Here is a 61,568-nt window from a genome sequence, read left to right on the forward strand (position 1 = left end):
GGTAAGAACTCCTGAATGACCTCTGGGTGGCAGAGTGGCATTTTTGAAGGTGAAGGAGATGTTTAATCTTTAAATGGGTGATTTATTCTGACGTTATTTGCGTTTCAAGGGGAGTGACCACAAAAAGCGCTCTCTTAACATGTTTATTTCGTTACAAATTATTGTGCGTGTGGGGTTTTTTTAACCACGGGAAATTAGTGGTGAAAGTTTCCGCAAAACAAGAAACACATAATATAAATAAAGTGCCATTTTTCTCTCTTTGAGCCTCTGTTGGAAGTTTGGGCGAGAGCGCGTAACAAGTGCAGCTGAGAACTCCGCGGCAGCACGATGCAGTGCGGTACATGGGCAATTTCTGAAAGAAAACTCTGTGGTACTTTACCAAACTACACCTTCATAGACTTAAGCTTCTTCGGTACGGCACAAGAAACTGGTACTCACTGTGTGGAAGGCGTCCCCTTTTTTTTATTGAAGACAAAACGCGGCAACAGCTTGGAGAAATAAAAGTTTGGTTCGTCGCTGTCTCTCAGCTCAACAGCATGGCGGCGGCGGCGGCGGCGGCTGGGACCACAGACTGAATTCAAAACTCTCCGGGCTGTGATATCAACAGGCCGGGGGGGAGGGCGCAGGAGGAGACGGTGTGACGCTGCTGCTGCCTGCTGCTGCTGAGAAACAAACAAAAATGTACTTCACTTAAACATAACCATGGATTGTGCATACAAAATACCGACATTGTTTAACTATAATTGAAAACGCTGCATTTAACTGTGAAAACTATCTGTAAAATATATTTTTACTACTTGCTATTTATTATAAGGGACATTATATTCTTGAAAAAAAAAAACAACCTGAGTAAAAACTGCTCCAAAACATCGAATTAAATTGATACCTATTTACAGCCATCATTGAACGAAAAAGTAAGTTTCTTAGGGCTGTGAGGATTGGAGGACCTTACTGCTGCATGGCAACTGTGCCAACATTAAGCCCCTCATTAAAAAGGCAACAAACCAAAACAACTTGAATGACCTGCTGCTGATAAATGTAATTTACTAGAATAAAAATCTTACCTTAAATGAATCAACTTCATATTAGCAATTGCATCTGGTGAGTACAAACTGACCTGCACCCAAGAGAAGCAGGTCACACCAGAACATCCTGTCAATCAAACAGCAGCTACCAAACCCCAAAGGACTGTCAATAGGACACTAGTCCAGCTCAGTGGTAAAGTTTCCAGTCTTCCAGGACACATAACTGTTTTAAATGTTTGAAAGAATAAACAAAAAGAAGATGGTTTGATAGATGCCATTTTTGTAAAACTAAAAAGAAAGAAAGAAAAAAAAGAAACAAATATGTGTCCTCTGGTTATTTGAATTATCTTGAATGCATCTTCTATTCTTCTCCTCAGGTGGTTTCACAACCATTCACACCTTGAAACATGAAACTGAAACACGTGAGTCTCATTAGCAAACATCTCACAAGTAACGACTCAAACACCTAACAGGATGGAGAGAGGTGAAGAGGGGTCAAGTTGTGTGATTACCCAATCGATGATTTATGAGGCCAGGATTCCTTACACAAGATCTGAAGTGAAGAAACTTTTTGAATGTCACTGGAAACATCTCAGACGAAAAACAGAAGTCCAGCTGCCTCTTGCTTAAACACTTAAAATCGCTGGATTAGAAGTAAATCTTCAGTCAACTGAACTGTACAAGCTGCAAGTTCTAACCAGTGTTATTGCCCATGCTGTAGAATTTACCTCCTTCTTATCTCACTTTACTAACTGTATTAAATGTAGAGCAGATCTGAGAACAGGATGAAATTACCTGAAATTTCTACACCACCGGCTCTTTGGAACTACAGAGGAAGTACAAAGCAAGAGGCATGCAACCTCTGGCTACTCATTTCAGCTTAGTAACATGTAGTTAGTTTAAAAATGCCAAATATATAAATAAATTCACCAGCTACAGACCTAGCTACCTTAATTATCGACATTATTGGCAATATTGACAACAGAGTTGGCTTTAGAAATAAAACATGATAGCAGTCTTCTTTTATTCAGATAGAATGGAGTACTGTAATAAGGGCAATATGTGCTAAACAGCATACATTCAGATTAATGCATTAATAATATCAGGCCTTATCTCGAAATTTTCTCTTTCCAACTTCATCTGTTATTTTATGTTTGCGTCATAGAACTATCACTTGCATCGTGGTCTGTGTGTAGAGCAGTTTACTCATGAGAGCAGATAAAGGAGAGCAAACATTAGCAACATTATTGTGGAATTTTAGTATTCCCCTAAAAAATTTTCTTGTATGCAAACAAGCCTAACATATTTGGTATCGTCTCACTTGAGTGGAACGGATCTCGGATCTCTGTGGCTCCTCTGGTTGATTTGTTATGGCTTTCCTGGTCCAGCCTGTCACTACAGATGGACAGCTGTGCCTTGGCAGGTTTGCGATTGTGTCATATTCTCACTGAGCATTCCTGCTGTTGCCCTTGGTTTAAACATTATTGACTGGTTTTATTAGATTTTATTTAAGGGAGACAGAGTCAAAGGGGATGAATGCAATGCACATCACACATTTTTATTATTTCCCTTGTGAAAGCATCTTCGACACCGTGCAACGTTTTCCTTCTGCTTCACCAACACGATCACATGAAGCCTAAGTAGAATAAATAAAGTTTGTGGTTTAAATGTAAAAAAAATAGTGAGAAAGATCAAGTAGTATAAATACTTTTTTATTTGAGTAGCGGGAAATTTAGATCTGTGGGGATTTCTAAAGCTGTCTATTCACTTCCTTATAATTTGCATTGCATCTACTGTTCTACATTGGCGCCACAGTTGCAGACCTGACATATAATTACTTACCTTAAACTGTCTACAGAGCACTCTGTAGGTATAGCACGATTGAGTTTAAAAGGTCACAGTGCAGGGTCAAAGGGTACAAAACATTTTCCTAAAGGACAAGTGAGCTAAAACATGGAGGAGGGAAAAAAAAGAAAAAACAGACTGACTCTTGTCTCGTTCTGGAGGGCAAACGAGGAGGAGGGAGAGGGGTTATCCACAGCACTGAGTGCAATACAATACCATCTTTGAGTAAAAATCAGATTACTGCTGGTAGAGGACACAACAGTGTCACAGTCTACCTCTGGGGCTGCTTTGTGGGCTTGCGGGACAACCTGTCCAGTCTTAGCTGCGATAACTTTTTTCTGGTCTTAAACACAACAAATAAATAGGCCGTACTCTTAAATGTGTTAATGTTGCCAGACATAAGCAGCTGCAGTTTTTAAACTGTTTAGTTTCAGAAAAGCCCTTGATGATTTGAGAACTGAGACTTAAAGGCCAGCTGCAGTTAAAAAGGGGATGGCAAGTGCTGCCTGAAATGAATACGAAAAGCAGCTGGGTTTTATCTTCACTCACCCTGTGACATGTGCTGGGAAGGGAAAACAGGAAACTTGGGAATTTGTTCTGAAACCTTAGCGAAACACTGGTAATCCAATGATTTGTTGCTTAAACAGCTTTTACAAGACATCAACATGACAGTTTGTTGCCCTTTGCAATTCTTTGTCGTCACTTTTCACTTCAGTTTCTGTCGCTCTTTCTCCAAACTGTTACAGGTTGCAAACAGCAGCAGACACAATGACTTAACGATAACACGGTGTTAAACCTCATTTAAATGCTGGTTTAGATAAGAGGGTTGCAAGAGTTCACCTTTGGAAGAGCATTTAGGGAGTGTCAGCAACATTCAAGCGCACAATGGATCTGGAAAGTAATGCAGTAAGGTGTGGATTTCCAGTGTAGGTATATCATCTACATGCCGGAGCTCTTCAGAGACATCTAGTTGGATATATTTAGATTCCCCAGTGGGTGTATCCATGCTGCAAGGCAGACCACAATTATTCACAACACTGAAAGAGAACCAGTGCTGGTCTGGGGTCAGTCAAGAGGAGCGTGCATGTTTGTCAACTGGTATGGAGCAGGATTAACACCACAAGGGTCAAAGGTCGAGCCGTTCTGGACTACTTAGAGAAATTTGTAAACCAGAACTGGAGTTTTAAGTAAAAAAAAAATCCTTGATATTGAACTTAAAATAACAACACCAGGCTTATATTATCTAAATCTTTATATGTAATACAAACTACCAGCAATGTTCAGAATGTACAACTTTAAACAGATGAAAAACATGTTTGTCACAGAACTGAATGGGCAGCGATTTTGGTTTGAGAGAAAGTAAACTTATGATTTAACGTTGATTTAAAGACATAAAAATAAAAATAAATATTAATACAAAAAGTTTTAAATGTTTTGCTTTGTCAAATTTGCCCTCAGAGAGTATTGTTAGAGGCATTCACACCCGGTGCCTCGTGAGCTTCCTGCTCTTGATCCTCGCTCTCAAATGTTTTTTGTTTGCTTTTTTGTTGGATAAATGAAGTTTTGAATACCGATTTGTCTATTTTATGCTAATTATTTTTAATTGCTGAGTGTTTTTGACTGATTTGTGTGCAGCTGTTAATATTACACCAGTTCAATAATCCTTCAATTCTTTTTATTGACTTACTTTTACACAACTTTCCAGAACTTCAATCCAACACTGGAATATGGAATTTTCTGGATAGATAAATGTTTTTCTTTTTATTTAGCATCATAAACTGAATTTGACTGCACTGTAATATAACTAGGACTGAATTGGGATGAACGGGTTTTAATTAGCTTATATTTGGATTCTATTATATTGATTTATGAATTGAACATGTTTATCTTGTCTAATAAACTATGCATTATGAATTGGTAATATCTGAAAACGAAATGAAATGGGACCATCCCAGAATCTTCTCTTCTATTTATTTATTTTAAACATGGAATAAAGAACACACATATATCCCCCAAAAAGTCTAAATAAAGATTTTGAACAGATAATTCTCATAATGACTCTTACAAGCGTAATTTAGAGAGATAGATGCACTGTAGATATCCTTCAAGAAGGAATGTGAGGATTACGTCATCTATTATACCTATTTTTAGAACAAAATTAACAAAACCTGTAAAAAAAAAATAGATTTCCAGGAAATAGTTTTCTAACAAAGCGTGACAAAACACCACCATCCAGTGGTAAAAAGGAGTAAATACAACTCATTGAAGACTTCAAACGACCTACAGAAATTATGCAGTTACTTTATACAATTGCACTTCTTTTCTACAGAGTCACAATGAACAACGTTTGAAGTGAGTGGAAATATATATTTTTATTTATCCAACAATAGAAGATAATTTAATGCTTGAAGAAAAACATACAAAAAACATACAAACAAACAAAATCTGTTGGATTTCTGGACATGTAACGAAATAATAATAATAAAAAAAATAGAGATTGCCCAGTTTCTCTGTAAAATTTTGGGGGACAAAAGCGCAACAGTAAAATAAACTAAAGAGCAAACAAACTTCTTTAAACATTATACCTCAAAAAAGACAATGTAAATGCAATTGCACAGTAATTTGTATTTAATTGCATTTAAAAATTTGATGGTATGAGGTTTTGCCGGTGGGTTGGGTAAATATCCTTAGCTTTCAAAATAAGACATTCAGTTTAGTATGTATTAAAAATTTAATTTCATCAAAATTCTTGTTCTTTATTATTCTGTTTCGTCGCTCTAGACAAATCTTACGTTGTATCAAGATTGTTGTTGTAGGGTATTTTGGAAATAGAAGAAGAAAAAGTCCATGATGCATGACTTAAAAATATTTTGCCTATCATTCGTTTTTATGCCTTCTCACTGTCTTAAAACCCTTTTCTTTTTTGTTAATAATGTCTAATATGTATAAATATATACGTAGTATTAGTTTAACTAATTACTAGTCTGCTTCGTGACATTTCTCCTCACCTTCTAGGTATGACAATTTAGTTTTTGCACTGTAAAACCAAAGAACCATTTCAGAGGCAGGCTCATAGTTTATCCTCCAATCACTAAAACTGGCAGCGTCACGTGGTTTAAACTGACCAATAGAGAGCCAGAGATTAGTGCATGCCGCACCCTGTGGCATGAAGGTTGATGGGCGGGGGAGGACGGACGAGAGCGGAGATAAACCCACTCTAAAAGCACTAGGGGAGGGGAGAAAAACAAGGAGAACCCTCGGTCAGTCTTTGCTCGGCTTTGTTTTAATTTCGCCACCGTATTAAATAGAGGGTAAGTAAATATGGGACATGCTTCGCTTGTCATGTGTAATTTGGTCCGTTTTTTTTTTTGTCTCTGCAGATATCTGGCTGTATGTATTTGCAGTGGTGATCTATGTTTGGCTAATGTGTTGCGGGGGAGTCTTAACGGAGCAATTTCTGTAAATGATGCGATAACAAACGTCGACCTTTGCATTTTTTTCCCTTTCGATTTAAATGATTCACCTTCTCTGAGTCGCCTTAGTGTCTGGAAAGCAACTAGAGAGGACACTTTGGGCCCGAGGTGTTTCGCTTTTAAGCGTCGTTAGCCTTTGCTACCAGAGCAGGCCTTCAGAGTAGTTGCATTATTTTTGCATTTCGCGTGGTCTCGCTGCTGTAGTAGGTGTGTTTTTGTATAAATATTCCTCTGGGGAGTATTTCCCTCCTCCCCAACGATGGGTGTGCAAATTCCGTTTTGTTCAGATGTGTTGCGATGCCAGTAATATTAGAAACGTCCATATGGGGAGCTGATAGTTGTACTGTTTTTTTTTTCAATAAATGCATACAACATTAAGAAAAACAAAAAAAACAACTTTATCAAATCTAATTGGACTGATTCAATTTGGACCACGCTAGATTTGTAAAGAACGGGTTGTGCAAAAATGACAAATGTCCGTACTTTGATTTTCCTTGCAGTAGTTATAAACACATATGTAGCATGTTTAACAGGCACTTTAATAAGAAGTTATTTGTATCATTATATTATGATTACTTTGTTGGAATACTAAGGCTGTTATTACTCCACTGGTAAAATAATAAGTTTATGAAGTTTTCTGAACAAATGCAGCTTGTGTAATCCAATGAATTTGACAATTGTAGTGTGTTTTGTAGCCTGACAATGACCCTTACTTATTGACATTATGAATGAGATGTGATGCACTGGATCCATCATTGATCATGAACATAGATTTATTACATTTTTCTGATTTCACTGAGTGGTGGAACTGACCAATTTATTCAAATGACTTACTTGGATCCAATATCTGTTGGATTGTTGCATTGTAATTTAGGGCCACATATTCAGACTTTTTTTCTTTTCTTTCATTGATATATTTGTCCATTTGGGTTGCCTTTTCTCAGCCATGCACTCTCAGACTGGACGTATTTTAGTGACCAAGAAGGTACATTTTGTAATATTTTATGGGGAAGAAACCAGAACATGGTGAAACATAGCAAATCACATTATTTAACAACGATATTGCAGCTTTACGGTTTCCCAACATTGTGTAGCCCTTTCTAGAAGTATGTCCGCCATTCTGCTGTGAGAGGTGTTGCAAAGCCAAACTGTAAAGACCGAAGTAAATACTTTCTGGATCGGGTAATTCTGTTAGAACAACCAGACCTCCCAAAGGACAGGACTCGGTTCTGTGACTCTGGTTCTGTGCTACCACCCTCAACACACGCTCTGTAGTACACGTTGGTTGTAGATGCAGGTGCTATGTTTGTTTAACTCCCACTTCCCACACCCTCCACTGCAGTGCAGCTGAAAATGTGTTCCTCATATTTCTGCCCTGGTTTTACTATGTTACTCTCTCCTTCCTTCCTGTCCAAATACTCACTTAACTGTGTTTGCTTGAACCAGTTCTTACACTTACAGTAAGGAAGCTGTCACACCGCAGCAGCCACTCACTGAAGCTTCATTTAGTAATCAATGTATTATTCTATTTTTGTTAAAAGCAACAAAACAAAATGACACATAATAACAGTCTGAAACTGCTAGGGGATTTAGGGAGACTCTACCAGGGATGATGTGTTTTATCCGAGATGGCTCCAGTCGCTGTCATAGAATCACATGAGTGTTTACCGTTTCTCTGTTGCTGGACTAAATAAATTTCCCATGCAGTTTTTTTTTTTTTTGTGTGTGTTTTTTTTTGTTTTGCCTTTTGCATATAGGAAACATTTTATTCTCTCTTAATTTAAACAACGGAAGAAAAACTTGAGCAAAAAAGATGTTCCAAGTTTTGAAAAAAAGGAGATTTTGCTTTATAAAAATATAATTGCTGCATGGTGCATTTAAAAAAAAAAATCCATTATGTATTTGATTTTTCATTTGTCAGTTGAGCTGTTGAGATGCTCATGACTACTGCAAAACTCTTCTGATATAAACTGGTTGCTTGAGAGATGTAATTCACATCATCCACTTCCCCTCCCTCACCAGGCATGTCTTGTTAATTCATTAATTTTTTTTTTCATTATTATTGAAGTAGGTGGTTTGTTTTGCCTCAAATCACGAATGGAAATTATTTCAGTGGCTTTTTATAGGGATATTCTATCTTTTTTTGCTAAATGAAGCAAGGATGACTTCTGACTTTTTTTTTTATTAATTTGATGGCAACTAGGAATGAGTATCATTTGGTCATTAAGGGGATTCTTGTATGATCCAGTTTCATTATTTCCCTTCGCAGTTGAAATGCTCTCAGCCTTGCAACTTTTCTTTTTCTTCACTTTTAGTTTCATCAGACCCCAGGGCATTTCTTCAAAAAATCAAGATCTTTACTCCCTGAGTGCAATGGAACCTTCTCCACTGAGTGACCTTTGACCCCGTGTTGATGTAGAACTAATTTATCTGTAGATAATCACATTTACCAGCTTTAGCTAGAGTCTTCACAAAGTCTTTGCTTTTGGTTGTGGGGTTGATGAGCATCATGTTTAGCAGCAAACACATTCATATATGGGATACTGAATTTCTCAATTATTTGCAAATAATAATAATAATAATAATAAAAAACATCACTCAGTCTTTAGTTATGGAGCGGTTTTCATATGTGAAGACCACATTCTATTTTACTCAACCTGAGGGAACAAAAAGAAATGCTACTTACCAGTGTTTTGATCAGTGATGGCAGTAATAAGCACATGTTGTTGCCTCACTCCCTTAAATCTAGTTCAAGTTTTGCCCGTCGTCTCGACATGTCAACAATAGACTTATCTGTGTACACTAATTACAGTTTAGAGCACGTAATGAGACCCTGCGTGGCATAGTGTTAAATTCACACCAATTTTTGTTTGTGGTGGTTGTAGCACATGGAGAATCTGTTGTCATAGAATCACATGAGCGTCTGCTGTTCTTCTGTTCCACTAATGAACGGCATCCAGCACAGAGATCTTTAGATGCGTCTTGTTTGTGGCCTTTAGTCAGATATTAAAAACGGCTTATCACACCTGTATACATTGAAACTCTTTAACAACACTTTTAGCTCAGTTCTTAAACGCGTGTTATGATGATCTGTTCACTTGGAGTCACTCCAGTGGCATGTTTTTGGAGAGGATTTGATGGATCTTTTGGTCCTTCAGTGGTGCTGAGAATTTGTTTTCAATGCAGACTTCTGCTTGTGAAAGTTGTGGGAAAACGGACTTCTCTGCAATATGTTATCTGCATAATCAATTGGAGCTGCATGCAGCGAGTCCTGTTACTTCTACAATAATGGGACAATAAGATAGAATTCACTATCGAGAAATGTCACCAATTTCTTGAAGTTGATATCCAGCGTGTGATTTAAACTTTCACGCTGACGTTTTACAGTGGAATTAAGCCTATTGACTTCTAATGTGACCTGAACTCAACTCAGCAAACTGCTAAAACATTAGACTTTAGTATTTAGGCACATAAAGCAACACCTTTTAAGTTATGAAGTAGATAATTTTTTCTGCAAGCTTTACCCACGTGATTAACTGGAACCACCAGAAAAGCCAGCTTATGAGACAAACAACGAGTCATATCACTGCTTCACTATGTAAAGCTGTTCAGGAGAAGTGAGGCCATGCAGGAATAGAGACAGCTCTCATGCAGACGAGAGCTACGCGGACAAAATACCAGTCACTACCAAAAGACTTCCTGAACATACTTTTTTATCAGTGACTGAACTGGAACATGACCACAACACTGCAGTAAATGAGTTAATAAGACTAACAAAAGCTAGTGTGAATCTTTATTAAATGGAATCAGGGCAAAACTTGAGGGATATTCAATTAGGATTTTTATCTGATCTGTTAAAAAAAAAACCCCATTGTGTGCATAATATGCATAGTTGCCTGACACAAAGAAATTACTTCTCTTTTTTAGGGCTATAAAAATAAATGGTCATTCTGTCTTGTAGAAGTGTTTAGGGAGTCATTTCTCGCTGATGAGTTTGTTGGGTAAAGTAAAGTTTTGATCGTCTGCAGAATCCATTCATCCTCAGATGCTTTCAGTTTTTCTCTCAATGAGTCCGTGACATGATTTTAATATGAAATGACTAACGGACTTGTTGAAAGGTTGTCATCCTTGGGAATCTGGTTTGCTTGCCGTGTGATGTTATAGCCCGCTGCTTTTCTTACGTAACAATAATCTTTAAAAGGGACGTCTTGTGTTTCCATGGTAATAATTTTGGTTTCCATGGCGACTGCACTCTCAACGGGAGAGGCTCGTCGAGTACAATGGGCCTACATTTCTGCGGAGAAAAGGGGATTCTGTTGAAACGACAGCCTTTGACATAGTTGGAGAACACTTCCTGCCTCTGCAGCTCTTTTACTGCTAAGCTGTCGACAGGAAAAAAAAAAAAATCAGCCTTGAAATCGTGTTTGTGTCAGCCATTGTTAACATCGGCTGGAAACATTCATGTTGTCTCTTACATCATATGGCCAGATGTAATCAGTTGGTGTCAGTGAGTGCAGGAGGAATTTAATGTGAACAGATTGATTGGAAGATGCTTATGGAATGACCTCATTATGTTCAGGGTGTTTGCTTGGCTTATGAATTGATCCCTCAGAGTTGTTTCTTAGAGGACCACACGATTCCTCTTGTTCTTTTTACCAGTTTGACTATTGGTAATTTTTTTTTTCTGTGTTCTAGTGTCTTATTGATTGCTGTCGGTGCATTGCTACACTGTAAAAAATGCATGATGTTAATGTTTAACTGCTTGTTTACATACTTTGAGGAAACATAACGAGCACACTGACTGAAGTAAAGCACTTCTAAGCAACATCTATGATTGATTATGAGAGTTCCTATTCTTTGGCATTAGCCTTGAGTGGATCCTGCTTGCATCTAAAATCTGACTGTCATTAGTTATTAATAAAATAAGTTTTTCTTTTTTTTTTTCCTGGCACAATGTGATTGATGATGTTTTTTTTATTTATTTCTTCTTCTTCTTCTCTAAACAAAGGTTTCTGTAGCCTTGCTTAGTTGATTTTAAGAGTGTAGATTATTGAATCTGTTCACATTTGTCTTTTCCAACTGAAGTCTAAGCACATCCACTGTAGTTTACACACACAGAGCGGTTATTAGAATATCTTGATTATTGTATCTGTTTGGGTCGTGTTGCGTCTTTAGTTTGGATTTTTCTCTGGACTCGGATGTTTCGTCTTTCTGCAGCCATAGCAACACAAACACGAACGACCAACAGCAAGCTCAGCATGCGGTTTTGAGGCAATCTGCAACAAAGTGAATTAGATCTGACAGAGAGTCCGGAAGCATTAGGACCCTACAGTAGGAATCAGGCTGACACGAACTGCAGACACTGCAGGGTTGTTGAGTCGCTTTGGCTGTTGGATTCAGCTTCAAGGCTGTCAGGCTTTGTTAAATCTGATTCTTAAACTACATTTGAGTGTTTATGTGAAAGCATTGGTATCTGTGGATTTACTTGCATTACTGGATTATAACTAGAACCACTAATAAAATAGTATCACAGGGATACATCACCTCAAATGTCTCTGCTAATGTTAATTTTGCTGTATTCTGAACCGAGATGCAGTGGGACGGTTGATTTTTATTGGTTTTGTTTGACCGTTGATGGAAACGTACAGAAAGCACTGAGCGGTTCTGTCGGCTCCCACAGTGATGCTGCATGCTTCGAGTCGGGCCAGCAGTTGCCCTGGGAGTTGTGGCTGAACATTTGTATTGATGCAGACTAATGGGCTGCCTCGGCCTCTGCGAATACTCTCTCGCGTTTTGGCTCTTGCAGAGTCTGCCCCTGTCCAGCTGGAGTCGAAACTTGAGTGGGCTGTGCTGTGACAGACGGGTGGAGACCACTGATCTGCTCCAACGCTCGGCAGTTGTCAGGAAATGGACCAGATCTCCACCTTTAATTTGTCTTTTATCTGCCCTTCACTTGCTCGCTGTTTTCTTTGGGGGATCGTTTTTCAGCGGTGAACAAATGGAGTACATAATGTTTATAAATTATTCATTCCTTTGCTTGCGGTGGATTAGTAAAGTCAACGCCATGACTTAAAAAAAATAGCTAACTGGTAAAGAACTGCTGCGCTGCAGTGATTAAATCTTGCTTTGTGTGATTTTTGTGGAGTTTCTTTGCCAATCATTGACCAGCTGCGCTAGACTAGCTTGTCTAGTTCATAGAGGAATCGATCAGAACCTCTATGAACTAGAAAAAGCAACTGCATGAGTATGGCAGGAAGTAGGAGATGGAGAGGGTTCACTGACTGTATGAAAGACTGGCATCCTGTCAGTGGTGTACCCTGCCTCTCGACCAATGACAGCTGGAGATGGGTCAGCTCCCCTGGGACTCTGCAAGGATAAGCGGGTGTCTCAAATATATATTTTTTTTATTTCAATTTACTAGGAAAATCTTACCCATCAGTGTAAGATTTGCTACGAAACAAGAAAGCATTGGAAGCCTGTAAGTCCTGAAAATAGTGAAGGAACTGATTGACTGTTTGCCAGGGTGGATTATTATTATTATTATTATTATTATTATTTTATTGCACAATCCTTTTTTGTGCAATGTTTAGAACCAAAGAACCTAGTCCAACCTTACGTTGTCAATTCCTTTTATGTGCACAAAAACATAAGAAAATATTCCCAGCGTGTGTGTAGAAATAAAATGAGACGATCGCTCTGAAAGCTCATGCCTAATGGGTTTTAGTCCAGCAGCTGGCCAGAAGGGAACATTAATCTTTGAAAGGTTGCTAAGAAGGGTTTAGTTTAGTGTTCAGCTGTGTGTTTGCTCAAAAATTGGAAAAATATTGTCTCGTCCCTAAAGAGACTCTGGTTAATCTCTCATATTTTATTATGCGATGACACGCAACGACGTTTATGATGCAGCAGTAGAAAGTGTTGAGGCTCGTCTTCTCCTTTTTTGCTGCAGGAGGCCAACTCAGGATGAACGGCGAGTCAGGTGCCGGGGTGGTGACGGCCCCCCCTCCCACCACCGTCCCACACAAGGAGCGGTACTTCGACCGGGTGGATGAGAGCAGCCCTGAGTACCAGAGGGAGAGAAACATGGCGCCGGACCTGCGGCAGGACTTCAATATGATGGAGCAGAGGAAGAGGGTCTCCATGATCCTTCAGAGCCCCGTCAGTGTGTTTACACTCCCCGCCAATCAGCTCAGTCGGGGAATATTACAATTTTCTGTAATGCACAAGCTGGCAACTTTAAAGCCCTCTTCTTTGTGCTCAACTGACAGGCGTTTTGTGAAGAGCTGGAGACGATGATCCAGGATCAGCTGAAGAAGGGGAAGACGCCCACCAGTCTGTTGGCCTTGCAGCAGATCGCAGACTTCATGACCACCAGCATGCCTTCCATGTACCCAGCTGCACCACAAGGAGGCATGGCAGCACTCAACATGAGTAAGCAGGAATGAGTGATTGTAGAGCACTTTCTGACCTCAGCACTGCTATGTCTGCACTCGCAGTGAGTAATGCAGAGTATGCCATAGTTAACTGCAGGACAATGACACCAGCTGTGTTTCACTAAGCATAATAAGTTGTTTTCCTCGTTTCTGTTAGTGTTGCACACGGCAGAGCCCTCCTTACATCAATTTGCATAAAAATGGAACTTGACTGCAGAGTTTTTTTTTTTCCTACAATGTGTATAATTGACTTCTTATGTTTTGTAAAGTACCTCGAGAGCTGAAACTGCACTGAATTAAATGAATTAGTTTTGTAACTGATTGCAATCTTTCCACGTCGCCCGTTTCTCTCTGTAGGTTTGGGAATGGTGACGCCAGTCAACGATCTGCGAGGCTCGGATTCCATTTCCTACGACAAGGGCGAGAAGCTTCTCCGCTGCAAACTGGCTGCTTTCTACCGGCTCGCCGACTTGTTCGGATGGTCTGAGCTCATCTATAACCACCTCACAGTAAGATCGCTCTCTCACATGCAATTAAACGGTGCTCCTTGAACAATTTTATCAACCCAGCAGTTTGCTAAATCAATGTAGATTGGAATTAATTTGCATGTATGTAAAGTTTTAGTCGTGGTAACTGTGATTTGCCTGGGCTTTAAGAAAAACAAATGGATTCCATCTCAAATTATCTTGATGCTAGGATTACACAAAGTAGGAATTTCGCATAAAAGCCTCATTAATTCACATGCATTGGTTTTTCAAAATGGTAAAATATAGAGTTAAGTAAGTAAGTTGTCGGTAACTAAATATTCTCTTGGGAATAATAAATTATAACTCAACTTGCACGTCTTTTGTTCTGCAGGTCAGAGTGAACTCAGACCAGGAACGCTTCCTCATCGTTCCCTTTGGGCTCCTTTACAGTGAGGTCACCGCCTCAAGTTTGGTAAGATTCACCGGAGGCATCTATTAGAATTTCAATACTTTTAAACATCTTCACACATGCGCTGTTTTCCTCACATTTTTGATGTGAACTGAGTGAAAGAAGTCCACAAGACAACTTTGAGCAATCCTTCATGTCAAATCACTTTCAGGTAAAGATAGATCTTCAAGGTGAGATCGTAGACCGAGGAAGCACCAACCTGGGGGTCAATCAGGCTGGCTTCATGCTCCACTCCGCCATCTATGCTGCACGGCCCGATGCCAAGTGTATCGTACATATACACACAGCGGCAGGTGCAGCGGTAAGCGTGCACAATGTCTTTAACGAGCGACGTACTGCCTACAGCTACCGAGATGTTTGATGACGCTGTGTGCTTCTTCTGCAGGTGTCGGCCATGAAATGTGGGCTGCTGCCTATCTCACCCGAAGCTCTGTCCCTCGGGGAAGTGAGCTATCATGATTACCACGGCATACTGGTGGATGACGAAGAAAGAGGGATCATACAGAAGAACCTTGGGCCGAAGAGCAAGGTACCTCCAGGACGCGAAAGCCAAAATAATTCGGGCAAAGCTTGGGCTGTGTGACTTAGATGTTTTCGTCTTTCTTTCAGGTTCTCATCCTCAGGAATCATGGCTTGGTGTCAATTGGAGAAACAGTGGAGGAGGCTTTCTATTACATCCACAACCTGGTGACCGCCTGTGAAATCCAGGTAGGTCTAACCTGATGCCTGTGAAATTACTTTATCTGATCGATTACACTTTAACAAATGAGACATCAAACTAATTTAGGTTTTTATTTGTCCTCATTTTCCATAACAATTACTTTTATCTCTTGTTTCCCCTCCTTTCTTCTTGTTGCTGTCTGTTTGGTGCACCACATCCTCACTGTTTACATCCTACTTTCCAACTCTTTTTTTTTTTTTTTTTTTTAGGTGTCCAGATTTTGTACTCTGCTCTGGATCTGTCGGTGGTTTGTCTCCTTGTATACCTCAATGTTTTCCAGGTGCGAACACTGGCCAGCGCTGGAGGGCCCGACAATCTGGTAATGCTGGACCCTGCAAANTTCTCTCTGCTCTGGATCTGTCTGTGGTTTGTCTCCTTGTATACCTCAATGTTTTCCAGGTGCGAACACTGGCCAGCGCTGGAGGGCCCGACAATCTGGTAATGCTGGACCCTGCAAAGTATAAATCAAGGCCACGCGTCCCTGAGCCAGCAGGCGACGGGTCGACAACACACCCCAAGTGGCAAATCGGGGAGCAGGAGTTTGAGGCTCTCATGAGAATGCTCGACAATTTGGTAAGAACAGTGTGCGGCGCATACTGCTGCAAGGTTTACTGCTCAAAACTGGTGTTTATATTATTATATAAGTGAGTGGTATTCAGGCAGGTCATGTTAATGGATACTGGAAAAAATGGTTGTGTTTTGTAAAAGATGGGGGGGGAGGGAATCAACACTTCTAGACAATGAAGCACTTTTTTATTTTTATTTTTTTACATCTTTTTATATTTGAAGTATAAATTCTGCATTCATATTCATTAAATTGGAACAGTAGAAAAGTACCTTTTGCATATAACTTTTACATTTTTGAAAACTTTTCATACGTTTTTGAAAACATATTTTTAATTGGTGTGATGTAATATTAAAATTTTAATATTTTTTCATTAACTGCTAAACTGTTAGCAGAACAAATAAAGGCACTAAGACACTGGTCTTTCTCTAATCTATTTAATGTGTTTTATGTGGTGATGGAGTTATTGAAATAAATGTACTTTTCTATAGTATTCTAACTTATTGAATGGGTCTATATATATTTAGATGTGTGTGTGTTTTTAGAAATGTTCACAGGATCAACTTTGACTTCTAACTCCTGCCGTTTTTCTCCGCGTCTCCAGGGCTACAGGACGGGCTATCCTTACCGCTGCCCGGCTCTGCGAGACAAAGGTAAAAAGTACAGTGACACGGAGCTCGCTTCCTCCGCCCACGGCGGTTACTCCTATGGGGAGGACAGCGACTCAGGCGCTCGCTCCCCGCTGAAACACAGCTTCCAGCGCGGCCAGCGCGACAAGACCCGCTGGGTCAATGCCGGCAGCCGGCTCGACGAGCCCTACGAGGACGGGCCCGACGGCACCAGCCCCAAGTCGAAGCCTAAGGTGTGGACGAACATAACACACGATCACGTCAAACCCTTGCTGCAGTCTCTCTCGTCCGGTGTCTGCGTGCCAAGCTGTATAACCAACTGCTTGGTCTGTGCCTACCTTATTGTTCATAGTATAGAATTTACAGCTACCTTGTCGGTAGCATTGGGTAGTTGTTCGGCATCCTGAGCGACTGGGGAGACTAAAATGGAAAAGTAAAGCTTGAATATCAATTGATGGATTAATTATGTCATAAACTTTCACAAAAATAACCTGGTGACCCACAACCTACGTCTGTAAAAACCAGTGTTGGACTTTTGTGTTTCTATTCTGCTGCGAGTGAAGTACACCTACTAAACCACCTTTCTAATGCTGCACTCTTGACTCCTTGATTCCTCCTGGTCTCCGAAAGCTTCACGATGCCGGGCCAGCTGCCCAGAGCATGCCCCACAGCATGTGTTGTTGTGAAATGCATTGTACGTGTTGATGTTTTTCCCAGAGGAGCGAGCAGCAGGGGTGTGGCATGAGTCCTCAGGTAGGCAGGTGAAGGCAGCAAGACAGGGACGTTTGCTGCTCACCACACAATCGCTCATCCCGAGGGCAACAATTCTTTTTTTTTTTTTTTTTTCTTTGCATCTTGACGTTGACTTTGTTTCTTAAAAATGAATCCAACTATTATTTAAAATCAGGAGAAGCTAGATTTGCTGAAGACGCACGCCGCTTTGCTGTAATGATGAGTCTTTAATCCGTACAGACTTTTCAAGGAACCAGTGGAAAGGGGCATGCCTCTGAGAATATTTATTTTTTCTGGAATAGTGACAAAAATATGAATTGAAACTGAAAGTTGTAGACTTATCACCTTACAAAGCTTTTGGCACCTCTGGTAAAGATGTCTGAAAAGCCTTCAAATGAAATCTTCTGTTTATTCTCACACAGATGTATTTATTTTTAGTTTACCCATAAATGTTTGTTTATTTTGGATGCCAGAGAGATGTAGAAGGGGCCAATCTTTTAAGAAATCTCTAGATTGCCCAAAGCTGCTGTTCCTTTTTCGTGCACTACAGTTTTATGGTCTTTAAACCTTGATAGTCATAGAAAAAGATTGACTTGTGTGTGGCAGCCTATATCTGTGTTGCTTTGGCTAAACGTTCTGGAGCATTGTTCTGAGCTTATTTCAATTTTTCCAACATCTCTATTCAAAATATTCAAGAATGTCAACAGGTTCATGACCCCAAACACTATGAAACAGTCTTGGGTCCTTCAGAAGATGGAAAATTCCCACAGCATCACAGATCTTCCACCATACTTAACACTTAATACTTGCCATGAGTTATTTTCTCCCGTTTGTCTTTTGTTTCAACCAAGATCCACCCAGAGTGTTTGTTGCAAAGAAGCTCACGGTTCTAGTTTAATTCTCACTACTTTTAGTTGCTAAAAAAAAAAAAAAAAATCTTAAGATTGGCATAAATTTTCCAGTTGATAAAGTTAGTCACACGTTGGTTTTTCAGTGTAAATTGTGCTGCTTCAATAAGAGGAAGGTATTTTTACACATCTGTAGCAGAGGTTCCAGTAGTTGTTGGGGTGCTATATAAGAAAAAGCTTCCATGCAACCTGCTTATTTATTTATTTTTTTCCTTGGTACTCCTAGTTTATTTTGCCGCTAATTTTTTGTTTGTCTAATTTTTGGTTTTAGTTTTATTCTGAAAAGCAGCTTCTATAAAATATTCAGTGCCTGCATGATTGAATTTGTTTTAAGGAGAAAAAAAACAAAAAAAAACGACAACAAAAAAGACATAATAAAATCTGACTTGACTTTTTGAATCAATTATCTCCTGTTGGGAAAGTAGGAAATGTTATGTTGTGAGACTCTTTCTCAGTGAGTATATCATGTTTACATGTTCATCTCATACTCAACCAACCCGACCCTGCTGTACCCATCCAGCACCTTCTCCTCATCTAGCCCGCCCCCTCCTCTTCTGGTTTGGCAACCATGCAACCAAACTTGGAGTAAACACAGGAATGAAGTCATGAGCTTTTGCTCCCCACTGCAAGTTACATGCTTACGTTTAAAATGGTTCACTAGGTGGCATGAACGTTGGTGTTATACCTTCATTTGCTGCTCATCCCGTTTAATGCTAGAAATGGATGGATAATTTCCCCTTTTAATCACTCTGAGCATTACCAAGTTTACACAAATTTTTACAAACTCTGCACAGGGCTGTGAAAGATTTCATCCTGTGCAAAGAGGATGTTCTTTGTTTTTGTTTTTTTGTTTTTTTTTTAGCGTTGTGATGGTAGCTCCCATTTGTCCCAAAATGGCCGAGTGTTCTCGGGTGTGTTTCTTTCTTATCTCTGTTGTCCTTGTTGTGTATCAGCCTGGAAAATGACTTTGGTGATGCCAGCTCACCCTCACTGCCACTCTCGCTTCGTAAGCCAGCCTCATCGTCTTGGTCACCCACCCAGCCCACCTCTCACCTCTCCACCACTCACAGCCACTCAGCCCTCACATCTCCCCACGCTGCCCCAGCCCTTTGTTTTTCTTTTTTTCTTTCTTTCTGTTGACTCATGCTGTTATTTGTCTTGAGTTGATTTTCAGTGTAATTCTGTTTTGGTTTTAGTTCAGATGGTAGATCAATGATGATGACAAATGATTTCCATTGTTACGGAACAACAGCGATTAAATTTTATTCAAATTTTTCCATAAAGTGAATTCAGGAGCAGAAATTTTCTTAGTAGAATTCATGAAATCATGCATTCAGGCAAACCCCACCATATAAACCAGATTAAATCTGGTGGCTTGAAACAAGCATCACTTGCATACCACGGCCCCATTATTATTATTATTATCATCATAAATTATTATTTTCAGAGGTTCTTAGTTTCATAAATTAATGATCAAGACGACTTATTTGCTCGGATATGAGATTAAAACTCAAATTCCAGGATTTGGAGGTTCTGATCTGATAAACATCTTTACATATTTTCCAGTCTGGCGCATTTTAAAACATTTGGTGCTGATTTGGTTCCAGTTTTGTATAAGATCATATGAATACACTACCACAAACATTATCGTGGCCATAAAAAAGTACAAAAACAATTGTAGTACAATTTCCGAATTTAAAAAGTAGTAACATTGCTAGTTTTTGTGATTGGAATTAAGCCTACTGTTGAGTTAGAAAAACTAAGAAATAACTAAGGGTTTTAACTCCATGTGTATTGTCATTATCTGCATTCCATTATCTGTGACCTCTACTACTTTCATTAGTAAATATTTCATAAAGTATTGTGGACCCTATTTACCCAATGGATGAAAAAACACAAATTTTGAATGAAAAGTTGCATGTTCTGCTGTCTCGCCTCAGAGTTTTCAGTAGCCAAGATACTTTTCAATCAATAATATGTGAAGATATTAAAATAAGGAAAGAAAAAGATACCCAAATACTCCCCTGAAGCAAAAATAACCTGTTTAAAGCTCTGCCTCTTGCTGCCTAAAGAACAGAAATTCTTACAATGTCATGAAGATGATATTTAAGAACAGCTGATGTGATGGGTAGGTAGCTGATTCCCACATGTGCCTAATTATTTACATAAAGTAATCCTCAAAAAATATCCTAGATTTTCTAGGATCATAAAAATAAAACGCGCTAAAACCTACCTAAACCTTCATCATCATTGACTCACTTAAAAAAAAAAAAAGTCATCAAACTTTGTGGATTTTTTTTTATTTTTTTATTTTGCATGATTTGTAAGGCCTGCATTGAGTTATGTCTACATATATTTTTGTGCTAGTTTTATTTTATATTTTTCTTGCCATTCGGCGTCCCTGTTTTAACTGTGTAACACTTTACATCGTGTTTACAGTGGACTAAAGAAGAAAGCCTTCGCCAGGCTGGAGTAGCCAATCAATTTATCCCACTGAACACCGACCCAAAGGAAGTTCTGGAAATGAGGAATAAGGTATTGTAGTGGGTTTTTTTTTGTGTAGTTAAATGTCGCCTCGTTCGACTGACAATATTTGAAGCTCTCCGATAAGATATGTTTCACTCTAACCAGATAAAAAAAAAAAAAAAGTCTTTTTGTTTGTTTGTTAGATCCGGGAGCAGAACCTGCAGGACATAAAGACTGCAGGACCCCAGTCTCAGGTTCTGTGTGCTGGCACTGTGGTGGAACGGACCTTTAACCAGGTCAGTGTGTGACGTTAACACCTCCGTGCTTCGCTGCTGCAACGTTCCTGACCTGGACTTGATGCTGATGAATATGGTTTGAGTCACTTGTCTTATAAGACGACTTAAAAGCAAATTTTCTAAAACTCTAAATCCAGGTCAGGAGGCATGCCTGAATCTAAACTATTACAATATCAGAACAATGCGCATGAATTTGTTCTGGACACTGAGCTGCATTGAAAGAAACTTTAAAATCAGTTTAATTCCAATATTTTAGTATTAATTACTAAAATTATTTCCTGATTAGAGAACAAAAAGTCCTCTGTGTTGTTGTGAGGATGTGGGGGGGGGACTTCATAATTATGACATTATTCTTTGATCACAGAGATTGTCGTTCTTGCAGGTGAGTAATGTGTGGGAAAGGTAAACATAATTTGGTTTCCATATTTCTGCTAGCTCAGAATGTGTCCATTTTCATACCCAGTTTTATTTATTTAGCAACATTGTTTTGTCCGTTGAGCATCACAGCTACATTTACAACCTTTGGAGTTTCTAGTTTGGATGTACTAAACAAAAGGTCCTGTTGTGACCAAGCAGTGGTTCTTTTTATTTTTCTTATGCATGTGCAAGGTTTCCCCCTCATGGGTTGGAAAGAATGCAGAACATGAAGTCTTGACTCATTGGTTCTGTTTGCATGGCTCAGGTTTAAGATGCTGTGAATGTTTTTGCCGTTTCCTTTTCATTTTCCTGGAGGGGAATTAGACTTTATCCTCTTTGTCTGTCTTGAGATTGTTAGGTTTAAGTCCGTGCAATCGCAGTGACATCTTATGAGGCATGAACAATAAAGTCTCCTCTACCCCAACCGGAGTTGACCATCACCTTGTGTTGACAGTTTGGAAAGCATGCTAATAATGGCTACCACTTTCTCTGCTGCCATGCTTTTCATAACTTGACTCCATTTTTCTACAATGGTTCCTGTGTGCATGTACTTCCCTCAAGTGGTTTTAGTGTGCTTGGGTGTGCAAGTGCTTGGAAAAGGTATTCAGACCCCTTTAAGTTTGCACATTCTTTTTAATGTTACAACCACAAGTTTTTGTGTATTTTATTGGGAATTTATCTGACAGACCAACACAACGAAGTGAACAATGGTGAAGTGGAAGGGAAGTGATTCACGAAAGGTAGCATCCGAGTTTGATTTCAATTCTTCTATTGTATCTACTTTTCCTTTCACTTCAGTTCAATTATTAGCTACTTTATGTTGGTCTATCCCACACAATCCCAATAGAATGCATTAAAAATGAACATGTGAAATGGCCCAAGGGGTTTGGATACTTCTGCAAGGCACTGCATATATATATATATATATATATATACATACATACAGTGGAAAGTCAGTTTACATATTGTTAGCTAAGGACCCCCTAGAAAAGGAGCAACGTTTTGACTTGCTAAAGAAAAATCCTGCAGAACTGTTTAATCTTTAAGATTAAAATGTTTTCTTTGTTCTGTGGGATGTTGCTGTACTCTTTCCCCCCTGTTGTGTGAGTGTGACTGCTTGACAGACTGCTTATTTGGATGTACTCGGTTGTGCTCCCCCCCCCCTTCACATGGTTTGCTATTGCAGGATGCCCCTCTGTCTGACTGTACAGACACTATTGATGGCCTTGATGTGTCCGAGGGGTCCTATAGTCCTGCTAAAACAATTAGAAAGGTACTTACTGCTCCAATCACAAATCTATTTGACCCTGTAGTGGGATACAAAAGTCCGGGCAACCTTGGTCCAAATTTGGTACTGGATTAAATTTACACTGGGGGGCAAAATGTTGTTGGATGCCTTAAGAATTGCTTAAGTATTCTGGCTTAAAAATAACAATCAAAGACAATATTAAAATGCGTAAAGTTAAGTTTTTTTTTTGCTTGCAAATCTTGTTAATGTTCAGGTTGAAAACATGGGGAGCAATTTTTCTGTAATGACTCTTCTGAGAAATAATTAGGAAGAGAATTGACACTAAATTGGTGCATGGATCTGGAGTCTGCTGAATCAGAGCAAAAAGCTATTTTATTTTTGTATTTCTTGTAGTTGTAAGTTATTAAACTTTTCAATTTCATATACAAATTTCCTTGACTATCACCCCTCCCCCCCTTTTTTTTTGATTATGACAACTTATTAGAGAAGCTCAAGGTATCTTGACTGAGTGAAGCTTAAATGTTTGGACCGTTTATTAATCCACTTTTAACTTTATGCAAAAAAGGTTTTTAATCTGATACTGATTTCAGCATAAATTTGGTCCAGGGGATGCCCACATCCAAAGCATTTTGATTAGTTGTTCAGTCTCAACAGGCGACTCCTTTCCTAACACCCTTCTTAAAAACATCCTTCTTATTCTTATTCAAGCTTTTTCTGTGATTTTTCTTTTTTTTTTGGTGAAAATATTATATATCCGTATTGCAGTCTGGAATGTTTTGGACTGCGGACAAGTAATCAAAATGGTTGTGAGGGAAATATGCCATCTCATTGTCTCCATCTGATGCCTACGCCAGTACTTGTTGCTGCCACTAGGGATGCCTAGAGTTGTAGTACTCAGCATCAAGCTCTTTCGTCCTAAAAATCCTCATCATGATAAAACAAAAGTTACATTTCAATCAATGTAGCGCATGATTTTTGCACAAGAACTGATATGTACGATTGTCTCTTTATATTGGAAATTAACTTTAGGCTTTAGCCACAGAAGCTGCTGATTGTTACTGGCTGCCACTTCTCAAACTCTGTTTCCAGCCTTCTGGTTCTGCAGACAGTTTTCTTCACATGGCTGTACTCAGAACGACCCCACCCTCTGATGCCGACTTCTTTTTCCTCACTTGTGTGTCTCGAAGGGTGAGCTGGTGACCGCATCCAAGGCCATTATTGAGAAGGAGTACCAACCCAAGGTCATTGTGAGCAAGACTGGTCCGAACCCCTTCAATAAGCTGACCGACCAGGAGCTGGAAGAATACTGCCGGGAAGTGGAGCAGAAACAGAAAGGAGGTGAAGGTAAATGTGCCATGGGAGGCAGACCACACCAACATCTTTTAAATAGTAATCTCCACGTGAAATAAAACAAAAAATATACATTTCGGTAACCATAGTTAACATTTTCTTTTTTTTGTCATTTATAACTGCGAAAAATTATTTTCTGATATAAATGCAAACTTATCTACAACTATAATGTTTTAGATAATGAGTTTTGTACAAATCAGTAACTTCTACCGTCACTCGTTATTAAATCCTTTAAAACTGTAGAGCATTCATCTTATCATTTATCGCTAGTCCTGTCACAATAATAAATTTTGTTGGATGATAAGTTGTACCAGAAGTCAGTGCGATAAACGGTGATATTGTTACTGTGCGACCATTTTTAAAATAATAAAACAGTAATGACATAATAATGCAAGAACATTTTGTCAAAGGCCAAAAAACTTTCAATTCTGATGACCATTTGACGCTGGAACTGGCAGACATTTTAAACATCCAAAATAAATTAACACAACAGAAACGACAAATAAAATGAATTATTAAGGTTCTGTAGACAAAACTGTCCTTTGAAAACTGAAGACTTTTACCATCCAGTTTTTGGTAGAAAGAGAAACTATAAATTGTGCAAATACAAATTTTAGTTTCTTTTAATCCATCATGTGATTAATTGATTTATTACTTATTGCGACAGGTGTATTTATCCTGATATATTTCATATCATGAAAGAATTCCGATTTATTGTTGTCACCATAAACTCCACTTAGAGATGTCTGATATCCCCCCAAAACTGAACATATTGTTGGGATTGTGAGTTTCACCATTTTCTCAAACGAGTGTGTTCAATGAGTGTGAATAAATTTGAAAATATGATTAAAGGAACTCGCTGTGTGCCGTTTAGTTGCACAAATTACACTTCTTTATGTGACTGGTGTCCTAAAGAAGCATATTACAAATGGGTATGTTTTTTTTCATCATTAAAATTAAGAGTTTTAACCTCTGCTTAATAAAATATAATGCCTTTGTTCAACCTCATTGTTCAGAATGGCCAAACTATGTCATCTCTCCACACCAACATGCAAAAACATGGATTTACAGTGCAACAACAGAAGAACAGTATTAAAGGATCAATCTCCAGCGCACCCGAACCAGAGCCAGAAGCTGCACCGTCTGGTCAAACCACGTTGTCCACTTCTCTTCATCCAACTGATTCGTCCAGCTTGGAGGAAGCCCAGCCTCCAGCTTCTTCTCAGGGGCCTCCTGCCCCCCAGCCTGATCGCGGCGGCGCCGATTCTGCAGCGACGGTAGCAGGTGATGCGCGCTCAGCAGGAGACGAGGTGTTGTCGACTCCTGATTCCCCACACAAGGAGTTCCACAGCGCCGTGGTGCGAGCCCTCGTCAAGAGCCCGCCGGCTGTGGAAGCGGCAGAGGGAGGTCGGGCCGCAGGTACACCAGATGAAGCGGAGACATCCCAAAAAAACTGGCCTTCCTCTCCCTTCCCTGCTCATCCCGGGCTTGTCTTACTACATACTGCCTCACTGGGAGTCTGGGAATTCCTGCCTGCTGTTTCCTCTCCCCTCTCTGAGGGATTGGAGTCTGCTGCCATTGTTTCACCATGTGCAAGCTCTCTCCTTTCCCCGCATTTCATCTCTGAAGGCTCTGCTTGGTTGTTTTGGGTCCCTCCTGCTCCCCTGAATGCCCATCTCTGATGTCTTGACAAAAGGCATCAAAGCTTTGGCACATTTGATTCTTCTCTGCAGTTTGATTGGACGAAGCAGAGGAGAGAGGAACTCCAAGCATCCTCTCTCCTCTGCTCCTCTGCTCGTGCAATAAAAGTCCTTCTGTAGTGAAATGTGAAGAAGCAGTTCCTGAGTTTGGTCCTCCAATCAGATTATTAGACATCAGAGAAAATGTGTTAAACCCACCTGCTCTGGAAATAAATGGACTCCTTTTCTTCCTGCTAACGTCTTTTTTATTTTATTTTTTTTTATGTTGCCCTTCTTATTTCCATAACCTAATCATTTGAAACTGGTTTTGGAGTTTTAGTTTTGGTTTTGTAGGAAATGTTTGAAATATTTTGCTGTTGTTTTTGTTTTTGTCTTTCTCCTGGTTGTTTAGTCCTTATGTTGTCCTCTCTCTTTTGTATTGAAACAAGCTGATTGACGATGTTTTTTTGGCCTTTATAAATTAAAAGAATTGAATTCTCTTTAAAGTTTTTGTCTTACAGTTCAAGCCACATTTAATGGCAGCAAGTGGTAAGGATGTGTAAAATGGCTTAAGATTGTGCTGTAGTAAAATAATGTCACAATGAAAGTTTAAGAAAAATGTAATGGCACATTTCTTCGGAGAGGTGAAAAAATAACCCATAGTTTTTATTTTTTTTTCCCCAATGACACAACCTTGCTTTTTTACGTTCATCCACATTTCTCTGAACTTAATTATTTTCAGATAAACTGGAATATAAAATTGTTTGCTGAGAATATGAAAGACAATACAACATTCAATCCAAACGATAGATTGTCTTAAGTCAGGTAATATAAGATGATTAGAGTTTTTAAAACAAATTAAACTGTGTAGTATAGTAAAAACTTTAAGATCTCCAAAGCTCATCGTTGGGGAGCTGCAGAAAAAAAAAAGACATTCAGGTGTTAGAATTTCTCCATAGCAACCATTTGACATGATCTACAGCTGCTTTGTTTTTGTCGTACCATCACAAATGTAAACGTGAAGTTTGCTGAAGTCTTCTGGGACTTTAACTGTGGGTATAGGTGAGACGAGGCCTAGAAGAACCTTGTTGGAGTTCTCTGTAGTAGAAACCCAGAAATGGGCAGCTTGTATGATCTTTCGGTAAGCATGCGATCAACAAAAAGACGTAAAACCACTCTCTCTGTTGCAGTAATAGATTGGCATATTTCGCACACTTTTGTCAGGGCTGCCAACAAATGTGACTTGAACTGTAGATGGTCTGAGTGGCTTCTGACTGGGGATGTTTCTTTCAGATCCAGAGCAACAAGTAGAGGCTGAGGACGACGACAAAGACCCGAGACCCACATCCACACCACCGAGTACTCCCGTCAGAGCAGAAGAAGGTACGTTATCCTGACGGCGTTAACAAAGTGGCCTGGTTTGGCATGGGGTTTCTCCGGTGTTCAGGACTTACAGATGGACCGTGGAGGCTCCTGTCTCTGCACCTGCCCGTCTCTCTTTGGGTCTGTTGTGCTCTTTAATACTACTACTACTACTACTACTACAAGGTTTGTGTTTCTGTAATAAAAGCCCATGAGGAGTTGACTTTTCTCAATAAAATTTGCATGCAAATGTGCTGAGAAAAGCAGCAAGGGAGATTTCAAACAGAGGAATTTTACTGCTTGATTATTGTTGTCCCTCTTGGTCTTTATTACTGTTGGATTACACCTTTTATCAGCATCATCAGTGATGATACTGGAACTGGCTGTAAAAATGAAACTTAATTTGTCTTTTTATTATACAGCTTCTGATTACTGGTGTAATCTGATACAGAAATGTTTTTTAACGTCTCTGTACAGTCTCTCCTCTCACTGCCATTCTCCATCTGTTTTGGGGTCTTCCAAGAATGGTCCCCTCCCCTTTCTTTTGTTCTTTTCGGTTATTTTCTCCAATTTTTTTTTTCTTCTTCTTTTATTTACCATGTTGCTTGTGGTTTGATCTGCATAGACATTTGTTTCTACTTGTGCTTTTTCTTCTTTGTGGCTGCGTTTACAATCAGGAGATGGAAATACAAAAGAGTACCTGTTGCCATAGTAAGTATGTACTGTTCCACCTCCTCGCCACCCTCCTAATTACTGCTCACCCCTCCACGTTTACGTTTGCTCATTTACCCTGTTTTTCTTTGCATGGCTTCAGTAGCAGATTTGGTTCTTTGTCTGAACTAACTTGTTTGCTGTTGGGGTTTGTGACTATTCCTCCTCTGAATTTCTAATGTGGGCTTGGTGGGGGTTATTTCAGAGCTCCTCTCTCTTCCTATGTCTTCATTTTTATTATTATTATTATGTAGAGAAAGTATGTCACCCTGGCAAAAAAAAAAAGAAAAAACAGTCTTATTTCCTTACATCTGTTAAATTGGTATTGTGGAGCGACACTCCTGAAGTAAACCTCACAGCCTGCTCACTGTTTTGTGTTAGATAACCTCTTTTCCTCCTGACAACTATTCACTGAAATTAACCAACCTTCCTCGCACATAAGCACATTCTTTAAATGTATATTTCTGTCTCATTAAAAACAATCTTTCAGTGGTTTAAGATGTGTCGACATGTTGTCTGTCCTGCAGGCGTGTCCTTTACCAGGTACAGCAGTGCTTTGAGTGAAGCTTTCCAACCAAACTGGCTGCTGTCGGTTTAGCTTGAAACCTGGTTGTTGAAGGCTGGCTGTTTGCTCACCGGTCTCCAGTTTCTGTCTGTCTGTGGTGTTTGACCTTTTCGCTGTTCCGACTGACTCGAGTTGTTACATGAAGACGCTGCTAAAAGCTCTCTATGGTCTTGTTTCACACTGGTCTCTCTCTTTCGCATGGGCTATACTAAAAAAAGAATAACGACGTTGTTGTCTGGCAGCTTTTGGGACTGTTGCGGATGCTGTTTGTTGTTTTCAAGCTGACTTCTGACGTCTGTCTTTGAAGTATTTTTTGAATGGGGCTATGGATGGATTGACAGAAAAAATGTTTTTCATGAAATTTCCTGAAATCTTTTATACAGACAATCTCATCTACAAATCGGGCTGCTCAGTATGGAAAAAAATATTTTAATCAGTAGTGACATCATCTATTTAAAATTAGGTCTTGTTGAATTTGATTACAAAAAAGTATATTGCACTTGAAGAACAGTGAAATGCCTTAAAATATGACATTTCCTTGATTCCCTCTTGTCGATGTTTACCTGACAATGTTTATTCAAATATAGAATATATTAAAAAAAATGAAATTTAAATTGTACTTCATCAAACTCTGCATTATGTTAGCATTAAGTTCAGACAAACAAACTAAATTACAAAATAAAGACGTGTTTATGCAGAGTAGAAAAAAAGTCTGTTAGTCAGACCAGATCAAAACAAATTTAACGTTAATTATAATGCTTGCAATATAATTACAAACATTGCTTTTTTTGGCATGAGAGCCAACTTGGATTAAAGTGATCATAAAAACTACCAATATTCTACACTACTTAAAGTTTGTGATTAATGAAGCTTTCATTGGAGACAAAAGATAGATATTCTTTATTCCGCCTCCCCCACCCTCAAGAAAACAGTGCTGAAATTTCATGTCGTATTTTTGTCAGACTGTTGCACAAACTAGATACTTATGAAGTTTTACACCCATCGGCTGCAGCAGTACATGTTTAAATGTATTAATAATCTCACTTGGTTCTAGTTTATCATGGATATTTTCCTGAGAACTTCTGCACTCCAACAAATTGGCTGAGTTTCAAAAACAGACAACAAAAAGAAAAAACAAAAACGAAATGGTGAACTCAAATTCTTAACTCCTGGCCCTTTTAATGCGTAACCTACATACAGTCTTTTGTGATTTTTTTTTTATAATTCATGATTACTTGAATGACTGAGCCATTAATGAGAATGGCTCCAGTGTTGACTTATGTGCGTGTTGTTGTTGTTGTTGTTTTTTTTTTTTAATATTCAGACATTGTTAAATCTTTGGACTTTCACCAGTGCTTGTTCTGTTCTTTTTCCACTTTATTCTGTTTGTACACAGGGTACAAATGAACAAGAGAACTGCAGTCATTAAGATTTCCCTGTTTAAGTGAAGGTAAAACAAAGAAATATGTGCTCAAGCTTTAACGTCAGAAAGAAGAAATACTGGCGATTGTTTAGTTGTTATGTTGCTTATTGGCACTTCTGAAGGAGAGCTTTGTAATTTATTTGTGATTTTAACGGAGTGTTCTTGATTTTGTTCTGAGGTAGACTGACTGTGAAGTTAGTTATTATAGTTGTGTTTATCCTAAACGCATATGGTTTTCGAGTGAGCGACTTTTATTTAGACTCAAACTGTTAGTTTCTTTATGGACTCAGACGTTGGTCCTTTTCAAGTAGCAAATTGTGTGGATTTCACCGCTTAACCAGCAAGTGACTTGTTGTTGCTTTACTGTCGCATAATCATCGGTTTGTCTTTAGCGATCTGTAACTCTCTCCTTTTCCCCATCAGAGTCGTTGCCTGAACAAACCTTTAAGGATGAGAGTGATGCAGCCACCCTGAGACAGACCCTTCCGGATTTAACCCCCGACGACCCCTCCGAGGCTCCGGCTCTGCCCGTCGAAGACTCCACCCCGTCAGCTGCCCCCACAGAGGCAGCTAACGGGGAGGAGGCCGCTGACGCTGGGGACCAGGAAGGAGAAGAGTCTCCCAGCAAATCCCCCTCCAAAAAGAAAAAGAAGTTCCGCACACCTTCCTTCCTAAAGAAAAACAAAAAATAGACAGTCCCGAATCAGAGAACGCTGGATAAATCTGGCCTCAGCTTCATTTTGGTTCTTGTTTTTTTTTTTTTTTTTTTTTTTTTTCTGTCAATATACTCTTCAAGTGAGCCACACTTCCACAATTATACTTTGGTTCTTTTTGTATCTTTTGTTACAAGCTTATTAACCTGCTTTTGCTCATTAGTGTGTGCCAATTTTGTATACAATGTAAAAAAAAAAATAATAATTGCATTAAGGTTTTTAATTATTAAAGGCTTTTAGTTGTGAGTGCAATCTGTCTCATACACTCCACCTGGTGTTTATGCATGTCTATAACTACAGGTTCACATGCTTAGTGACATTGGAGAGTTTTGTTGCTTTTTTTTAATTAATTTTTTTTTAAACTATTAACCAATGTAACCACTAGAATGTATAGGGATTGTATCTAAATATGTCTGTCGCAGCAGGGCGAGGAGGTTCTAGCCCCTCACTGAGCTGCTGGAGATTTATGACAAGTGATGACTACAAATTTCATACATGCATCCCTGAAGCTGTGCACTCATTTAATTACATGTCAGCGGACGGGAGAGCTGCAGTCGAGCTACTATGGAATGGTTATATGCTCATGTCCAAAATGCAATAATTCCAATGAAATTGCTCTTTCTCAGCCACATGTAATGCTTTTTCTTCTTCTCTCTTTTTTTTTTATTTTTAAACATTGCATTGCTTTACTGACATGGTTTTTTATTTAATGCTGGTCAAATACCTTACAGGCCATATTAAGTAAGAACACTTTTCTGTTATGCAAAGTTAGTCCTGCCTTGTTTGTAACTAACATTGTGCTTGCTGATCAGTCTAAGGCTTCATGCAATGTATCTGCCACTGGCTGCAAGCCTTTATTGTGAAGGAATGTGTACATTAGTATTTTTTTTTCTTTTATTCTAATGGTTTCATCATGACTTTTGTATTTGCTCTCTTGTTTCACTTTACAAGCAGCTATTTTACATCTAGTTTTTAGTTGTTTTGTCTCAGATTAGATTAATCCATTGTTGCTCATCGTCAGAGGGAACTGTGGCCCCTTTTCTGTCCTAAAACCACAGCTTTTGCCAGATACTGCTTTTTATCCAGTTGCATTTATTCATGGAGAACGTCTTACAAAGCTGCATTTTCAATCATGTCTTATAACCATAGATCTGGACGTTTACTTGGTAAAATAAATTGTGAAACCTGGGCTGTGAATAGCTGTTGACCGTAAAGACAATGTACACTGGAGGAAAAAAAAAAAAACACAAAAAAAACTTTTGTTGTGACTGCAATCGATAGATGGGGAAAGGAAACAGTTTGATGTTCACATTCAGGCCACTTTTCTGTGCCCGGCTTAGGTTGTTTTTATTCATCCTGCTTTGACAAAGAGTCCTGAAGTGTTTTAAGAAATTGGCCGCTGATGACAAATATGATTGACTTGCATTGCAATGAAGGGCTTCAATCTGAATTTGGGTTATATTTCAACTTTTTTGTGCTGATACCACTACTAATGTCCTGATATTCATTTAAATCAGCCTTAGTTTATTTTATTTTTTATTGTTTTATCTTACATTATGCTGATTTGTGTTTGAATTATTCCCAATTTAAATATTTGGTTATTACTCAATTTACAAAGTTATTATACCACTTTTTTTTCTGTCATGGATCCATCTCTATTCTACAATGACAAATAAAAAGAAACACTACCATGAAAAGCAGAACTGTGTGATTGGTTCTTGTAATTCTGTACAATGAGCATCTCTGAGTATCAATTAACAAGTCGTTCCTCAGTTTTTAATTGGTTTTAGGTCTGGTCTTTGACTAGATCTATACTATCTATACTACTAGGTATCACATAAAATCCCAAGGAAATATATTGAAGTTGGTGATTGCATTCTGGCAAAATGTGAGCAAAAACAGGCATGTGAGCACTTTGCCAAGCTACTGTAGTACTGAGTGATAACACCAAAGCCCATATCATCCAACCAAAACATGTAAGGTTTATTAAATTTGAAGTCCTTACAAGGTTGACTGAGAGCTAGCTTGTTTACATCATTATGCCTACAAGTATCTGCTGTTTTAGCACATAAGACTTTTTTATTTATTCATTTCATTAAAAACAAAACAATTATATACAATAGCAAAAAATATACAAGTCAATAAAATGAAAGGTAGCAAAAAGAAGAAAAAAATTTGTAATATCTGCCCCTTTCATCCCAAAAATATATTTAATATCTATTTACAAAAAACAAAACTACCCAAAAACATCGAGCACTGTTGCAACTTTCAGCAATGTATTTGTTTAAGTTAGTTTTTTCTATTTAGTCCCAAAAGAAAATAATACATAGTAAAGATTAGTATGTATATTTAAACAAATAAAAAATTGAAACAATATGGTTGCCTCACTGGTACAGCAGTATACTTGGCATGCGATCTAAATTAACCTAAAAGGTGAATTGTTATTTCCTTCCAGGGTAAGAAAAAAAGGAAGCCTCAAAATGAGTTTACCAGAGAGTGAAAATGTCCATGTGCATTATAAAGCTTTACTGATATACTATAAAAAAAAAATAATAATGCAAATGTAGAGACGTGCTTCTGACACTAGGGGCGCTGTTGGAAACATACCACAGGAAGTACTATCGGCATTGTGACCCTTCTGCACGCTGGAAAATGGAAACCTGGTGAAGAAACGTGGATACAAACAATTATATATGAAGCTGTCTACAGTCGTTGTTTGATTTCTTTATCCACTTGAGTTTAATAACTCGACTCCTCGCTGTGGCCTTAAGGTAAACGTGTCTTTCTGTCTGAGACTTTTCGTATGTTTACAAGTTGTTGACGGTTAGTGCTGAAAATAACACTTCTTTTTCCTCTTGTTTATTAACTTCTTTATACACATCAGTAGTTTTCCCTACGGGGTGTTTTAGTTTAACAAATCATGTGATTTAATATTTAATCTCGTCAATAACTTTCCACATTGACATTATGAACTGAAGTTGATAAGTGTGTTGTTAACTTTATATAAAGGGAATGAAGAAAAGAAAGGTACGGGTGTTTTCATTAAGGTTTATTTAAAAACTAACACATTAACTGCGAAAGGACGCACAAATACAGAGTTCATTATTGCTGGTCAGGTCAGAAAAGGCTTATACGATGCAAGTTTCCGAGATCCTGATAAGTATGTCAAAATATGTAAAAAAAAAAAAAAAAAAAAAAAATTTAAAAATATTTGTTTTTCCTGTATCTACGTCTGTGGCATTCTGTTCAAGTTTTATCCGTCCATCCTTTTTATTTGTCTGTCATATGTCTTTTATTTCCTTCCTCACTTTGTGTTCTTTTCTGCAGAATCCAGGATTAGTCTGACTGTTGTAAGAATATCTGCCTTTAACTGGTGTACTTGTATTTGAAAACCCCGGCGAAAAAGAAAAGACCTAGAACTTAGAAAATGTAGGGAATTGCTGGATTTACTGATGAAAATCTTTATGAACTCTGTTATATGACAAGTCAGCGATCGGTGCGTGATTATCTGCTTGTTCTCCACGACAGATGGGGAAGGCTCCTAAAAAGAAGAACCTTGCGGACAAGGTCCGTAAAGCCAAAGCAGCCACTGAGATCAAAAACAACCCTTTTGAGGTGAAAATTAACAGAAAGAAGTTTGATGTTCTGGGGAGGAAAAGCAAACACGACGTGGGTCTGCCAGGAGTATCCCGCTCCAAAGCTATCATTAAGGTGAGAAACAGCTCACCTAACTGGCTTCTTTCACTTTTACTGCCTGCTTGCTTTCATTTATGATTTGCGCTTTTATGTTGTGTAATAATTTAAATTAAAGTTTGTCCTTGTTTTCATAAGAGGAATTTCGTTAACATGTTTTTATATTAAAGATATAAAATATAGAAACATATTTGAAAAGAAAAATTGATACCACAAACCTTTTATTTACATTTACCATCATCTGTTTGTTGATGCTTAGTCTTTCACTTGTCTTTTCAAACTTGACAGATTATCAATTAATTCTGGAAAGTACAAGTTTTATTTGTTTTTAATCAGTTTTATACATGATGCAACATTTAGAGCAAACCAAAAGAATATTTTTATAATGCTAATGAAAAATGGTGCATGGTTTCAGAAATTTCTGTTTTTTTAAACAAATAAAAAATGTACAAAGTGGGGTGTGGATTTACATAAACACCGTCAATTTAACACTGTGCTGTATTGAGAGAGGATTTTTGAAGCAAATGGAATTACAAACCAATGATTAAAAAGTAGATAGTAGATTCAACAATAAGGATATTTTTTATTTATTTATTTTTTTGTCTACAGCGAAAAGAAACGCTCCTGAAGGAATACAAACAGAAAAACAAGTCTAACAAATTCATCGACAGACGCCTTGGAGAATATGATGCCAAAATGGCTCCAGAAGACAAAATCCTTCAAAGGTTCGCCATTGAAAGACAGGTTGGTGACTTCTTCATTGATCTGGGTTGGATTTGATTACTTTTTAATGACTTGGCACAGAAAGCAAGAACAATTATTTCTTTACTGCAGTGGTTCCCAAACTTTTTCACCTGGGCCCCCCCCCCAGTGGTTTCTAAACATTTTCTGGGCCCCCCCTATGGATTACAAATAGCTGCCTTTTTGAACGATGTTTGTGGGGGGGAGGGGATCAACTTTTTGGGGGGCAAAATGAATGTACGTAGCCGAACATAGACAACATCAGTAGCCTAAAGGCTACTTGTTAAGCTTAAGGTGATGTATTGATATTATGATATTAGCTAGTCATCTTTTAGCTAGCATTATCTGCATCCAACAGCTTTACTCAACTCAGTCGGTTAGTTTGGGGAAAACTGTGAAAAGTTCTTTGCGTTTTGCTGGTTTGCTGCCGTGATTGTAACACAAACCTACGTAGCTACGCACAGCAGCAGCAGGTGGAAACCCAGCATGAGCTTCGTAGCGCTCATGCTGCGTTTAAAGGCGGCTCGGAAAAACAGGTTAGCACATGTTAACAATGGATTAAACAGTTTTAACTGCTCATAAAAGTGACAGAGGACACAGATATGGGAAATGCAGAAGCCCCTACTGTCTCAAATTGACATAGGAATAACAAAGACTTGGCCATTCTAAGGTAAAAACTGAGCGCATACAGCGCTCATGTTTTCTTTCTTTCTTTTTTTTCTTTTTCATCCAGACGGCTTCCCGCGCCCTCCCCTGCAATGGCACGGCGCCCCCCCTAGGGGGCGCGCCCAACAGTTTGGGAACCTCTGCTTCACTGCCTAAATGCTTGTTGTATATTGGCACTAAATCTTATCATTTTGTTTGGTCTTTGTTGTCTGGATGATTGAAGATTTAAGAAATAAGACATATTTAACAATGTTTTTATTGAACAAGTAGAAGTGCTCGATAGAACCGCGTACAGCCACAACAGCCTGACACTTTCTCCAATGCTGCTTTCACCTGCACTGTGACCTACTACTATATTTCTTTCCATTGGTGTTTGGGTTTTAGCGTGCCCATGGAAAGAGAGACGTCTACAACCTGAATGAGGAGGAAGAACTGACTCATTACGGCCAGTCGTTGGCTGAAATTGAGAAATTTAATGACACTGTTGGTAGCGATGATGAATCAGAGGAGAAAGGCCTATTATCAGGTAAGTCCGAACCACAGACACATTTAGAAAAAATGCTATGTAGCTCATGGATTGTTCAGGAGAGGTAAGTTTATTTGTATGCCGCATTTTCAGCAACAAATCAATTCAAACTGCATTGCATAATGGAAACATTAAACATTACAAGCATGCAGGTCTTTTTTTTTCTTTTCTCGTTTGTTTTTCTGTGTATTTACTGATGTAAATTGGCCTCATTTGAAAATTCCCATCATCTAATTGTCGCGTGCGAGTTATGTCGTCGATTTGTTGCTAAAGGCGTTTTATTTTGCTACGCAGCTGAACTGACCGCCTCCCACTTTGGAGGCGGAGGGGGTCTGCTGAGGAAGAAGACATCTGGGGGGTACCAGGAGGATGAGCAGGGGGGTCAGAAGATAAAATCCAGACAGGAACTGATTGAGGAGCTCATCCAGAAGTCCAAGCAGGAGAAGGTGAGCCGACTACACAGTCATGCTGATAGAGCAGCACGTGATTAATTGTTAGGCAAAATAACATTTTTTTTTTCCAACTAATGATTGCAGTGATTTTGTTTTTTCTGGTGTTTATGTTCAACACAGCATTCCTACAGAGAAGCTATTTGTCCATGCATTCATTTCTTTCATTTAATTAACCTTGCATCCCTTTTAAATGTATGTTTTAAACATTGCTGAAATGCAGAGAACTCTGGAAATGTGAGATTGGAGAAGCCTGGAAAATGATGCAGACATTTGTTCACAGAGGGAGCGTCAGGTGCAGAAGGAGGAGGCCCAGGAGCTGACGGAGAAGCTGGATCAGGATTGGAAAAGCATTCAGGCTCTGATGGTGAAGAAAACTCCCAAAGCCGAAAACGTCGACAAACCGGAGGAGAAAGCAAAGGTATAGATAAAAAATAAAATAAAATAAAAAACCCTGCAAGGTTTCTGTCTCACACCTAGTCCTCCTCTGATCTCTGCTTCTTTTTTGGGTTTGCCAGCCGGAGGAGTACGACATGATGGTCCGAGAGCTCGGCTTCGAGATGAAGGCCCAACCCTCGGAGAAGATGAAGTCCCCAGAGGAGCTGGCCAAGGAGGAGAAGGAGAAACTGCAGAAACTGGAGGTGACTGCAGCAAAAGCCGTAGCTGTCATCGCTGCTTTTTGTTTTTGCACCTTTTTTGTGCAACGGGTTTGTAATCTGCTTTACGTTTCTTCAGGCTGACCGTCTGAGGAGGATGATGGGAGATGAGGGCGGGGACGGTGTGCAGAGTCAAGTCCACATGTCCGCCGACGACCTGAACGACGGCTTTGTCTTGGACAAGCACGACAAGAAAACTCTCGCTTATCAGGTATCTCAGTTCAAAACAACAGGGGCCTTAAAAGATTTTTTTTTAAATTATTATTATTTTAAAATAAATGTTATTTTCTTTCCGAAAGGACGGAAAATGGAACATTGAGGAAGAGACTGAAGACGACAAGGAAGAGGAGGGAGAGAGCGAAAAGGAAGAGGGTTCGGAGGCAGAGGGCGAAAACGAAGAGGATGATGATGATGATGATGAGGATGATGTGGAAGAAGAGGGAGAGGAGGGCAGCGGCGAAGACGAAGACGGTCACTCTGACCTTGAATCTGAGCAGGAAAGTGAAAACGAGGAGAACGACGAGGAAGAGGAAGCGAGCAGCTCCAGGCAGCAGCAGCAGCAGCAGACTCTGAACAGAGAGGAGCTGAAGGCCCGGCAGGAGGCAGCCAAAGCAGAGCTCCCGTACACATTCGCCGGTGACTGCTCTCACTCTGCTAGAGATTATTTTCAATCGCAAAATGCACGTCGAGGCCTTCTTCATCAAGATTTCTTCTTCTCCAAAACAGTTTAAAAACGTCTCTCTCTTCTTTTAGCTCCCGAAAGCTACGAAGACCTGAAAGATTTGCTTCACGGTCACACACCCGACAACCAGCGCCTCATCGTGGCCAGGACTCAGAAGTGCAACCACCCTAGTTTGGCCGCAGGCAACAAGCTCAAGCTGCAGGTACGCCACCAAAACGTACGACTCATCCAAGTGATGTTTACGTGAATTTAAGTTGTTTGTTTTGTTGTTCTCAGAAACTTGTGGGCTTTCTGATGGAGTACATGGGAGAGTTGGCTACAAGGAGTCCACCAGAGCTCGGCACCATAGATAAACTCATTCCGTGAGTTCAGAAAGTGACTTTCTTTCCCTACTTTACATCTTAGGCTTAAAATGTAGGAAAAAAAACAATTGATTTGTTCACATTGTCTTCTTTATTTTCTGAAGGGAGCTGTACGCTTTGTGTCAGATGTTTCCCGAAGCAGCCGGCAAGTCGATGCAGAGCATCCTCGGAGACGCCGCTCACAGCATGGAGGAGGCAGTTGAGGTCAAAGGTCATGCTGCTTTTCCCACGTTAGACATGGTATGAATTATTAACTAGAAAACTCACTTCCTCTTCCTCCCTCATGCTTTTTTTTTTTTTTTTTTTTTTTACAAACAGCCACGGAAGCTGCTTTACTTGGCAACATGTTTTAGATCGTAATCGTCTTGGGGAAAAACCCAATGCTAACTTCTTTTCAATGGACCGTGTTGCAGTGTTTATGGTGCCATGAATTTCCATGTTACCATGCTATGGGGGGAAACAAAGACCCACAGCATTACAGATCCTCCACTATACTGGAGTTAAAACACGAGCTGCTTTTCTACATATTTATACTCTGCATTTCACAGAAACCAGGTGAATTGTTGATGAAAAGCTCCTTTTCAGCAGACAGAAGCAAACAACTACTGAAATCTCATTAGAGATTATCCATGCGTTTATGTTTGTGATGGTTGGACAATAAGATGCCTTTTTTTTTCCCTAAGATCACTTCCATACAGATAGTTTAATTGTAATTTGTGACTAATGGTTGTTAGTGGGATTTTGCTAGCTGTTAAAAACATGTTTGTTTGTTTGTTTGTAGTATTTTAAAGGTTTAACTATAATGGCTGTAGTTTTCTAAAAGCCACAGTTAATGGGTGAAAATAAAAACTCAAATACGAGTATGAATGTTTCAGAAACTAAAAAGATGTGTGTGTGTTCTTGCTCATCAATTAGCTCTGCTTCTCTCCTTCATCTGCACGGCTGCAAGAAAAGTTATTTTTTTAACAAAACTTTGAATCCAAACCGTCTTTGAAAGTTATGCAAAACCAGTGTTACAAAGCAATAATAATAATAATAATAATAATAATAATAATAATAAACTGATCTACAGTGGTTCTACCAGACCATGTCAAAGCTCGTTTGTGTTTTGTATTTTTTAGCTCGTTTACCTCAAAGTGACAGCATTGCTGTTCCCAACCTCAGACTTCAGGCATCCTGTCACAACTCCTGCCCTGCTTTTTATCAGCCTGACCCTTACTAAGGTAAGACAATTTGCATCCTGATTATTGTCTGGATTTTTTCCCCCAAATTTTTTGTTTGTTTGTTTGTTATCATATGTAAAATTGTAAGTAAAACTTCTGCTTCATATTTTTTAGACCGGAAGAAATTATCCACGTATAGAGCTGAAACATAGTTTACATTTTCTAAACCAATAGTTCTACTGGATCTTTTTTGTTCTCCCACCAAGATGCTTATTGTCTGCAACAAATATTTAACCTCTTTCCGTCTGTGTGTATTTTGTGCTTTTTAGTGTCTGGTGAGATCATTACAAGACCTAACGTCAGGCTTAGTGCTGTGCTGTCTGGCCGTGGAGTACGTCTCATTGTCTAAGCGCTTCCTGCCGGAGCTCATCAACTTCCTGAGTGGAACTTTACATCTGGCTGTGCAGGACAAGGCCTCTGCAGGTATGTTCACATTGTTAAAGCTTCTATTGGTTCACCTTTGCAAGTTTTCTTTTGAAGTGAAGCAGATCTGACATATTTTGCCTATTTGTTTCAGGTTGCATGGTGGTGCCCCCCTTCAGGCTGTCGGGGAAGTACAGTGATCTGCTTGTGTTATCTAACTCAGAGTCCTGCAGCAGCTGGAGAAAGGAAAACCTCCCGCTGTCTGCTACCCAGCAGCTGGAACTCAAAAGTGATCTCAACAAAGATCACTACAGGTAAGACTTAGAGCACTTTGTGTGTTAAGTTGTTTTAAGGTTGACAGCTTATATCGAATAGTTTGATATCTCCTTTAATAAATCAGTCAAATTAAATTCTAAAGAAAGATGGTAGCTGACGTTAACGAAAGGTCGCATTTCCTTGGTAATTGATGTTTAGCTACTGCCACCTATTTGACTTTTTTTTTTCTCGATGCAATCACTTTGAACATTTTATGACTTCTGTTAGCAATAACACGACCAGAAAAATGTTGGTAAGAATTTAAATATCCAGATAAGGATAAGTATGTAAAAAATGTTGATGTTCAGATGTAGGTTGTTTCGAGGGCAGAGTTGCCTTTAAGAAAACATTCATTCAGAAAATTCAACAAATACACTTTTATAGATAAAATGCACACAATACAATTAGGTTTAGCATATTTGGTGAACGTAAAGACTGGGAATAAGCCAATCAAAAAGGTGAGTTTTGAATGAAGGGAGAGAAACTGTGGTTCAAATAGAAAGAGGGAATGAATTACAGAGCCAGGGAGCAATGTGTTTGAAAGATTTCACATGATGTGATCAAGAGGAAAAATAAAGGGATAGTTCAGAATGGAGTGCTATGTTTGAAGACTTGAGATGAGTGTGAAGGAGCAAGCTTATAAAAGCTTTAAGCTAAAAATCATCATTCAAACGATTGCTGTTTTTCTCCTCGTCTTTGGAAAAAAAATGTTCAGGGGCTGTAGTAGCTATGTCAAGACACTAGGTGGCAGTAACAACCACAATAATGACATTTAAAAGAAGATCCAGAGCATGGCTAAAGCAGTGCTAGCTAAATTGTAGCTAGCACTGCTATTTTGACACTGCTTTCCCTTTTTTTCTGATTCATTAGACTATTTAGTTTACATTTGAAGTTTAATAGCAACAAAGTCAGTCAGGACATGCATGATGTGTCCTGATAGATGGTGGGCATTTTGAGAAATCTGTATCACCAAATATTCTGCTTGTATTTTGATCAAAGAAGGTTGAGGAAGGTTTTGGTGCCTCTGCAGACTACAGACTTAACGTAAATCTTAGTGAATGGAGCTGCAAGAACCAAAATGAGAAATCTAAGAGCTTTTAGAAGTAGTTGCTCTGTTTGGAGGGGGATACTGATGAAAAAAGATGATGAGGCTTAAGTAAAGGCAAGCAGAATGTTGCAAAAGAAAATGTACTATCAATACTTACATGTACATTACTGTTATGATGTGATGAACGAGCCAATGATCTATTAACTGCGATCAAGATTTGGGGTCATTAAAAAAAAAGTCTTTTTTTCTCTGAACAATCAAATAAGGCAGAGAGAGGCAAGGTCAAATCAGAACCACGGAGACGAGATTACATATGAGGAAAAAAAAAGGGAGCCGAGGACAGGCCTGTGTGGAACACCACCGGTAACAGGTCTTGGGTTGCCATTGGTCATTTTATATTCTGTGCAAGTAACTGATTAAAGTATGTAAATAATGAAAAAGCCTAAACAGAGCAGTCAGACGTATCTGTGTCAGAGTTTCACACTATCAGGAGAACAAAAATGAAATGATGTAATGAAAGATAAAACCTGAGACTGAAACAAGATTATAGTACAAAAATACATATTTGTTCTGTTTCTGTCAGGACAAACATTCCCCTTCCATCAACCAGCTGTTGATTGAGTCTGTGTGTTTTCTCTGTATTGATCCAGATAGCGACTTTCATTGACACAGTGTGGATGTGAAAGCCTAAGATAGACCACCATGCTTGTGTTTACCAGCACACACTTTGTGGCTCAGAGCGTCCCCTCGTGCAAGTCTGAGTCACAGGCGTGCTTTTCACACAGCAGCTGGTGTGTGGGCACAAAGCAAAGCTTGCAAACAGGCTTCGGTGGAGTACGTTCATGCACCCTTTGAGAGAGTGGGCATTTTTATTTGTACCCAACAATAAATATTAGTCAGAAACATTAAATTAGATGCTCAAAAATGATTCAGGCTTTGAAATAATAGAAAAAAAAACATATTTCTGAAACTGTTTTTTTTTTTGTTTATATCAAATAAGGACAAAAAATGTGAACTAGATTTAAAAATAAAATTTGTTTAATCATTTACAATAAAACTGTTCTGTGTTTAAGCATTTCGGTGTAAGTCAAAACATGTAAATTTAATCAATAAACATGTTTCCAGTTTTTTCCTGTAAAGTGATTCACACGTTCAGTCCAAGACAGAGAAAGCATTGATCTCCTTCACACCGTGCGAATGCATTTCTGCACGTCCTCACACCTCAGTGCCCAGTTATTTTCTAATTTCTGCATTCCTTTTGGCTATTCAGACACATGCTCACCAGCTGCTGTGTTTCCAAAGGACGGCGACTGTAGTCGTTTTTGCAGGAGTGATTAAATAACGAGTCAGTGAGTGTGCTCTGCATGAAGGTTAAATTGTCTCTAAACAAATGATGAAAATGCACACCCAGTACTGAAATTATGCAGAAATATTCAAGCATATTCAAGCTAATGCATGAATATGCTTGTCCTATTCATTATGGAAAGCTACTTATTTTTTTCTACATTTCATATATATATATATATATATATATATATATATATATAGCAATAGACTCCACTCTTATTGAACACAATAGGACTTATATATTGTTTTACGTCATTTTAAATCATGAAGTTTTTTTACGATACCATAATTAGTGACAGTTGATTAACCAAAGACTCGTAATCATTGATGATGTCACGTTGGACAGATTCTACACATTTTCAAATGAATGAGTAGTACGAGTTCAGGAACACATTTTATTAAAACGTACATGTACTGTGTTTTTCTTGCCGCACAATTACAGCTATTTCGGAATAATTTTTTTCTGAACTTTCTAAAAACCTGTCAAATGTTGTGAAAAGCAATTTAAATTTTAACAGCCTGCCCAAACTGGTTGTTTTCCAGTCTACAGTACTGAAACAAACCCCAGTTGAACAGAAACCTGGCAGCACAGCTGTTCTGCGTTTTTTTTTTTTTTGGTTTTTTTGTGCGGTTCTATGGGAATGTTACAGCATCACCTACTGGCCCGGCATACCTAGTGCACAATTTTCTGTCGTCCTGCAACTCGTCGTTGTGGACGCAAACTCTTTCTTAAATTTTTACTAGGGTATTTTGTGCTCATCTCCATGTGTACAGGACCTCATAGGCTGCCGTCAATGTCTTTTTTTAAATCTTGGTAGTTGCAATTTCCAAACTGTATAAGTTTGAAGTTTTTTTTTTTTTTTTTTTGAAATGTTAAATTGATCTAAAAGATTGAGTAACTTCTAAATTTGCCATAGATACAGTTATTTTTTTACTGGGTTTGGCTTGTCAGAAGGATGTGAGAGTGGCGGATAAAACGTTTTCATGTCAGATGGAAACGTACATGCACTTCCTATTGTTAACAGACATCTAACAATAGGAGGTGTATGCAATTTTTTTTTTGTCCTTCGCAAAAAGGAAGAAACGCTTGGTAACTGTCCTGTAGAGACGTTGAATATGTAAATATCTCTGTACATATTTGAATGTAACCACAGGACGGTTACCAAGTGTTTCTTCCTTTTTTGCCAAGGGCAAAAAAAAAATAAAAAATGTAGGTGGATGGGTCATACTTCCTGAAACTTAACTGTATATCTTTTCCTCCTTTTGTCTTTTTTTTTTTTTACAGGTTGAATTGCTTGTCTACTTGCCTGGACCTGGTGAAGAGATGTTGCCTGCTTTACAAAGATCTCACCTCCTTCACGCACATCTTCCAGCCAATCAGAACGCTTCTTTCCAAGCATCTTTCCTCACACATGTTACCCAGTCCTTTACAGGTTAGAAACACGTTGGTTTAATGAAGCAAAGTTTCCCTGCAGCTTTTTCTCTCTGTGTCCTTATCTTTTGTGTACATGTATTGTCAGTTAATTATAGTGTTTGTTGTTTTGCTGCAGGAGCTTCACAGCGAGATCTTGGAAGCTATCAGCAGCGCCTCTGTGACTCACACTCGGCTAGTTTTCGAGAAGAAGAAGCCGATTCCCCTGAAATTGTTTACACCAAAGATTGTGGAAGTGTAAGCGTCAAGAGAGACTTCTTCCTTCCAGATCCTATTGTTTAACAATAAATAAATGGTAAATGTATATCCATCTGCTTTTCTTTTGATTTAATTGATCTTTTTTAACAGCTTGGACTATGGAAAGAAGCGCGGCAGCACCAGAGAGGAGAGAGAGAAGGAGCGACTAAAGCACAAGTACAAAAAGGAGTTCAAGGGAGCCCTGAGGGAGATCAGGAAGGACTCTCGCTTCCTGGCCAGAGAGAAGCTCAGCGAGGTCATGAACAGGTACGGATGAAACTCGTCGTTCGTGTGCGCGAACGTGAACCAAACCACTGCAACACCTTTAACACGTTTACATATGTTGTGTGTTTCAGGGATGCAGAAAGAAAGAGGAAGGTCAAGGAGCTGCTTGGCAGTTTAGCCACTCAAGAGGGAGAATGGAAAGCTCTGAAAAGGAAGAAGAGAAAGTGAAATCCAGAATCATAGTCTTAATCTTGTGCGTTTCATGTTTCTTGAATAAACATTTTGTTGAATTTTAAGGAATCTTTTAATTTTCCTTCTTCACAAAAACATTTCGTGCTGATTGAAAGTCATGATTTGGCATTAGTTACCAGACTTTTCCATGCGGGTCATTTGATGAGAAGCATTGTTGTTGCTCTTCTGTCAACAAAGAGAACACATTAGAATAAGCTCAAATTCATAAAATAATTGACACAGCTGTTTTACTGCATTTCTGTTCAAATGCTTTTGGCGAATAGGGGCAGTAAAAATTGATAAAACTCCATAATGTGTCATGAATGTGTGTCGACCGTCATGTTTCACAAAGGTAATGATTGTCAATCTATGATGTTGAATTTCTCACTGCGGAGAAATTCAAATAATCTCGCAGAACGTTAGATTTACTCAAAACTAATTCCGTCTCACCGAAGCCCAAAATTTTAAAACATGAGTTGTATACGACCCTCCAAAATTAGCCATAATGACCCTAATTTTGGGTCATATACCTAATTTATGCTAGGTATACGACCTAATGTGCCTAATATATTAGAGATATCTGGTCTCTTTCTACAGAATTTTATTAAATATCTATCAAACTTCCAAATTTCCTCCAACTTTGAAGTAATTGTAATTCAGTTTTACAGTGTAAAGGCTGTAAAATGATTACAAGATTATAGCTTGAACCCTTCGAGTTTGAAACTTGACCAGAACTACAGCAGCTTTAGAACTGGGAGTGCGGGGAAGTCTGCATCAGTTAAATCCCTTTAAAAAAATGTGCCACAGTTTCACCTTCTCATTGGCTTTCTAGTTCTCAGCAGAAGCTGAATTTGGGTTGATGTCTTCTAGGTGGTCCATCTCCGGAGAGATGCCGAGCAATTGACAGATTGTGAAGAGAAAATGCATAGTGATTTGATAGTCATGCACGTTCTTTGGTTGCTGGTTCGGTTTGTTGTTAGGAAAGCTGTGACTCAGCTGGTGAACAACAACAACAACCACAGAGACTCATCCTTTGGATGACATGAATGTACCAGGACACAGCAGATGACATGTATGTAAATAACATGGAACAAGGTTTTAGCATGTTATGGTGGGTTTTTTTCTTTCTATGAAAATGCACAAGTCATGCTCAAAGCCAGACTGATTGACTGGTTTGGCAACAAAACAGAGGTCTGTTGGTATCATTAATGAAACGGCTTTTTAGTTTTGCATTACACTTTAGCGCATGTTGCTGCTGTCAGGGGGACAGTCTGACTCACTGGTTTTGTGCTGCTTTCTCACAAGATGATGAGTGTGAAGCTGCACTGACATCTATCTGACCTTGTAAAAAAATGTTAAAGTTTAATTTTCTGGTTACAATAGCTTATTTAGCAAAGCACGGCCCCCGTGTGTTCTCAGTGCTTCTGTCACAGGTTCAAGTCCCGGACTGATGATCCTTGCCACGTGTTTACAGCCCCGTTCTCACGACTTTATTTTCTGTCTGATAAATCTCAACTAAACAACCTGTTGATCCAGTTGGATGATTTAAGTTCAGACTGATAGAAGCTGAGAAGCATCCTCGTTTCTAGTGTACATCAATCGGTTCATCACTGTAAATATAAAATCTGTTTTATATAGAACCATTTTTTTTATTTCTGTCTCTTTAGAGACTGCTTCTCTTGACATGAATCTGGGGTGTATGTGTTCTCCATTTTCTAACCTTAACTGAAGAAAACCCAAAAGCTACTTTACTGCGAATGAAACCAATCTGGGTCCTGCAATCTGCCTCTTTTGTTTACTCTGTCCCCCAAACGCAGACCAGCACGCAGGTGTTTACCTGTCAGCTGGAGAGACAGCAGCGTCCTCCTCAAGGACACGGCAGCATGTGGACAAGTGGAGGCCGGAGATCACCACCTTTAGCTTCACAGAGAAACCTTTAGCTTCCTGCTCAGAGAAACACCCTTTCTTGTCTCTTTGATGTCATATGCAATGCTTTTATTTAAGGCATATTTACTGTGAGTCCTAATTTGGGTTGTTTTTTTTTATTATTATTTATTGCAAAAACATCAGGATTTGACCAGAGTCTAGATCAAAGATAGATTTGGTGTATAAATAATGATTTTTTTTTTCTCTGATATAAAAAATAATATAGAGGATTTATGATCCTAGATCTCTCTAGCATCTAGGATCAGGTTCAAAGATTGCTAATAAGCCAGTTTGACAAAAAACACAAAACAACTATTTTTGTAGTTTTTACTTTACAAGTTTTTGACTTGTAATTTTCATCTTCTGCAGCAATCGTTGTAGAATTATTCTATTCTAAATTACTGTTAAATTTAATGAAATTTCTGATAAACATCCTCCACTTAGATCTGATTGCCCAATCTGGGGCATCTCCAGCTTATTGAAACATATTGTACAGTTTGATTAGTTTTGAAACAATTCCAAGATAAGTTATGAATGTAAAAAAAATATATATATCATCATACACAAAGTGACATTAACAAGATTTATGACCAGTACAACTAAAGACTCTGACTTTTGAAATTGTATCTGTCGTTGGGTATTACACAGAGCCATCTGTTGTTCAAACCATTACCCTTAATATGTGTAAACACTCTCAAAATGAGTTCACTTTTGGTTGAAGTAGCATGGACTCAAAATTAGAAACGGTGAGCTTGGAGGGTTTGTTCCCCTTAACCTCCTTATCCTCACTGTGCTTGTTAACAAGATAATTTTGCTTCCCTGTTCAGTTTTATTTGTTTCCGTTCAAGTTTATTTACCCTTTGAAATATTACTCTGATTGGAGATTTAGTTGAATTTAAACACATACAATGTAAACCATACCTGATTTATGAGATTCAACAAGCCACTGACTTAATAGACCATTTTCTCTTGTTATTCCTATTCTGAAGTGCAGCTAAGTGACATGAATCACCTGTGCCATGTCGTATTTATTCTCAAGAAAGATTGAGTCAGAGATTACTCATCAAAATGTCCAAAACGATCTGACCTAGTTATGCTAATTATTTTATTAGACTTAAACTTTTTTTTTTTTTTTGCTTAAAACATTAAATGTGAGATTGTATCCCTATCTGAATAAATGTTCCATTCTAACATTATGCTACTACAACAAAACATGCATTTATTTAAGGCTTTTTGCAAATATTTTCCAGATGTGCCAGTAAATAAAGGGGGCGCTGTAACTCTAGTTTAACAGTTAAAGCACTGTGAGTATTTTGTAACAATCTACATTATATTCATTTACATTAAATATGATTTTTTTTTTACCTCAAACTTAATGTAAAACATATATTTAAAACTCTCATGAATTTTATATAAGAACCTGTTGTTTGACAACCATTTGATATCAAATTGTTACTAAGTCTGTTTTCATTTAGGAAATCAGGAGTTGAAACAGAAATGTGATTCACAAACACAAGTTTGTTTTGGAAAATACATAATTTGGCACACTGACTCGATCACACAGGACTTCCAAGGGCGTAATCCCACACTTTACGTATTTTATTCAACATTTGAATCCAAATAAATCCATGATACAGCGGTGAAGCTGAATATTACTTTTACATGCTATAAAATACAACATGAATGCACAAACAGCCCAGTACTTTATAGTCCATTGCAAAAAACAGTGACAAAATACACAACAAAATAGAGAATATCAGTATGCATCCATCTCAAACAGATATGTGTGAATTGTTCCTTTATATAGAGACACTTAGGTGTTTACTTCCATGTTTGTGTTACGGACGCAGCCAACCAGCTGACGGTGGACAGACACACACACACACACACACATACTCTGGGATCAGGTGGCCTTCTCAGTGGGAGGGAGTCACTGTAAACGGCAGCTGGTCACAGAACACACACACACACACCTGAGCCGCCGCCCGGGACGCAGGACGCGCCAGCACACTCGCGCAACATCACTCTGTCTCCCTACAAGAACATTTACCGGAAAGACACACAGAACGGCACGCACAGAAACGCACAGACGCCGAGCACAGACTCCATGACGGACCAGAGACGAGGCACGACGGGACTTGGCAGAGCGACATGGAATGTTTGGGTCATTTTGCTTCGACTGCGAAGCCGCCGAGCCGCTCAGTCGTCCGAGTCCTCCTGGGGCGGAGAGAAAAGGACAGGTTTTGCTGCTGCGTAGGCAAATGTGATACGATCCCCCTACTCCATTATGATGTTGCATCTCAGTCACTGGAGCTGGTCTATAAACACCCCACCCAGTCATATGATTTATTAATGACCTCTGACTGCTGTCACACAGGGCTGAAAGTCAGTCTGTGGCCTTGACATGAGAACGTCTCGGACATATTTATTTTCTTTATATGTAGGATCTTAAACGCCTTTCTGAGATAATCCTGATCAACAGTGTGAAATATAATTAGCTTCCACAAGTAACTGTAAGGTGGAACTTTTGATTAATTAAAATAATTGTCATCACCTTTATATTCTTGCAAGCTCTCAAGCAGCCCTTATGAACCCCATCATACAGGTATCTACTAGTTTCTTTGTATTGTGCGTAGAAAGCAGTTTGGAAATCTTTACCTCTGTAGGTTCAGTGGAGTCGGTATCGACCGGTGATTCCACTGCATCTGGTACTGCTGAGACATCCTCACCCTGCAGGCAAAAATAGAAATACATTTCACTTCCAAATTTTATACCTTGTTTCTTTCAGACATCTCGTGAAGATGACGTTGTACGGGACATCAATAGTGTTACTGTACTGAGGGAAGCCCACATGTTTAGCCTCAAGCCTTTCTTTAGCTAAGCTAACTCATGTGTTGTGTTGTGTGGTTGGAGAGTAGTCTATTATTTTTAAGTCAATCCGAGACACTTGACTATACGGTTCCTTGCAAGTGTATTTAATTGTGGTAAAGCAGACCGAAGTCATCCATAACTGCGAATTATAAGGAAAATACTGCAATTTTTTATAGCAAACAATCTAACTGGTAATGTTAATTTGCAGTCAGATTGTTTTCTATAAAAAATTGCAAACAACCAGAACGACCTTTCTTCATGTCTGTCTGCACATCACAGACGGACAGTTTTGCACATTCTTGTTTGCAAACTACTTCAAGCTCAGTTAAATTGAATAAGGAGCATCTGTGAACATTAATTTTGAACTGTAGACATACATTTGATTAGATTTATGTCTGGCCTTTTACTGGGACGTTCTAGCAAAAATAATTAGCTTTGATCTGTATCTTTCAGGTCATTTTGCTGTCAGGAGGTGAAACTTTTTCTCAGTCTGAAGTCTTTTTCAGCCTTTACTCCCAGGTCTTCCTATCAACTCAAACCAGCTTCCTATTCCCAGGGCAGGAAAAGTATCCCCACAGCATCATGCTGCTACTGCGATGTTTAAAGGTGACGATTACGTGTCCAGACAGCAGAGTCGGTTTATAATCAGGTACGTTTAGGTGGATGGCAGCTATGTCTCGGCAGTCTGTAGTTTTGTTGAAACTGATGCATACACTTTAATTTTAATTTTCAAATGTTTTTCAAATAATTGAGATCTGTGAGATGTTCAAACTACAGAGAATTGTTTCATAAAGACTAACCCCGCTTTAAAGTCCTCTACAACTTTCTCCCTGACCAATCTGCTGTGTTCCTTGGTCTTCATGATGCTGTTAGTTCACTAATGTTCTCTACCAAACGTCTGAGGTCTTCAAAGAAGAGCTGTGTTCATGCTAATATTAACTTGTACACGAACTGAATCTATTCCACTGAAGGTTATTCTACATTCCGAGATCACTTTGCTCTCAAAATACAAGTTGACTTTGGAAATGCATCAAAAGCTGACATCTACATCTAGAGAAGAAAAAAATCAGTTTAATCTTAAATGAAAGAAATAAATTCCACTGGACTCTCTGTTTGTTTCAGGATAAATGTACATCACAGCAGTCACTATGGCTGGAGGCTGCTAAAAAATAACGCGGTTTAAAACACCAATGAAACATGGACGTCTCTCCCGTCTCGATTACACCGTGTGACTGAGCTGACCTTGATTAGGGGTGATCACTGTGTGCTGATGAGTGCTTGTGGACGTGTGGGGCTACCAGATGGAGAATATAACCTTTAGGACGTCTTTGCACCTTCTACTCCTCCTGTTGCATTTCAAACAAGCCATCAAGCCTGTGTTTTTCAGGAAAAGCGCCCTCCTCCTACTGACTAAAGTAAACATTCAGGCAAATTTAGCCTTAATTATCTCTGCAACACTAATTTACCAAAGCAAACAACTGAGAATGATATGTGTTAAGAAATCTAAATCAAATTGAAACCATTTTCTGATTTCTACTTTTTCTGTTGCTTCACATCCACTTTCGTCCTTTATCTATGCATTTCTGGGTACTTCTACCTTTCCAGCCGTGCTGAATCAGGGTGAGTCACCAGCAGATGATGAATTGGTGAAACAATCGGAAGAGAAGATTAATCTGGACAAAGCATCACGGTGTCGACTGTTTGCTCTCCTGTGGGCGAGTCTTTATCTGTCTGAGTGTCTCAGGAGAGTGGTGGAGGGACTTTTTCCACCTGGCATTAATTTTTAAATAGAATCAATATTAATGATGCTTAATGACTCTGAGTCGCCCGGGAGCTCTTGTTAAATGAGGACAATCTGGTGCCATCTGCATGCCAGTCTCTTGTTGAAAAGAATGTAGATTTTAACTTCTCCAATCTGCAAGTTTCTTCTTGTCAGATCAGTCAGTTGCGTTTACATCCCTCTGTTGGTCTGTCCTCTCTTCTTAAGATTCCACTTAATTATGCTACACTTTCTTTTCATTTTGTTTAAACTAATAAAACTAATTTCTTGTAAAAGGGGTGTAAAAGGAGATCATTTTAATTAGTTGAAGATGGATTGAAAAAAAACAGCACTTTTTTTTTTCTCCAAATCTTTAGTATCTTATGTCTTCGTGGGGCACAGGTTTGCTTACTGCAACCTGTAAAGGCACAATTAAGGAAATGTAAGTGCATGGCGTTCAGAAGTGACATGATTTGCTTTCACGAATTCCCCCGTGCCTCGGTGCTAATTAAGGAACGGAAGATTTAGCATCACAACAAACACTGAAAAATGTGTTTGTGTTCCCTGGGAAGCTTGTTGTTCCCTGCTACTCAAAAGCAGGTGAGTAATTACAGCCGAATTCAGTTGGCATGTTCATTTTAGCACCTCATTAATAGGAGTGGGATATGTAAATGCAATAGGTTTAAATGAAATATTACAAACTCCTCTCCTTGCTATCAGTATCTACATTTCGGAGTGCGGAACCTGATTTTGTTGTTGTTGGCATTTCATTCAAACTAAATAAAACACAAATGCAATGTTTCGCGAGGTCCGACAAAGCTCATTAATCCGAACTACAAAAAGATAAAGACATCTTCACGTTGTGCAAAAAGACACAAACAGTAGTTGCACAGACCAATCAGCAGTACTACAAATAAACTAGATGACTTCAAGGATCATCTATGACATCATATTATTAATATACGAAATCTTAAATAATCTTTGTAACAGTAAAACAAATACCCAAAAAACAACACTCTTTGCTGGGATAGAAAGAAAGAGAAGAGTCATGGTTTTATGTTGGAAACTAGTGAGGAAGAGATCTCACATTATTTTATTATTTTGCTGCACCCTTCAGTTAGCCTTACTGAAAATGAAACATTAATGGATAAGCTACAGAAGCATTGCTGACTTCTCTGAGCCTGAGCTAATTAAGACTGGAGCGGATTGAAGTTGAAAGCTATTCTGTGGTTGCATGGATTCACAAGAAAGACCACAGGAGTCGTTCTGTGCAAGGCCAGTTATCACACTTGATATGCGAGGAGATGGCGACATGAGCAACAAGCAGCTGAAACACACAAAATTTATACATAAAAATGAAGATTCTGTTAAGGAATTATATATAAAATTGCTTTATAAACATAAATTGAGCTCAAGAGTTCAGATACAAATACGTATATAATAAAAATAAATAAATACATAAATAAAAATGTAACCACAATCTCAAAACTAAAACACACCATTTTTTAAATCTTGTTTATATTTCTTTCTGACAATTGGTAGAAAAACAACAAAACAGATTTATTGTAATGAGTTTATTATTATAATCATTATTCATTTCTTAACTTGTGCCTTTAGAAACTCAGAGTTTTTCTCTACATCGAGCGCTGTAGTGGATGTAGCTAACCAGTTAGCTAGAATTTAGCTAACTGGTTAGCTAAATTCTAGCTAACTGGTTAGCTAAATTCTTAGTACATATAATTAAATAGCTATGAAGTCTTAACATTTTGACAATATATCTATTCTTTTTGTAATTTTTCTGAAAATGTTAATTCTATAAAATACATAATGTTGCGTATTTAGTGGTCTTCTGAAGAATTTCAAACATAAACCATACAAATAAAAGGGCCTTTTGAAGACATGACAGGAGCATCATTTTTCATGTTTGACTTCAGTCTGAACAGCAAATTGTTTGCTCCGATAAACAGCTCTGGCCTCCTCCTCCCGCTTTGGCAGACGAAGGCCAGACTGACTGATGGAGAATGCCGGGTTGCTACCAGTATGTAACAGCTTTCATTTCAGGTGAGAAAGACATGCAGCCGATATGAAAAATGATGACAAATGACTCAAGGTCAGTGCGCCATTTTTAACACAGTGAGGACTTAGTTTGGAGCTTCAATGTAAAATGGAGGAATACTCTGCGCTGCTGCCTCTGGGTGTGTCTAAATAAACGTCTTTATCTGCACACAGAGCTCAGTAGTGGAAGCTTCTCATATTTTGGTATCTACAGATAACAAAACATCTTCACTTTAAAAAACAAAAACAAAAAAAAAACAATAGGTCGCTCTCATAGGCCTCTTTTAATTGCAAGAACCAATATAGAATGCTACTTGTGCAATCAGCTCTTTATGATAGTTCCTCAATACTGAATATTCCACAGCCAATTGCAGGGCCAAAACAGAAACTTGACAAACTGGTAGGCTATGTAAAGTCATATAGCAATAACTTCATACCAGCAGCTACACCAAGGCTTTCATCACCAAGCCCAGTGCAAAGTGTTGGGTGCAGTGGTGTCAAGCATGTCGCCACTGAACTCCAGAACCATGAATACCAAACTATCCTTCTCTGTCTTGAAATCCCATATAAGAGTCTCTGTCTGGTAGTTGCAAGGAGAACTGCACGTTCCTTACTGCATTGTGTTAAGTGTACTATTTGACACAGATGGGACCTGTTTTTCAGGAGTTTGGCAGGGGCCCCTAGTTCTACTGAAAGGAGCTTCTAATGCTTCTGCATACTAAGTAAGGCCCAGTGCTCTGTGAGAACATTTTAGAGAGGGCCCTTTTTGGGTTCAACGTGACTATGTGCACACAGCAATGTGCAACACGGACATCAGGTAAGACCCCTCAAAATATAACACTTCCTATACAAACCCCAACAAAAACCAATCTCAGCTTCCAATAACTTATCTGCTTTCAGCCTACCATGTATAAAGTTCCAGGTGGATAAAGTAATGAAACATCTGATGTCCAGCGCAGATATTTGGAATCTAAATAGACATGCAAAGCCTTTACTTGACTTCCAGGTCTGGGAAGCTAATACAGATTTTTTTTTAACTTGCTGTGCATTAGTTTTCATTATTTATGAAAGACAGACATGACAAATGGACAGAGATAAGCTAAGCTCTTAGCTCTTATTTATTGCCATCACATTAGATACTAAATGATCTACTTTTGGACCAGATTTAATAAGTAAGCACTTTAGTTTTGTCTATAATAGAGCTGTTTTTCAAAGTAAAAGATCAGGACTGTCCTGCTATTTTATTTTTTAAAGCTTGACAATTAAAATACACAATTCTGCATTAAGCTTAAGTAATAAAGACACACCTTGACTAATTGCCACAACAAAATATGCAACAGATGATAAGAACAAAAGAGCTTAAGATGTTCACATCTTGGAAGAGATTTGCTTCTGCAAACCTCTGACATTTTCATGAATCAATTAATCACCCATCTAAATTAACATGTGACCAAAACCATCCATCACTTCAACCTCACTTACTACGTAATTGACATGTTGCTTTCTCTAAATGTAATTTGTCCCAATGATGTTTACTTTTTAAGGTATTTTTCATGTAAAGCACTTTAAGACGGTAAGAATAAATTTGCTGAATGAAAATTTTGGTTATAAAAAAGCCTTTTAATTTTCCCCAGTGTGCATCTGTTCTGCGTTTGTATACAAAGACATACATTTAATAAATAAACCTACAGACCTGGTACTGTACCATAATGTAATGTTCAGGTAATCAAGCTGCGGAGGAATTTTTTGACACATCAGAAACAGCTGACATATTGTTTCTATTGCACATATGCATACCAATGGCATTTATCGTCAGGCTAAGCTATGTCAGCAGTCTGTCTGTATTCATGAAGATTCACTCACCTCTGCATTCCAAATGCTTGAAGTGATTCCAACTGTAGACAATCCAAATTTTCTGATTATTTTAGCTAATAATTATTTCAATACTTGGGAGAACTTATAGATTATGTGTTGAACTTATAGACTGTCTGTTTCGGAAAAAAAAAAGAAGATAAGTAGCACTGTAGGTTTTACAACCAAATCCTAATAAGCACCCCCCTTACACAACGTGCATAGAAACAACATACATCCTTTAGAAATGTGAAGAGTTTATGATTCCCAAACATCCCCTTAATTTCTTCCCAATTTGACTCAAGTAAAATGTGTCAATGCACATTGCAAGATTAAGAAACAGTGTAACAGCAGATGTAATTTCCCTATGGGGTCATAGATCTGGGAGGCATGTGGCATAAAATCTGTTACCTTTAATATTATGTAGCAGAGTGAGGAAATGCAGGTGATGATCAAATTAGAGATGCAGCTAAAACCTCTGATAACTAAAAAAATCAGTCATTAACATTATCTGACTCTTATGCAAGGATAAAGTCGTGTCTATCTGTAAAAATTGTAATTTTGACAAAAAACTTTAAAAAAAAATTGTTTCTGTCTTCTTTTTTCAGAAAAAGTTAAGAGATAAAAACTTCTTCATGAAAATATAGAGATGAATCAGTGTTACTATAAATTGTGATTTTTTTTGTATACTTTGATAAGTAATTATAGTGCTTTATAAAAGCCGAAGGCAAAAATCTCATAAAATGAAACAATACTGAGTTTCTGCTGTTTTGTAAAATACGAAAAAAAAAAAAAATGCTTCACCAAAAATTGTCACTTACTATTCGACACAAGATTAAAAGCCTCTTTCTTACTTGTTTGGCTGGATCCTTCTTGACCAATCCAGTGGCAGCGGCGATGTTGCCCGCTCCTTCCACAGTTTTCTGGGCCACAGCCGTAACCCCGGTAACCACAGCTCCGCCCACATGAGACACTCCAGACACAGTTTTTTCAGCGACTGCAGGGACAAAAGGAAGGAGAAAGGAAAAGAAGAACAGAGGGGAGGCTGTATTATCACAGTCTTAACACCGAAGAGGATTACAAACAGAAACATGAAACAAATCCCACAATTTACTCTAAAGTTTTTTTAAGCAATCTGAGAAGCAGAGTCATACTGATAGAAACAACTGTAATATATCACCGTTAGCTTGTCTTTCTAAAAATGATGTTTCAAGTCGAGTAATTTATTAATGATATTTTGCTGTGTTGCAAACAGATAAAAAAAAAAAAAAAAAAGTGTGTGTGTAATTCAATCAGCTAACCTAATTGAGGAAGAGCCTCGGGTGAGTTCTGTTCAGAGAGACAGGGAAGGCAAACAAATTTATCCCCATGGTGGACTAATCATCTTTGATGGACGGTTGCAATCGAAATGGAGGCAACAGGTGAACTCATAAGGCTTTCGCTGATCAACCCGCACAGCATCATTAATCAAGACCAGGAGGCTCACAGGGCGTAATCACAGCCTGCACAAACCTCTCCAAAGCAGATTATCAGATCATCTAATGCAGATCGCTGACAAGACATTATGTCATAGTGCATTTACTTCACCTGCTTAGTGTAAGAAACAAAAAAACAAACTATCTGCCAGGTTCCCTACAGCACAATCAGTTAAGGTAGGCCTGGCTCTGCTTGTTCTCCACTTATTCTGAATGAGAAGTAGCAAAGCAAGGCCTGCAGGGAGTCATTCAGGTGTAGTGGTGAATAAAGCAGTGGAAATGTTACACTTACTCCACCCACAGAGATGCTATATATCTGTCCTGTTAACCGCCTGAGGATTCGGTGAGGTAATCTCATTTATTTTGCTTTTTGATCATGTAAAAGATCTGCTGAGTTAAAACTACTCCTTTGTTTATGAAATTAGGCCTGGATTGGTATGAAATTCTCAAACCATGGCAATCTTGTGTAAAAACAGCAAATACAACAACAAAAAAACACAGTACGGTTTCATGCGTTATACGATTCAACTGGCTCAATTTCAAACAGATAAGGCACAATTACTCCTTTTTCTGTTAAAATTATATTACATATTAATCATTGTAGTCAGGACTTGAGTAACTATGCTACTTCTATCCATTAGTTTTGTCCAATTGTTTTTTTTGTTGTTTTTTTTTTTGTCTGATGTTTTATGCTGAACCTAGATGTCGTGTTTTCATTATGTGTAAGCGAGAAACCATCACAATTAACGGAAATAACGGCTTCAAAACATCAGTCCTGTTGGTTCTTTGAATATCAGGTTTCGCCAACTATTTTCCAATAATTACATATTGTTAACTATGTAAAAATCCAACAGCTTAAAACATCTCACACAGATATGGAATAAAATTTTTGTCTCTGGACACTTGTCAAATACTGTGTGCATTAAAAGTCAAAAGCACAACACAAACAAACAAAAAGAAACAACAACTCCTAAAAACATCTAAAGAACATCTAAAACTTCCTTTGATTATAATGCTATCTTTGGCATTAATTCATTGAATTAGTGTGAATACTTTTATAGAACCATTTTGCTTTCTTTCATGTGGGGGCAGGAAATACTTAAAAGCATTATTTTTCTGTAAGCTGACTGGCAGTGTGCAGCAACAGGTGGGGAAAGGGCAAAACTGATTCACTTTGTGTTTCAAAAAAATCAGATAAAAATCTGGACACCTTGTCACCTTTCATGATGTCAATAAAGAACATTTTACTTATAATGCCTGACTGGCAATAAGTCACAGCCATTTTTACGCCATAACCTTTTAAAATATTTGTATACCTTCATACCTGTCAGGTAAGATTATGGCAAGTGCTTATCATAGCAGAATGCTTGGTTTTAGGTGCCCAAAAAGAACACAAGTGTTTTAATTTGTTAGATTTTCCCCACGGATAACCAATAGGCAACTGTTTTAAAACCAAAGTGTTATAACCCTACATCCAACCTAACAGTTGACCCAAAATCTTGTCAGATAAAATAAGGAACAAGCTTTTAACTCATGCGTTGCACATGCTTGTATGCTTTTGCTGTGTTTTGGTGGTAAAGTTACATTGCTCCAAGCAGGCCTGGTATAGTTACTGTTAATGTTATGGATAATTTTTTGAGCTGATGATCACATTTCTAGAAATGATATGCTGGTTTTGTGGAAAAACCTTTCAGAAAGGATAAGCACAAAGATCATGTTATAAAATTTTAAGGTGGACAAGGCCTGCATATGTAGGTAACTATCAATCTATTATATTCATGTGTAAAAAAGTAAAAAAAAAAAATTCTGGATAAAATCATCCTTGGTCATAAATAATCAAATTTAAACAAGAACTTTGGTAAGAAGTCATTGGAATTAATAGAAAGTTACCTGTGGAGACTCCATCCTTTGTTTTAGTACCTGAAAGACATATGAGTGCCAAATATTTACAAGTATGACAATCGAAATGATAATACAAATGTGGATTTTTTAAATTTATTTTTAAATTGTGGTGACTACAGTCACTTCCTGAGCATAAATGAGATGAATTCCCGGAACCCACCAACATACATAACCCCATCCTTCGTCATCTCAGCCGCTCCAGTCACTCCCTGCTTGGTTTTCTCCGCCGCTGCCACGACCCCATCCTTGGCTTTGGAGAAACCCTTCATCAGCGCGTCCATGGCGGCTCGGTTCGGCTCCCAGATTACACGCACCCAACTGCAAAGCAGGTCCAGTCAGACGGATGAATTGAATTAGTCGCTGTTAAAACACAGAAATGATGCCACCGCCCCGCGTTTTTTCTTCTCTTTCTTCCCCCCTCCCTTCTTTTTCTTCCTCTGACTGGTTTATTGTACAGGCTGGAATATCTGTGCTGCCCAATGCCAGCAGCTTTGGAGCAAATCCCACCTGTAGGAATTACAGCCTGTGAATGGCAGCAATGAAGGGCTTTACTATTAATACAAAGGATAGTAAAGGAGGAAATGGAACTGATAGGCGCACATATGGTCATATTACTGCTACGATAAAGATTCTTTTTGTACGAAAAAAAGAGAGAGAGAGAGAGAGAGAGAGAGAGAGAGAGAGAGAGAGAGAGAGAGAAGTGCTTTACGCACCTGTTTGCTTCAACTTCCTTTCAGCACACAATGTGACGGGTCTTCCCGGATGGCAGCGGAGTATCCCCCCCAAAGAGTAACACCGGCTTTACAGACTCCAAACTTCAGCTGCTCTCAACAGACGACGGTGTGTAGTGTCCTCCACTCGGACGGACAGAGAGGACTCTCCACGGGTCCGTTTGACAGACGCCTCCCACGCCACAGAGACGGAGAAGGAGCGATTGATCACTCTCCCTCACGCACACATAACACGCTCCCTCACATGGATTACGTAGCCGTTTCTATACGTGGGTTGTCCACAGTGAGTAGGAGCAGCAGCAGCCTCTTTAATGTCATCTGCGGCTCAACTACCAATTAGGTGGCAGAGTAATTACTCAAAACAACCGGGCTCAGCTATTCTCTCTTCCCACATGTGACCAAGATGTTCACAGCAGCTGCATGTAGCAGGTTGATGGAGGCGATTTTCATCGGTTCGTCAACAAATTTGCGTACAACGTAACCGGAAACTTCTGCAGGATACCAGGAAGGCAAATAACATCAGTTTTACTAGTTTTGGGGTGAATCGTTTAACAACAAATGTAACAAAGTAGCTTATAATCGATGCTGTAAGTTAGACACACATCAGCAAACAACAAATCTATTTAAACGTGTTTTATTAGTGGAATTTAAAATAGCTCATCATTCCAATTTCACGTGTCACCTTTATGAGAACTTAATGCCTTAGGAGAAAAATGAATTTGAATATTTACTCGTGTCTAAAATTACTTGCAGGCAATTCAGAAACAAGTTTCAAAATATGCACAAAACCCTTTGCATGTTAGTTTTGGACAGACAAATGTTGACTGAACATTTAACCTCCTTCCAAACCTAATCAATGCAACTCTCCTTCCAACCCTAATTCAAGCCCTCCTTCAAAACCTTACTTGAACTCTCCTTCCAACGCTCTTTCTAACCCTAATTTCAAACTAAATTCCAACCCTAATTAAAATCCTCCCCCCAGCCCTCCTTCCAAAAATGATTAATTTCACTGTGCTATAAAGAACCATAGCACGGAAAGTTTAATGGATTTCTTATAGATCGTATGGCCACCAACGTGCATGTGTGGACTAATTTTCTTCATCATCCTCACCTCACAAAGACCAGAAACTAGCACATTCTGGCAACCTATAGCGCAGCCATTTTCTTTATAGTTGCCCCCTAATTATAGCTCAAATGAGCTGACTTGAAAGTTGTTTAGCAGTGTTTAGGAGAATTAAAAGATGTTGACAAAGGGAGCACAACGAGGCTTGCTCTTTGTTTTATTCTTTGTGAGTGACCGTCTTCAGTGAGTCACTGCAAATACCACGAGTCATAGTGCTAATATCTTTTTCTTTTTTTTTTCTAAAAAGCTGTCTTTTATTGAGAGCAGCTTTAAAAAAGGCACTGCCCTACTTTGTTCATCTTTAATGTAGTTTGAAGTATTGACCTGAATGAGAAAATCTTCTGCTTCCTTTACAACAGGAGACCTGCACTCTGAGGAGAACAAAGACGCATGAAGACATTCATGACTTCACCACTTTTCCTGAAGTATACTTGTGTTTCTAATCAGACATTGTTCCCTTTCTTTCTTTGTTGTATGCTCAGAGGGTGTGTGTGTGTGTGTGTGTGTGTGTGTGCGTGCGTGTGCGTGTGTGTGTACCTGAGTGCGCTCCATAAGAATAATTAACAGCGGGTCTGAGAAGCCACAGATCTGTTCCTCAGGAGCCGAGGTAGAAACGCGACAGATCAGAGCAAAAGATTCCATAAGTTTTATGCATAGACATTAAGTATCACCACAGGAACATCATAATTTAAAAGAAATTATGAGCAACTCTAACTACTTGTCAGTTTTGGAACAAAATATTCAGGTATCGGCTAGGAAGCTACAGAAAACAAATGTTTTTGTGACATAATTCAGAAACATGTTTCTGCTTTTTAGCACTGCAGTGAGTTGCAAGAGTTAACAGGATGGTTTTATCAAACGCAATTTCATAAATTTAGACAACTTCTATTGTCATTGGAAAATGACAGATTCCAACAAAAAACAACAACAAAAAAAAACAAGACTAAATGTTTAGTTGTGACTTCATTCAGTCAGAAAGGATAAAGAGCTTTTGGCGTTCAGCTGAGTACATCATGAACGCTTTGAGGTTTGGACAGCGTCTTTATTTGAAAATTTCTCATTACTTTATGAGCTGAAGCTATAGTTTTTCTTCACAATGCCTAATTGCACAAATAAAAGACCTGCAGCATAAAAATAAAATATATGAAGTCTTTGTTGTGACACTTATGAAAAGAAAAAGTACA

General features: G+C 38.6%; 4 protein-coding genes across 5 annotated transcripts in view; 2 read left to right on the top strand and 2 right to left on the bottom strand.

Moving 5' to 3' along the window:
- sema4d (sema domain, immunoglobulin domain (Ig), transmembrane domain (TM) and short cytoplasmic domain, (semaphorin) 4D) overlaps positions 1–569 on the bottom strand; it is a 40,963-nt gene extending 40,394 nt beyond the window's left edge. The window contains exon 1 of the mRNA XM_007558937.2: positions 439–569. The gene's annotated coding sequence lies outside the window, so the exon portion shown is untranslated. The remainder of the gene's footprint in view (positions 1–438) is intronic.
- Positions 570–6,042: 5,473 nt separating this feature from the next.
- add1 (adducin 1 (alpha)) lies at positions 6,043–29,809 on the top strand. The gene is made up of 18 exons (XM_007558955.2): positions 6,043–6,181; positions 13,290–13,498; positions 13,609–13,771; positions 14,131–14,282; positions 14,632–14,712; positions 14,861–15,010; positions 15,095–15,238; positions 15,319–15,417; positions 15,830–16,003; positions 16,600–16,857; positions 20,704–20,799; positions 20,934–21,026; positions 22,630–22,716; positions 23,880–24,036; positions 25,114–25,461; positions 27,015–27,104; positions 27,761–27,798; positions 29,756–29,809. The coding sequence occupies exons 2-17, from the start codon at positions 13,304–13,306 to the stop codon at positions 27,793–27,795; spliced, it is 2,322 nt and encodes a 773-aa protein (XP_007559017.1). The 5' UTR covers positions 6,043–6,181; positions 13,290–13,303; the 3' UTR covers positions 27,796–27,798; positions 29,756–29,809.
- A 3,289-nt stretch (positions 29,810–33,098) lies between these two features.
- Positions 33,099–45,001, top strand: nop14 (NOP14 nucleolar protein homolog (yeast)). The gene is made up of 19 exons (XM_007558957.2): positions 33,099–33,266; positions 34,024–34,206; positions 34,798–34,932; positions 35,980–36,121; positions 36,416–36,567; positions 36,854–36,991; positions 37,089–37,211; positions 37,306–37,437; positions 37,526–37,862; positions 37,980–38,110; positions 38,185–38,270; positions 38,375–38,510; positions 39,392–39,493; positions 39,763–39,916; positions 40,011–40,170; positions 43,852–43,999; positions 44,117–44,235; positions 44,347–44,502; positions 44,592–45,001. Exons 2-19 carry the CDS (start codon positions 34,024–34,026, stop codon positions 44,686–44,688), a joined length of 2,631 nt encoding a protein of 876 aa, XP_007559019.1. The 5' UTR covers positions 33,099–33,266; the 3' UTR covers positions 44,689–45,001.
- A 3,187-nt stretch (positions 45,002–48,188) lies between these two features.
- On the bottom strand, positions 48,189–59,593 carry LOC103142753 (alpha-synuclein-like). Of its 2 annotated transcripts, none has more exons than XM_016674771.1 (6): positions 59,240–59,593; positions 58,691–58,847; positions 58,519–58,548; positions 56,008–56,150; positions 49,276–49,347; positions 48,189–48,834 (listed from the first exon to the last, which is right to left on the bottom strand). In XM_016674771.1, exons 2-6 carry the CDS (start codon positions 58,809–58,811, stop codon positions 48,817–48,819), a joined length of 384 nt encoding a protein of 127 aa, XP_016530257.1. In that variant the 5' UTR covers positions 58,812–58,847; positions 59,240–59,593; the 3' UTR covers positions 48,189–48,816. The 2 variants fall into 2 exon arrangements, with proteins under 2 accessions (XP_016530257.1, XP_007559020.1); XM_007558958.2 differs by having other exon boundaries at positions 58,691–58,848; positions 59,244–59,592.
- Between the last annotated feature and the right edge of the window lie 1,975 nt (positions 59,594–61,568).

The sequence above is a fragment of the Poecilia formosa genome, unplaced genomic scaffold, assembly GCF_000485575.1.
Source record: "Poecilia formosa unplaced genomic scaffold, Poecilia_formosa-5.1.2 Scaffold100, whole genome shotgun sequence".
Taxonomy (NCBI): Eukaryota; Metazoa; Chordata; class Actinopteri; order Cyprinodontiformes; family Poeciliidae; genus Poecilia; species Poecilia formosa.

Excerpts from the sequence above, each read along its gene's own strand:
- add1 (XM_007558955.2), top strand. The coding sequence starts at position 13,304 with ATGAACGGCGAGTCAGGTGCCGGGGTGGTGACGGCCCCCCCTCCCACC. Across the intron at positions 15,418-15,829 it reads TGACCGCCTGTGAAATCCAG|GTGCGAACACTGGCCAGCGC; the intron begins GTAGGTCTAACC and ends AATGTTTTCCAG. Across the intron at positions 20,800-20,933 it reads TTCTGGAAATGAGGAATAAG|ATCCGGGAGCAGAACCTGCA; the intron begins GTATTGTAGTGG and ends TTTGTTTGTTAG.
- nop14 (XM_007558957.2), top strand. The coding sequence starts at position 34,024 with ATGGGGAAGGCTCCTAAAAAGAAGAACCTTGCGGACAAGGTCCGTAAA. Across the intron at positions 34,207-34,797 it reads GCTCCAAAGCTATCATTAAG|CGAAAAGAAACGCTCCTGAA; the intron begins GTGAGAAACAGC and ends TTTTGTCTACAG. Across the intron at positions 37,863-37,979 it reads GCTCCCGTACACATTCGCCG|CTCCCGAAAGCTACGAAGAC; the intron begins GTGACTGCTCTC and ends CTCTTCTTTTAG.
- LOC103142753 (XM_016674771.1), bottom strand. The coding sequence starts at position 58,811 with ATGGACGCGCTGATGAAGGGTTTCTCCAAAGCCAAGGATGGGGTCGTG. Across the intron at positions 56,151-58,518 it reads AAAGGATGGAGTCTCCACAG|TCGCTGAAAAAACTGTGTCT; the intron begins GTAACTTTCTAT and ends TTGTCCCTGCAG. Across the intron at positions 49,348-56,007 it reads AGAAGGATCCAGCCAAACAA|GGTGAGGATGTCTCAGCAGT; the intron begins GTAAGAAAGAGG and ends TTTTGCCTGCAG.